The sequence below is a fragment of the Cervus elaphus genome, chromosome X (assembly GCF_910594005.1).
Source record: "Cervus elaphus chromosome X, mCerEla1.1, whole genome shotgun sequence".
In the NCBI taxonomy this organism is placed as follows: domain Eukaryota; kingdom Metazoa; phylum Chordata; class Mammalia; order Artiodactyla; family Cervidae; genus Cervus; species Cervus elaphus.
Window position 1 is genome coordinate 162,519,911 of NC_057848.1, and position 72,089 is coordinate 162,591,999.

Consider the following 72,089-nt stretch of genomic DNA (forward strand, 5'->3'; position numbering starts at 1 on the left):
GGGAGGTCTCTGAAGAGATCTTAGCCCCACCACTTCACTCTGAGTGTACATACTGATGCCTACAGTCCATTTTGTAGGGTTATGCATGGTTTAATTAGCCTTCCACCTTTCATGGATGTAATATAGTTGTGTACTCAGCATCCTCTTGTAAGCGTAATTGTTTGGCTTTGCTAAAACAACATATGGTAAATTACATGTCCGTTGCACATAAATCATGGATAATGGGTCCAAGGCCAGAAACTTGGAGGGCTAGCTTTCCAGGCTGGTGGATCATGACGGACTAACCATTTGCTTTAATGAAACCCAGGCATCATTACCATTTTGCTATTGCATTATTATTTGCGGGTGCATTTGCTTTATGTATTGCAGTTTTGCTGATCTTGCAGTGTTGTACACATTAATGAATTCTGGTGAAAACAGAAAGAATGCTTTCTAATCTTTCACCACATAAAATAACTGATCTGAGAGACTGTGAGGGCTATTTGAATGTCTTCCTGTGATGAACTGTTACCTGAGTGGTAGTGACATTTTAGTATTGAGCACACTGATCCCATTACTTAAAAATGGAGTTTGGACTTAGCAACACATCTTTCTTCTAGCAACTGATTCATCTCACTTCATCGCTGTCTATTTCCACAGGGATGACATTGCTTAAAACTCAATATTCAGAAAACTAAGATCATGGCATCCGGTCCCATCACTTCATGGCAAACAGATGGGGAAACAATGAAAACAGTGACAGACTTTATTTTGGGGGGCTCCAAAATCACTGCAGATGGTGACTGCAGCCATGAAATTAAAAAACGCTTGCTCCTTGGAAGAAAAGTTATGACCAACCTAGACAGCATATTAAAAAGCAGAGACATTACTTTGCCAACAAAGGTCTGTCTAGTCAAAGCTATGGTTTTTCCAGTAGTCATGTATGGATGTGAGAACTGGACTATAAAGAAAGCTGAGCGGCAAAGAATTGATGCTTTTGAACTGTGGTGTTGAAGAAGACTCTTGAGAGTCCGTAGAACTGCAAGGAGATCAAAGCAGTTAATCCTAAAGGAAATCAGTCCTGAATATTCATTGGAAGGACTGATGCTGAACCTGAAACTCTAATACTTTGGCTACCTGATGTGAAGAACTGACTCATTGGAAAAGACCCTGATGCTGGGAAAGATTGCAGGCGGGTGGAGAAGGGGATGACAGAGGATGAGATGGTTGGATGGCATCACTGACTCAATGGACATGAATTTGAGTAGACTCCGGGAGTGGGTGAAGGACAGGGAGGCCTGGCGTGCTGCAGTCCATGGGGTAGCGAACAGTCAGACACGACTGAGCAACTGAACTGAACTGACGTACTTTGAGCAGGGTATATATGTTCACCCGGGACCTTTCAGCAAATTAGGAAACACATCCAAGGGAAACCCTGGATTTATTCTGCCATTTTTGCTATGAACTCTGGAAAGAAAGGAAATGGCACCCCACACCAGTATTCTTGCCTGGCGAATTTCATGGACAGAGTCTGGCGGGCTACAGCCTGTGGGATTGCAAGAGTTGGACACGACTGAGCAACTAACACTTTTCACTTTCACTGGAATGAAAGGCATCAACTCTTTGCTGGACCTTAACCTTTGACACTTTTTTGTGGCTACAAATCCAACCCTTCAAGACAGTAAGTGAACACACTGGGAAAATGTCTTTACTAAGCTCTTTGGGTGTTCTGATATTTAGTTTCAAGGCACACGGGGGTGGGGGGTGCTCTCCCAACACATCCAACAAGCAAATGTCTGGATACCAGCTGGCTGTCCTACAATTCAACTCAATTCTGACACTATCTAGCTAGAGGTAGCCTCAGATTGCACAGGTTAAGAATTCCTGTTGAGTGGTTCCCCACCTCCTCCTCAGATGCCAACTTCAAGCCCAGGTTGTACTTCTGACCAACGGGCTATAAACCAGTTGTTTCCATGTCCCTCTCCTTGGGTTCAATTAATTTGCTGGAGTGGCTCACAGAACTCCAAGAAATATTCTACTTACTAAATGACCTATTGGATATAAAAGGATGTAAACTCAGGAACTGGCTTCCCAGGTAGCTCAGTGGTCAAGAATCCGCCTGCCAGTGCAGGTGTGGCTTTGATCCCTGGTCGGGAAGATCTCCTGGATGAAGAAATGGCAATACAAGAATCCAGTATTCTTGCCTGGAGAATCCCATGGACAGAGGAGCCTGGCGGGCTACAGTCCATGGGGTCGCAGAGTCGGACACATCTGAGCGACTAAGGAGGGTTGCGGGCAAACTCAGGAATAGCCAGGTGAAAGATACCAAGGGCTGGTATGGGGAAAGGGCACAGAACTTCCAGGTCCTCTGCAAACGCCCCACTCTCCGCAAATCTCCCAGTATTCACCAACCGGAAATTCTCTGAACCCCATCCTTTTGGGGTTTTAGGGAAGCTTCATTGTATTAGTCACAATTGATTAAACCATTGGTCATTGGTAACTGATTCAACCTCCAGCCCCTCTCCTCTCCCTGGAAGTTACCGGGGAGCTGAAAGTTCCAACACTCCAGTCCCCAGCTTGGTTCCCCTTGCAACACCGCCCCTCCCCTCTCAGACCTTTCCAGAAGTTACTTATCAACATAACAAAAGACATCTTAAGGGCTCTTTTCACTTAGGAAACTCCAAGGGTTTTAGCATCTCTCTACTAGAAATGGGGACCAAGACCAAATATTTATTTCTTATAAATCACAGTATCGCATATCCCCTGTGTTAACCACCAGTTTGAAATGACAAGGCAGTTTAAAGTAATATGTCCACTTAGCTGAAGAAGTGGCATTTAATTACATTATGTATTTTTTATATAACCCAGTTAATACCTTGTTATGTGCAGTTCTTTCACTTAGATTTGGTGGGTGGTGAGTTTCCTGTCTTTGTGGTAGTATTTTCGTCAGAAAAAAAGCAATATGTTATAAAGAGTTTTTACATCAAGCTTCTTTGTAGATTTGCCTCCCTGAAGACTCAAAAATCTTTCAGATGAGCTGGCCTGGTAAAAAGCCTCTCTTGTCACGCAGCAACAGTGACATCTGCTGGCCAGAATTAGACATTGTTACTTTGGAAAGCGCCACAGAAGAAGGTTTCCCTTTTTAAAAATTGTCATCTTTGTTGTTGTCGTGGCTGTTGTTTTTTATTTTAAAAATTGCTTCTGGGACTTCTCTAGTAGCCCGAGACTAAGATTCCACACTCACAATGCAGAGGGCCCGGGTTCGATCCCTGGTCACAGAACTAGATCCTGTATGTCTCAATTAAAAGATTCTGCATGCCTCAACTAAAACCCAGAGCAGCCAAATAAGTAAAATAAAAATTTTTTAAAAATTGGTTCTTATGCATATATAGTCCATAACATATAGTAAGTCTTGGGTAGGAGGCTTAAGTTAGAGTCAGTTTTCTACAAAGAATGAAGGTGGCCCTGGCTGCATAGATTGCAGGGTTCAGTATAAAATCAAAATGTGGGGGCTGCTTGTTTGCAAATAAAGAATTTCAAGACTGTGACCACAGAGCAGATAGCCAACTGCATGAATGCACTGGTCACAAGCTCTCAAAGTGGTACAAGCAGATAGAATAGGGGGGTCCCTGGAGAAAGGGGGGCTTCCCTGGTAGCTCAGCTGGTAAAGAATCCGCCTACAGTGTGGGAGACCTGGGTTCAATCCCTGGGTTGGGAAGATCCACTGGAGAAGGGATAGGCTACCCACTCCAGTATTCTGGCCTGGAGAATTCCATGGACTGTATAGTTCATGGGGTCACAAAGATTCGGACACAACTGAGTGACTTTCACTTTCTAGAGAAAGAGAAGCAGACAAGGCTTTCTTGACCTAAGAGAAGCCATATTTGGTCTAAGCAATTTTGTGATCTAAGCCTGGCCACAATGCTTGCCCTTGAACAGGTCCTCAGCAATGAATGATCTTAAAAAAAATTAATTTATTTACTTTAATTGGAGGCTAATTACTTTACAATACTGTGGTGGTTTTTGCCATACATTGACATGAATCAGCCATGGGTGTACACGTGTTCCCCATCCTGAACCCCCCTCCCACCTCCCTCCCCATCCCACCCCTCAGGGTCATCCCAGTGCACCAGCCCTGAGCGCCCTATCTCATGCATCAAACCTGGACTGGCGATCTGTTTCACATATGCTAATATACATGTTTCAATGCTATTCTCTCAAATCATCCCACCCTTGCCTTCTCCCACAGAGTCCAAAAGACTGTTCTTCACATCTGTGTCTCTTCTGCTGTCTTGCAATATAGGGTCATCGTTACCATCTTTCTAAATATATGCGTTAGTATACTGTATTGGTGCTTTTCTTTCTGACTTACTAACTCTGTGTAATAGGCTCCAGTTTCATCCAACTCATTAGAACTGATTTAAATGCATTGTTTTTAATGGCTGAGTAATATTCCATTGTGTCTATGTACCACAGCTTTCTTACCCATTTGTCTGCCGATGGACATCTAGGTTGCTTCCATGTCCTGGCTATTGTAAACAGTGCTGTGATGAATGTTGGGGTACACGTGTCTCTTTCAGTTCTGGTTTCCTCGGTGTGTATGCCTAGCAGTAGAATTGCTGGGTCATGTGGAAGTTCTATTTCCAGTTTTTTAAGGAATCTCCACACTGTTCTCCATAGCGGCTGTACTAGTTTGCGTTCCCACCAACAGTGTAAGAGGGTTCCCTTTTCTCCGCACCCTCTCCAGGATTTAAGCAATGAATGATCTTAAGGGAAGTGAGGGAATGCAAAAACGAAGGGAAAGCCGTCAAGAAACAATTGTTCTGTCACTAAGTTCTGTTCTACTCTTTTCGACCCCATGGACTGTAGCCTGGCAGGCTCCTCTGTTCTCCACAATCTCCCAGACTTCTAGTTCCTCCTCAAGGGATACATATCACAATCTGATCCAGTCTCTGAGTTCTGCAGGGACTAACATCCCCGCCCAGGCAGCGGATGGAATGATGACATTGACCCTTCTGACTTCAATCAACTAAAGCCTGGACTCTGTCCACCTTGGCCCCAATTCTATGCTGAATTCTGCTTTTGCTCAAGCACCTTCATGAATATGCATGTACCCTTAGCTTAAAACTTCCCAGAAGTGCTATTCCAGGAGACATTGCTTTGGGAAAGAAGCCCAGTTTTCTGCTTCCTTGAAACAAGTAATAATAAATTTTTCCTTCTCCTGATCTTTGGCTTGACTGTGTTTTTAACTGGACTCAGATCAAGAGGCAACTACTTTTCTGGTAACGGTGGGTTGCCAAAGCCTGGGGGCCAAGAGGGGCCCAGCTCTCCAGTGCAGAGGGCAAGTGGGTGACAACCGAATGGGTTTCAGGCCCACTAAAGAGTAACTGAGAGGAAAGTGGGTTACAGGGGGAGATATGGTGAATAGAACTGTCTCAGCAATAAATGACTTCAACAACAACAAAAACTTCCAAAAAATGACATGTTTCAAGGTAAACTTGAGATTTACCTCTTGCTGTGGTCTGACAATTTAGAGGGCATTTTTTTTTTCAATATTATGTTTTCTGTTTCCTTTAGATCTAACAAAAACCAGAATTTCCATGAGCATTGACAAACGAAAACCACTGAGGGCTAAGGTAGGCTTGGCTGTACCTGATCTGAAGGCCCACCGGGCCCCACCCCAGGGAGAAATTATCCTGGCAAGAAGACGTCTGCTGGGTCTGGTGGGCCACACACCAAAACCAAGTAGGACTCGCTGATATATGTAAAAGAACCTCAGATTAGGGAAAATGAATAGTCCTGAACTCAGAGTAGGAGGATAATGATTTTGATGCCCAAAAGCATCTGGGAATGTCAGGAAACCTGGAAAGGGGGAGGGTATTACTGCACTGATGGGTAGAGTTCAGGAAACTGAAATGCCCATCAGCAGATGTGTGTAAAGAGAAGGCGTGGTGCATCTACAGAATGGAGTATCAGTCAGCCATACAAAAGAATAAATCAATGCCATTTGCAGCAACCAGGCGGGACACAGACATGAGAAAAGTCAGTGCGGTAAGTCAGGCAGAGAAAGACAGAGGTCACATGATACCACTTAGAGCTGGAGTCTCAAATGGTACAAACACACCCACTGACAAAAGAGAAGGGGACTGAAGCCTTAGAACATGAACTTAAGGGGATCAAAGAGGATGGTGTGAGGGGAAAGAGGGAAAACAAGGATGTCTTTATGCAGGTACACCCACAACAATATTGAAAATAGAGAATCATAAAAAGCCTACTCTTGAGGTGAGGCTACTCCATTTCACAGTCTGTAATAACTGATCTAGAAACAGAACTCAAAGGAGTACACATGTGTACATGTATATCTGCATCAAATTGCTGTACTGTTAAAATAAACACATCATATTCAACCCACTAGATGCCAACAAAGTATTGAAATGCAAGTAATGAGACCCTAGCCCTTGGATATTTGCCGGGGCGCAATAAACTGGAATCCATGACCCAGAAATACGATTTCCCTAACCTCTCTGTGTGTGCTCGCTTGCATCCGACTCTTTCGGACCCCATGGACTGCAGCCCTCCAGGCTCCTCTGTCCACCGGCATTCTCCAGGCAGGAATACTGGAGTGGGTTGCAGCTGCCCTACTTCCAGGGGATCTTCCCAACCCAGGGATCGAACCCAGGTCTCTAGAATTGCAGGCAGATTAATTACCGTCTGAGGCACCATGGAAACCCAGCCTAACCTCCGGTTTCCCAAATAGACAAAGTGGGGCAGTAGGAAATGCTGCCACCTTGTGGAAATTTCCTATAACTACATCGTTAAAACACGACCTTAACGACACTTCTTATTCAAAAGGTCTGCGGGGCTGTAAAAATCACCTGTCCTCACGAAATGGGGCTTCCCTGGTGGCTGAGACGGTGAAGAATCTGACTGTAATGCATGAGACACCAGTTCGATCTCTGGGTTGGGAAGATCACCTGGAGAAGGGAATGGCAACTCCAGAATTCTTGCTTGGGAATCCCATGGACAGAGGAGTCTGGCGGGCTAACAAGGTCCCAAGCAATAGGACACAACTGAGCAACTTACACACACATACATACACACAAAAGAAATGTACTAGGGAAAGGGGTCAAGACAGAATTCAAATTAGGTCCGATTATCCAGGAGCTAATTAAAGAGGTAAATTGTATGGGTGAGCTTTCTTTCTTTTTTGAAACAAAAGCCCAGTAGAAGATGATCCATATCGTTATTAGAGAAATGCATGAAAATCCACAGAGTGTCAACTGGCCCCAGCCATTTTCACGAATAGCCATCGTGAAAAAAGTATAATATAAATAAATGCCATATATGGCTTGGGGAAAAGGCAACCCTCCCACTTCGTCAGTGGCACTGCAAAATGGTAACAGGCACTACGGAACACAGCATGGAAGTTCCTTGAAATATTACACAGAGTTACCCTTATGATCTTGCCATCCCACTCCTGATCATATATCCCCAGAAAATCATAACTGGTAAAGACATACACACCCCAACCTTCATTGCAGCGCTATTTACAAGAACAATGATATGAAAGCCACGACCATGTTCATTCACAGATGAATGGCAAAAGAAGATGTGGGGCATATATACAGTGGGACGTCAGTCAGTCATAGAAAAGATGGAAATAATGCCATTTGCAGCCACACAGAGAGAGCTAATCCCAGTAAAGTTCAGTGCAAAAGGTGAGACAGAGAAAAACAGATATCCTCTGATACCACTTATAGCTGGAGTCCAAAACAATACACATATACTCACTTACGAAAGAGAACAGGAATCATAGCCTTAGAAAACAAACTTAAGGTGACCTAAAGGGATGGTTGTGTGGGGGAAGAGGGATAAATAAGGATGTCCTTATGAAGGTATACCCACTACTATTCTGAAAATAGACAATCAGTAAAAAACCTACTCTTTAGCTGAGGCTACTCCGCTTCACACTCTGCAATAACTGATCTAGAAACAGAACCAGACCGAGTACACATGTGTACATATATACCTGAGTCAAGCTGCTGTACCGCTAAAATAAACACATCATATTAAAACCACTAGATGCCAATAAAATATTGAAATGCAAGTAATGAGACCCTGGCCCTTGGGTGTTTATTGGGGCATAATACACTAGAACTCACATCCAGGGAAAAAGACGTTCCCTGACCTCTGGTTTCCCAACTAGACAGAGGGGGCAGTAGGAAATGCTGCTGCCTTGTGGACACTTCCTATAACTATATCTTTAAAAAGGGACCTTCTGGGCACATAGTATTCCAAAGGCCTATGGGGCTCTAATGATCACCTGCCCTCATGAAATATACTGTGAAAGGTTGCTGAGAAAGAATTCAGAGTTGGACCTATTTTTCAGAAGTCAATTAAAGAGATAAATTGAATGGGCATTCCTTCTATCTTGCTTTCTTTCTTTTGCTCTCTTTTTTAATAAACTTTGTTGAAAAGATGATTCACATTGCTCGTTATTAGACAAATGCATCTCAAAACTCCATCAAGTGTCAAATGGTCCCAGTCACAATAGACAGAATGTGAAAGTATAATATAAGAAAATGCAGGACAAGGCTTGGGGATAAGGCGACCCTTCTACTTTGTCCTGTAAATTAGTAACAGGAACTACAGAACACATAATGGGGGGGGGTGTCCTTGAGATACTACACATAGAGTCTACCTATCATCTCGCAATCCCACTCCTGATCATATATCCTCAGAAACCCATAACTGACAAAGACAAATGCAGCCCCACATTCATTGCAGTGCTATTTACAACAGCAACTACAGGAAAGCAGTGAATGTGCCCTATCACAGATGAATGGGAAGAGAAAATGCAGTGCCCATATAGAAAGGAATATCACTCCATCATACAAAAGAATGCTTCCCTGGTGGCTCAGACGGTAAAGTGTCTGCCTGCAATGCCGGAGACCCGGGTTTGATCCCCGGGTTGGGAAGATTCCCCTGGAGAAGGAAATGGCAACTCACTCCAGTATTCTTGCCTGGAAAATCCCATGGATGGAGGAGCCTGATAGGCTACAGTCCATGTGGTCGCAAAGAGTAGGACACGACTGAGCGAGCGAGTGCAGCAAGATAGAAAGACCTACACCCAATAAAACTCCAAGTGGTAAATCAGAGAAAAATATTTATCATCTTATACCACTTGCAGCTAGAGTCTAAAATGATACGAATATACTCACTTACCAAGGAGAAGGGAAATCAAAACCTTAGAAAAGAAATTTAAGGCGACCAAAGGGTATGGCTGTGCAGGAGAGGGAGGATAAATAAGGAGGTCCATATGAAGGTACACCCACTATTATACTGAAAATAGGGAATCAGAAAAAACATACTCTTTAGCTGAGGCCACTCCACTTCACACTTTCTAATAATTGATCTGGAAACAGAACCCAAATGAGTATGCATATATATCTGAACCAAGTTGCTGTATGGCCAAAATAAATACATCATATTAAATTCACTAGATGCCAATAAAATCTTGAAATGCAAGTAATGAGACCCTAGCCCTTGGGTGTTCATCTGAGAGCAATACAGTGGAATCCACAACCCAGAAACAAATTTTCCCTGACATCTGGTTTCCCAACTGTCTTCCCTGGTGGCTCAGGCGATAAAGGATCTGCCCACAATGCAGGAGACCCAGGTTCAATCTCTGGGTTGGGAAGATCCCCCGGAGAAGGAAATGACAACCTACTCCAGTGTTCTTGCCTGGAGAATCCCAAGGACGGAGGAGCCTGGCGGGCTACAGTCCATGGGGTCACAGAGTCGACATGACTGAGCCACTAACACCCTTTCCCAACTAGACAGAGTGGGGCTGTAGGAAATGCTGCTTCCTTGTGGACACTTCCTGTAACTACATTTTAAACCAGGACCTTCTGGGTGCTTGGTATTCAAAAAGCCTGTGGGGCTTTAAAAATCACCTGCCTTCCAGAAATATACTGCAGAAGGGTGCCATGAAAGATTCCAAAGTAGGGCGGATCTTCCAGAAGTCAATCAAAGATATAAATCGTGTGGGAGGTCTTTTTTTGTTCCTGCTTTATTTATTTATTTTTTAAACAAATGCTCAGGAGATGATCCTCATTGCTCATTATTAGAGAGATGCATATCAAAACTCCATCAAGTGTCTACCATATGTAAAATAGATAGCCAGTGGAAATTTGCTGCGTGACTCGGGGAACTTAAAGTGGGGCTCTGTAATAACCTAGAGGGGTGGGAATGGATGGAAGGCAGAAGGGAGGTTCCAGAAGGAGGGGACATATGTACACCTGTGGTTAATTCATGTTGCTTATGGCAGAAATCAAACCAATGTTGTAAGGCTCTTATCCTTCATTAAAAACAAATAAATGAAAAAACAATCAAACAAACCCAAAATACCACAACTCCATCAAGTGTCAACTGGCCCCAGTCAGAAGAGCTATTGTGTAAAAGTATAATAAGAAAAAATGTAGGGCAAGGCTGGGGATAATGGAAGACTCCCACTCTGTACTGGAAATGAGTAACAGGCGCTAAGGAACACAGAAGGGAAGTTTCTTGAAATACTACACATAGAGTTACCTTGTGATCCCGCAGTCCCACTCCTGAGCATATATCCCCAGAAAACCACAACTGATAAAGACACATGCATCCCAACCTTCATTACAGCACTATTTACAAGAGCAATGATATGAAAGTCATGAATATGCCACTGAACAGATGAACGGAAAAGAGATGTGGTGCGTATGTAGAATGGAATATCACTCCACCAAAGAAAAGAATGAAATAATGCCATTTGCAGAAACACGGAGGGACCTAGACCCGATAAACGTCATTGCGGTAAATCACAGAACAACTTTTATCATATTATACTACTTATAGCTGGAGTCTAAAATGATGCAAATAAAATACACTCATTTACAAAAGGGAAGAGAAACCACAGCGTTTGAAAAGAAACTGAAGGTGACCAAATGGTATGATTGGGGCAGGGGAATAAATAATATAGTCTGTATGAAGGTGCATCCACTGCAATATTGAAAATGGAAAATCAGAAAAAACCTACTGTTTAGCTGAGGCTACTCCACTTCATACTCTTTAATAACTGATCTGCAAACAGAACCAAACCGAGTGCACATGTGTACATATATACCTGAATCATGCTGCTGTACCGCCACTTGATGCCTTTGAACTGTGGTGTTGGAGAAGCCTCTTGAGGGTCCCTTGGACTGCAAGGAGATCCAACCACTCCATCCTAAAGATCAGTCCTGGGTGTTCGTTGGAAGGACTGATGCTGAAGCTGAAACTCCAATACTTTGGCCACCTGATGCGAAGAACTGACTCATTTGAAAAGGCCCTGATGCTGGGAAAGATTGAAGGCAGGAGGAGAAGGGGACGACAGAGGATAAGATAGTTGGATAGCATCACCAATTCAATGGACATGAGTTTGAGTAAGCTCCAGGAGTTGGTGATGGACAAGGAAGCCTAGCGTGCTGCAGTCCATGGGGTCGCAGAGTCGGACATGACTGGGCGACTGAACTGAACTGAACTGCTAAAATAAACACATTTAACCCACGAGATGCCAATAAAATATTGAAATGCAGAGTAATGAGATCCTGGCCCTTGGGTGTTTATCGGGGCACAATACACTAGAATCCACAACCCAGGAACAAACTTTCCCTTAACCTCTAGTTTCCCATCTACACAGAGTGGGGCAGTAGGAAAAACTGCCATCTTGTGGACACTTCCTGTAATTACATCTTTAAAACAGGAACTTCTGGGCATTCAAAAGGCCTTGCAGGGCTCTATTTTAGAGTCTGCCCTCCAGAAATATACTGCAGAAGGGTACCATGAAAGAATTCAAAATAGGGAGGATTTTTCAGAAGTCAATTAAAAAGAGAAATTGTATGGGCGTTCCTTCTTTCTTTCTTCTATTTTTTTTTTTTGTTTCTTTAATAAACACTGATGAGAAGATGATTTATGACAGGAAAGCCATGAATGTTCCCATTCAGAGGTGAATTAATTTTTCAACTAGATAGAGTTCGCATAAAGAATATAATATCACTTCGTCATAGAAAAGAATGAAATAATGCCATGTGCAGGAACAAGGGGGCTTATGGGGCTCTGTAAATCACCTGCCCTCAAGAAATATACTGGGCAATGGTGATAATAAAAAATCCAAAGTAGGGCTGACCCTCCAGAAGTCAATTAGAGATGTACATTGTATGGACGGTCTTTCTTTTTTCTTTTCTTTCTTTTTCTTTTACAAAAACTCATGAGAATATGATTCTCATCACTCGTTATTAGTGGAATGCATATCAAACTTCATCAAGTATCAGCTGGCCCCAGACAGAATGCCTATCATGTAAAATATAATAAGAATGAATGTGGGATAAGGCTTGGGGATAAAAGGCAACACTTCCACTCTGTACTGAAATTGGTAACAGGCACTATGGGGCACAGAACGGAGGTACCTGGAGATACTACTCAGAGAGTACCCTGTGCTGTGCTGTGCTTAGTCGCTCAGTCATGTCCAATTCTCTGCAACCCTATAGACTATAGCCCACCAGGCTCCTCTGTCCATGGGATCCTTCAGGCAAGAACACTGGAGTGGGCTGCCATGCCCTCCTCCAGGGGATCTTCCCCACCCAGGGACTGAACCCAGGTCTCCTGCATTGTGGGCGGATTCTTTACTGTCTAAGCCACTAGGGAAGCCCATAGAGTACCCTGATGCTGCTGCTGCTAAGTCACTTCAGTCGTGTCTGACTCTGTGTGACCCTATAGATGGCAGCCCAGCAGACTCCACCATCCCTGGGATTCTCCAGGCAAGAACACTGGAGTGGGTTGCCATTTCCTTCTCCAATGCATGAAAGTGAAAAGTGAAAACGAAGTCACTCAGTCGTGTCTGACTCTTAGCGACCCCATGGACTGCAGCCTACCAGGCTCCTCCATCCATGGGATGTTCCAGGCAAGAGTACTGGAGTGGGGTGCCATTGCCTTCTCTAATAGAGTACCCTATCATCCTGCAATTCCACTCCTGAGCAGATATCCCCAGAAAATCATAACTGGTAAAGACAGATGCACCCCTACATTCATTGCGGTGCTATTTACAACAGTAAGGACATGAAAACCATGAATATGCCCATCCATAGCAGAATGGAAAAAGAAGATGTGGTGCATCTATAGAATGGAATGTCATGCAGCCGTACAAAAGAATGAGATAATGGCATTTGCAGAAACATGGAAGGACCTAGACCTCATAAAATCAGTGAGGTGAGTCAGACAGAGAAGGACAGATATCACATGATACCATTTATAGCTGGAGTCTAAAACAATAGAAAAATGCTCATTTACAAAAGAGAAGGGGACTCACAGCCTCAGAAAACAAACTGAAGGTGATCAAAGGGGATGTTTTTTGTGGGGCAGGGGGATAAATCAGGAGGTGCATCCTGAAGGTGCATTCGCTATTATACTGAAAATAGAGAATCATAAAAAACCTACTCTTTAGCTAAGGCCACCCCACTTCACACTCTGTAATAACTGATATAGAAACAGAACCCAAAGGACTATACCTATGTACATATATACCTCAATCAAGATGCTGTGTGGATAAAATTAACTCATCATATTAAAACTACTATATGCCAATAAAATATTGAAATGCAAGTAATGAGACCCTGTCGCTTGGATGTTTGTCTTGGCATCAGTTCAGTTCACTCACTCAGTCGTGTCCGACTCTTTGCCACCCCATGAATCGCAGCACGCCAGGCCTCCCTGTCCATCACCAACTCCCGGAGTTTACTCAAACTCATGCCCACCGAGTTGGTGATGCCATCCAGTCATCTCATCCTCTGTCATCCCCTTCTCCTCCTGCCCCCAATCCCTCCCAGCATCAGGGTCTTTTCCAATGAGTCAACTCTTCACATGAGGTGGCCAAAGTATTAGAGTTTCAGCTTCAGCATGAATACCCAGGACTGACATCCTTTAGGATGGACTGGTTGGATCTCCTTGCAGTCCAAGGGACTCTCAAGAGTCTTCTCCAACACCACAGTTCAAAAACATCAATTCTTTGTCGCTCAGCTTTCTTCACAGTCCAACTCTCACATCCATACATGACCACTGGAAAAACCATAGCCTTGCCTAGATGGACCTTTGTTGGCAAAGTAATGTCTCTGCTTTTTAATATGCTATCTAGGTTGGTCATAACTTTCCTTCCAAGGAGTAAGCGTCTTTTAATTTCATGGCTGCAGTCACCATCTGCAGTGATTTTGGAGCCCCCAAAAATATAGTCTGACACTGTTTCCACTGTCTCCTCATCTATTTCCCATGAGGTGATGGGACCAGATGCCATGATCTTAGTTTTCTGAATGTTAAGCTTTAAGCCAACTTTTTCACTCTCCTCTTTCACTTTCATCAAGAGGCTTTTTAGTTCCTCTTCACGTTCTGCCATAAGGGTGGTGTCATCTGCATATCTGAGGTTATTGATATTTCTCCCGGCAATCTTGATTCCAGCTTGGCATAGTACACTAGAATTCACAAACCAGGAACATGACTTACCCTAACCTCTGGTTTCTCATCTAGACACAGTGGGGCAGTATGAAATGCTGCTGCCTTGTGGACACTTCCTGTAACTACATACTTCAAAAAAATGGGACCTTCTGGACTTGTTCAGTCACTCAGTCGTGTCTGACTCTTTGTGACTCCATGAACTGCAGCACGCCAGGCTTCCCTGTCCTTCATTATCTTCTAGAGCTTGCTCAAACTCACATCCATTGAGTCAGTGATACCATCCAACCATCTCATGCTCTGTCACCCCCTTCGCCTCCTGCCTCCAATCTTTCCCAGCATCAGGGACTTTTCTAATGGGTCAGTTCTTCACATCAGGTGGCCAAAGTATTGGAGCTTCAGCTTCAGCATCAGTCCTTCCAATGAATATTCAGGACTGATTTCCTTTAGGATTGACTGGTTTGATCTCCTTCTGGTACAAGGGACGCTCAAGAGTCTTCTCCAACACCACAGTTCAAAAGCATCAATTCTTCAGCACTCAGCTTTCTTTATGGTCCAACTTTCACATCCTTACATGACTGGAAAAACCATAGCTTTGACTAGATGGACCTTTGTCAGTGAAGTGATGTCTCTGCTTTTTAATATGCTGTCTGGGTTTGTCATAGCTTTTCTTCCAAGGAGCAAGAATCTTTCAATTTCATGGCTGCAGTCACCATCTTCAGTCACCGTTTTCAGTCACCAAGAAAATGAAGCCTGTCACTGTTTCCATTGTTTTCCCATCTATTTGCCTTGAAGGGATGGGACCAGATGCCATGATCTTCATTTTTTGAATGTTGAGTTTTAAGCCAGCTTTTTCACTCTCCTCTTTCACCTTCATCAAGAGGCTCTTTAGTTCCTCTTCACTTTCTGCCATAAGGATGGTATAATCTGCATATCTGAGGTTACTGATCTTTCTCTGGGCAATCTTGATTCACATGCTAGCAAGGTAATGCTCAAAATCCTCCAAGCTAGGCTTCAACAGTATGTGAACTGAGAACTTCCAGATGTACAAGCTGGATTTAGAAAAGGCAGAGGAACCAGAGATCAAATTGCCAACATCTGTTGGATCATAGAAAAATCAAGAGAATTCCAGAAAAGCATCTACTTCAGCATCATTGGCTATGCTAAAACCTTTGACTGTGTGGATCACAACAAACTGTGGAAAATTCTTAAAGAGATGGAATACCAGGCCACCTTACCTGCCTCCTGAGAAATTTGTATGCAGGTCAAGAAGCAACAGGTAGAACCGGACATGGAACAACAGACTGGCTCCAAATCGGGAAAGGAGTATGTCAAGGCTGTATATTGTCACCCTGCTTAGCAGGCACACACATCGGCCTCTAAAAATCACCTGCCCTCAAGAAATGCACTGGCGAAGGGTGTGGAAAAATAATTCAAAACAGGGCTGTCTTTCAGGACCAAGTTTAAGAGGCATATATTTGCAATGTTCTTTTTTCCTCTTAAAAACCCATGAAACATTGCAAGATGTCACTAATTTTTAGAGATATGTGTATCAAAGCTATATTGAGGTGTCACTTTGCACCAGTAGATTTGACACCATCAAAAAGTCTATAAAGAATTATTGCAGGAGGAAAAGGATTCCTCCTACTTCATTGTTGGGAATGCAATTTGTAACAGATACTGTGGAGAAGTGTTAGGAGGTTACTTAAAAAAACTACATATGGAGCTACCATATATTCGGTAGTTTCACCCTATTCATATATTCTGAGGAAACCATAAGTCAGTAAGACTCATGTACCCCAACATTCATTGCAGTGGAATTCACAATAGCCAAAATGGAAGCCACCAAAATGTACACCCACAGATGAATGGAAAAGAAGATGTGGTACATATACACAGTGGAATATTACAAAAGCCATAATAAAGAATGAAATAATGCCATTTGGTGCAACATGGATGTACCTGGGATGAGCCAGTCAATGAAGTCAGAGAGAGAAGACAAATATCATATGATTTCACATTTAGGTGGAGTCTAAAAATTGATAGTTGTAAGCTAATTTGCTAAATAGAAACAGACTCAGACTGAGAAAACAAAGGTATGGTTACTGAAGAGGGATGGTGGGTGGAAGGGATAAATTAGGGTGTTGGGATTATCATGTATACAGATACACACACATATATATATACTAATGCAAATAAAATAATCAACAAAGACTTACTGATTACTGATATATTTCACATATATATATTTGCATCACTCTGATGTACACCAGAAACTAATAAAATATTTATATCAACTGTATGCTTTATGCATATTTTTACAAAATTATTGTAAATCAGATTGTTCATTATGATTTCCCAAGAACATTTCAACCCTCAAAGAAGAAACTATAGGCTTTATTTTGTCATCTGTTATGATCTAACAGTCATTATTTCTGGGCCTGGGTTGTGACTCTTGCAAAAATCACCAGTTTACACTTAGAAGAAAATAGAAATAGAAACAGTATTTCATGTGGTCACAAACTAGACTTATACTTCAGCAGGGAAACACTCCACGTGTTGAAAAATAGCCATGTCCTAACCCTTTACTGGGTTAATTCATTGTTTCATTGATTCAATCACATGTTTATTGGCTGGGGACACTGCGGCCAGCTCTGCTGGGATAGAGGCATGCACAGAGTATGCAGGACTGTTGTCCTTCAGGAGTCTAAAGTAGCGCAGAGGAGACAGACTAGAAACGAACAAGGATGACCATGTGTATACAGCACAGGGACGGTGAGGTGGACCATGCCCTAGAATCGTGGGAGGGGTGTGTCACCAGACCTGGGGAGTTCTGGCTTCTCCGGGGTCACAAAGCTTAAAATCAAACCTTAGTGCCTGCAGAACGACTTGGCCAGGAGGATGTAATCTGTGATGGTTTCAGTTTTCTCTATGAAGTTGGAGGAGAGCCAACTGCAGAGAGCCAACACCGTGGTAGCAGGTTTGAGAAGAGTGGAGAATGTTCTACTCATCTGCCGTGTTGTTTAATTCTTTTAAAAATGGTATTGTGCTGAATATTTAAACATAATCATCTGGCTCAGTAATTTACACACACACACACACACACATGCACATCCATACTGAGATGTCTAGCTTCTACCCCTGGCCCTGTCCATCTCTTTCCCTCTACTCCATGATTATAATTTTTCTATACTAAGTATTTAAGTGTGAATACAAGCAAATTTAACTAAATGTTCTCTTCTGTTTTCCCTTTCTTAATTAAATGTAAGTGTGGTAGAGACAATGTTCTGTGGTCACCAAGTTCCCCCTTTTTCACGCTCTCTGATGAACACAGGAAGACTATATTTCCCAGCCTCCTTTGCTGCTAGGTTGAGGCCCTATGACTAAGTCTGGCCAATAGGAGGTGGGCAGAGGTTGATTACACCATCTCTGCACCCCCTACCCCCACCCCCACGACTCTTGAGCAGTGTTTGCACTCTCTCTCTTTGGCTATGACTTCAAAGGCTACAGATTTAAGATGGTGGCATATAGATCTCTGAGTCACCTGACTCACACTGAGTTGTGCCATGAGTAAGAAATAAATATGGATTATGTTAAGCTGCTGAGACATCATACAGTCAGTCCCCTACACATGAACCTTCAAGTTGTGAACTTTCATAGATGCTAACGTGTATCTCGTTCCAGCAAGGAATGAGAACCTGGGCCATCAACATTAGGTGTAAGTGACATTGCAGTTTGCCTTCCATCTCCTATTGCTGATGACCCTTCAACTCAACCATCTTCTACCTTCTTTCCCTCCTCTAGTTAGTAACTTCTTGCTTTTTTACTTGATGCAAGCTATTTTACTGTACTACTGTGCTTTTCAAGGTACTGTAATATATGACTAAAATGTTTAATTTTTTGTGTGTTTTTTTTTGTATTATTTGTGCGAAAAGTATTATAAGCCCATTATAGTCGGCATATAGTAACTATGTGTTAGCTGGGTACCTAGGATACTTTGTTAGACGTATGAACACACTCTCAGAAAGGAACTTGTTCATATGTAGGGGACTTACTGTAGTTTGTTACTACACATAATGTGCCCACGAGAAGAAAGGAACTGAACAATACTAATCTGAACCTTCACTTTATTCTACTTAAAACAACATATCCTGAAGACCTTTCCATTTTCTTCATAGGTACACAATATTCCATTTTATGGCTCAACGGGTAAAGATTCTGCCTGCAATGCAGGAGACACAGGTTCAATCCCTGGGTGGGGAAGATCCACTGGAGCAGGAAATGGCAACTCATTCCAGTATTCTTTCCTGGGAAATTCCGTGGACAGAGGAGCCTGGCAAGCTATAGTCCATAGGATTGCAAAGAATCAGGCATAACTGAGCTACTAAGCTAAGCAGGATTATTCCATTTTGTAGAGGCATCATAGGTTATTTAAGTAGTTCCTTTAAAATGGACATGGCTTATTTCTACTCTCTTGCCATTATGCACATGCATCTTTATGATAATATGGTAACTGGAGAATGTCTTAAGTGGTTGATGTGGAAAATGGAAAAAAGATTTGACAAGGGAAACACAATAGGGTTGCAGGTGAAGACCCAGTTGACTGGAGACATCATAAATAAGTTGTAGTGCAAACCTGAGACATTCTCTGCTATTTATCCAAAGCTGCTCAGGTGAAGAACCTCAGGTAAAGCTGGGGAAAGGCAGATAGGTGGACCCAGTGAGGGTGGGGTTATGGGAGGCTGAGTTGAGATCTGGTCAACAGGCAGGGGAAATGAAGACCTTGGTAGTAGAGTGGTTGACATGTTGCTCCAAGTTACCTGAGCTGAATAGGGAAGGAGGTGAACAAACAAAGAGGGGGTTGGTAGGGAGAAAGTGTAGGGGCCAATGGGCTAGAGTCTTGACAAAACTCATGAACCGAGAAGTATTGGGAGTGAGTGAGAGTTGGAAGAAAGGAGTCCTTAATTCAAGTGCCAGATATTTGAGTTTGAGACGTCAGAGTTGATAGATGCTCTTCTGGGCAAAAGTCAGCTCTAGGAAGTGACCATATGGCCAGTATGGAATAGAAGAGAAACTCATCCTGGTGAAGAGAACAAGAAAATTAGAGGCAGGATTTTCTATGTGACATTCACTTGAATGTTAGACTTCTGTGAATCTGATAGGATTTGGCATGAAGAATAAGATTATGAGCCAGAAACAAAAATATTTAAAAGGCTTCAGGGATTTCTTAACTTGAATTCATGAATCCCTCAACAACCTAGGAATAGGCTTTAGGAAGTCATAGACACCAACCCTGAATTTACATATAAAATAGCACGTGGATATGTGTTTTCACATTCTCTTAGGAAAGGGCCCGTGATTTTGTTAGTTTCTCAAAGGGTTCATGATATTCTAGGCCCACCTCTCAACCTTAATAACCATAGCCCTCAAACAGTGCTAACAGAACTTCCTGCTGTGATGACAAAAGGTCTATGCCTTGCTGTTAATATGTCAATATGATAGCTGCTAGCCACATGTGGCTACTGAACATTGGGACATGGCTAATGTGACTGAGAACCTGCACTTTAAAGTTACATTCAATTAGCCACTGAACCGTTCAACTGTATATAAACAGCATATAGAAAAGTACTATGTTTTTTGGCTGTGCCTTGGCATTAAGAATCTTAGGTCCCCGACCAGGGATCGAACCCATGTCCCCTGCATTGGGAGTGTAGAGTCTTAGCCGCTGGACACCAAGGAATTCCCAAGAACCACCTGTTTTGTGTGTTTCAGCAGTAAAGGCCAATTTTGTTTACCAGTGACATCTCTGTTTTGATATCTTGTATTTGATGTACTTTTTTCAATTGTACAGGACTTAGCTTCTGTGTTTTATGGACTCTCACATTGCTGGTTAATTTTCCCTACAATGTGTTATTTGTCCATTTGATGATACCTACCTATATAAAATACATTTTCCCCACTGTCTTGCTTCCTCTATCAGTTCCTTAGAAGTATATAGGGCTTCAAGTTACTTTGTAACCTCCTGAAGCCTAGAGTGCTCATAGGTCATCACGAATTAGTAGCTAGCAAATCTATCAGGTCCCAATTCTCTGAATGGTTTCTGTATTCTCTCCACATAGCAGCACATTTACTCTGTGTTGCCCTTTTCACTGACATATCGGAAATCATCAAGAGGGACTGGGATATAAAACCACAAGCCCTGCTCTTCAAAAGTCCTCAGTGCCCCATTTCCCTAAGTTCCTTCAAATGCCTCAGCCTGACCCACAGGATCCCTCATAGAGAGGCAGTTTTTGTTATTCCTTCTTGTAACTGAACATCAGGCTTCAGCATGCTGGGATCAATGTGAAAGGCATCGATGCCTGTTTTCAATGCCCAACCATTATCAGAGGTTGAAAGGGTGGTTTTAGGACAGAAGTAGAAGTCAAGATTACAAGAGTTCAGATCTAACTCAGTTTTCTTTTGAAGAGGCATTATAGCGAACTTAGCTCACAAGCTTCAAATTCAGACAGACTTGGGATTAAGATCTGACTCCGTAAGAGCTGTTGTTATTGGGATGGTCCTTAAGCTCTTTATGTTTTAGTTTCCTCACCTGTGAAACAGTAAGACAACAGAATCCACTTCCTGGCTTTGGGGGAGGCACTTAACACAGGGTGGGACTTCCCAGGTGGTGCTAGTGGTAAAGAACCCACCTGCCGTTGCAGGAAATGTAAGAGACATGGGTTCAATCCCTGGCTTGGGAAGATCCCCTGGAGAAGGAATGGCTACCCACTCCAGTATTCTTGCCTGAAGAATTGCATGGACAGAGGAGCCTGACAGGCTACAGTCCATGGAGTCACAGAGTCGGACACGACTGAAGTGACTGAGCACACACATGTACTTAACACAGGGGCTGGAAGAATTTTTTTGTAAAGAACCAGATAGTAAATATTTTAGGCATCTTGGGTCCTACAGCTATTGTCCTAAGAGTTGACAACTATTCAACTCTTGGAGCACAGCACAAAAGCCATAGACAATATGTGAGTGAATGGGGTTGGTTGTATTTCAATAAAACTTTATTTATAAAAACTAGCAATATGCCAGACTCAGTCCTTGGACTATAGGTTGCCAGACTCTGATGTAGCAGTTTGCTTGACTCACTGCCAACATCTAATAAAGGGGTTCCTCTGCCAGACACTGTTGTTTGTGTTTGTTGTTCTAGTTAATCCTCTGTGCAGTAGCTAGTAGCCCCATCTTACAGAGAAGAAAACTGAGGCTCAGGGAAGATAAACAATTTGCTAAGTTTCCAAGGTTGTGTAACCAAAGTCAAGTCAAACTCTGGCCTTCTGACTTTAAGTTGATTTTTTCTACCAACACATTGTGTTATCATTAAATATCTCCATTACTAGCAGTTTTAGAGGCAAAAACCTCAGATTTGCTGGAGCAAAAATTCTTGTTTGTACATGGATTTGCATGTAGAAAATAAGGTTTGGATTATGCAAAACAAGGATCACCAAAACCCCTAATGAGATTTGAGCTCTGGATTCTCAGTATTTTGAATAGTTTTATCCATGCCACCAAATGTAATATATCACAAAATATTTCCACTAAGAAGAGTGTGAAAAAATATTATCTGCAAAAGCAGTGATGAACAGGAAAGGCAGCCTTCCCTATTCATTACTTCTTGGGTAGGTGGCTTATCACCTGGAGGAGTCCAAAGCAACATAAAATTCCGAGCTGACAATGCACATTGTCATGGTTGTTCAGTTGCTCAGTTATGTCCGCCTCTTTGAGACCCAGTGGACTGTAGCTCACCACACTCCTCCGTCCATGGGATTTCCCAGCCAAGAATACTGGAGTGGGTTGCCATTTCCTCCTCCAGGGGATCTTCCTGACCCAGGGATCGAAACTGTGTCTCTTGAGACTCCTGCATTGGCAGGCATTTTCTTACAGATTCAAATGAGACAAGGGCCTGGCCATGGAAAAATTCAGGGAGATGATATTTGCCTAAAATGTTAGTAAATGTCAAACAGCTTATAAGGTGACTATCAGTTAACGACCATTGGAATAAATGATGCCATTAAAGCAAAAAAAGATCAGGAAAAACCCACCATCATCTCAAGAGTGATTATCCCTGGAATGTGGAATTACAGATTATATAAATGTTTTTCAATTTTTCTGTATTTCCCAATTTTTTGACAGTGAGCATGGGTTGGCTTTATGATTAGACGAAACCAGGAGTGTCACAAAAAATAATCACATAGAGTTTGCAAAAGCAAGGGAAATCATTTTATCCTAATGTTAGGATACAAAGCTACAGAGAGAAAAATATTTTCTCTGAAGAGGAATAGAATCTTCACAATGAAAAAACAGACTAGAAGAATATTAATAGAAGCATTAATAGAGTTATCAGTAGATGTATCATGAAAATGCAGATATTTTCCTTGTCTTTTCATTCTTTTGTAGGTTCCAGATCTTCTATAAGGAATATGTTATGTTTAAAATGTTATGCGTGCTCAGTCGCTCAGTTGTGTCTGACTCTTTGTGACCCCATGGATTGTAGCCCACCAGGCTCCACTGTCCATGGGAATTCTCCAGGCAAGAATACTGGAATGAGGTGCGATGCCCTCCTCCAGGTTGAATCTGGGATTCAACCCAGGTCTGTTGGTCTCCTGCATTGACAGGCAGATTCTTTACAGAGAAATGTAATTTTGAAATGAAGTCAATGCTATTTACCACAGAAAAATAGAAACAAATAATTAATTACATGGTTGGTTTCAACTGGTTTACTTGTGCTCTATTCACTAAGCAACTTTTGTTTCAGCATGAAGCAGACCACTCCTCTGTGCAGGCAAGAACTGTCTCAGCAGCCCCTACCATGGTGTTGGAGATGGGCAGTGCTGTGCACATGTGTGTATGTGGATGTGAGTGTGTCCAGGCATGCCTGCACACGCGTGAGTGGCACTGGGGAAAGGAGACTTGCTCTTTGTTATGGAGTCAGTACTCCTATTTTCCAGGCCTCGGCTACAGTGTCCCGCTGCTCACCCGTGGGCCTGGCAGCGCTTTCCACATCCCCACCTGCCCTCCCTCATGGCGTTCCCACTCTGGTAATGAACACCCATCATTCTTTCTCTGAACCGAGACCAAACCTGCCACCTGCCCTGCATCGTAGTTGTGCTGTAGTCTCGGTCTCAAATCCTCCCTCAGCTGGCTTGCACAGTACCCGGGTTCACTCCTCTCCCTGGGGTTCTGGCTCAATCTGGCAAGGTGCCTCACCCCAGGATCTTGCCCAGTCCCCAGCTTGCTAGCTGGAGCCATCTTCCCTACTGCCTGACTTTACGGAAACGGCCTGATTTTACAGTAAAAGTCTCTACTGCCCCAGATTCCCAGTCACTCTGTTCCCACGGCTGGCAGGACAAAATGTCTTTTGCAGGGTCATTTGTGCTGACTGTCAGCTTGAATTGTGACTGTGGCTTGTCTCCCCCAAGCCTGGCTGAATCTTTGATGTTAACTGGCCTGTTCCCCAGTGTTGATCTATTCTAGGGGCTGGGTTCTGGGCCAAGGTTCCTTCCTCACAGCCGCCCTATTGCTATGCCAAAGCTGTATCAGGTCTAGACAGTCCAAACTGGGTTGGCCATACAAGGGCAGACACGAAGGGGAAGAGCAAAAGCACAAAGCCAAGTGATGGTGGCAAAACCAGCGGCTTCAACAGCCACAACAGAAGTGATCTTAGGGCAGGTCTTCTCCCCGCTTGGCACCATAACATTGGGAGCTGGATCACTCTTTGTTGAGAGGGGGCTGTCTGGTGCATTGTAGGAGGTTTAGCAGCGTGCCTGGCCTATACCCATTAGATGCCAGGAGCAGCCCCCATCCCATTGTGACATTGTAACAAACAAAAATGATGTTTCCAGATAACACCAAATATCCCTGGAAGGCAAAACCATGCCCAGTGATAGACAGCAATTGATCTATATAGTTAAACATCCCCCAAATGGTTCTTCCCTTTGGCCTTTGTGGACATGGTTGCTTTTAATTGAGGCTTTTCAGCCTCAACTGCTGCTGCTGCTGCTAAGTCGCTTCAGCACTATTGATATTTTGGAGCAACCCTGTTTATATGAATGCTGTTTGATTGGACTTGACAAAGTCCTAGGACAACCCGCCACACTTGTGGAACAACCTTCACAAACAATGGCATTTGGAATAGTCATCCTGGGAACTCCCTGGTGTTCTTGTGTTTAGGACTCTGCACTTCCACTGACAAGGGCGTGGGTTCAATCCCTGGTCGGGGAACTAAGATCCCACATGCCGGGCATTGCAGTCAAACAGGGAAAAAAAAAAAAAAAGGAATAGTCATACCAATGCCAGTGACCACCTGTTCTGCTTGCGCTTGCAAAGAACCAGCTAAATTTTCACTGATGAGGTCAGGAGGTACCCAAGTTGCCTACTTGATCAGATACCCAAGTCACTAAAACTGGTGATAAGCTCCATGCCATCTTTGTACAAAGTTGTTCAAGGACATAACTGAGGAAAGAAGATAATTTAGAAATATCTTGGCCTTTAGAACCTCCCATGAGAAGAGATCAGCTGAACTTCAGGGCAGGAACTTTGTGATCACTATTTTTGGCTACCCAGAGGTTATTTTTAGCACAGGTTGTATCTCTAACCATGCCCTGGGTAGGTGTATTTTTCTTTACATATTTTAAATGTATGGATTTTCAATTTCATCTGAGTCATTTCCATCAGAGGTATGGTCAAGTATCCAAATTAGCCAAACAAAAGGCAATGCACAGAGGAAATCAGTAGTTCTCAATTCTGCTGTTCAGGAGAATCACTAGGGAAGCTTTTGAACAATTTCCAAGCCTAAGACTCCAGCCCCCAGAGCAATTAAGTCAGGATCTCTGATTTAAGACTTTCCAGCAGGGTTAGGAACCTGCTGAGTAAATGAATGTAATTTGAAAAAGACCAGAGTGGAAGCTCAAAGAGAGAAAATGGGCAATGGCAAAAGCAAGTGACCACATGCTGTTTCTATCATGCCCGCCCTGACTACAGTTCTGTTATTCTTATTTTTCTTTTTATTTTGTTAAACAGCTATGTTTTCCAATCTGAGCATCCCTTCTTACTTTGCTCACTTTTGAGCCTCCATATAAGTTAAATATACAAATTCCATTATAGAGAGAAAAGGGTAAAAAAAATGACAAAAGCTGAAATCTGGGTCTTTATGGAAAAGTGTTGTAATGGGAACAGCTGGTGTGCAGTTGTTATCAGCTACCACTTGAGAAACGCTTCAGCAACACTTAATTTTATTCCTCACTATAGGCACCAGCTTTCTTTTTGGAGTCTCTCCATTGCCATCACCAGGCAAAACTTCTGAGAAACGACTTGATATGGCTTGAGTGCAATGTTACTTAAGATTTGGCATCCTTAGTGTCCTTAATGGATTTTCTACACTGTCAGGAGTTTCGTGTAGGTCATCCATTTAATAAATTAAAAATAAACCAACTCATTGTAATTTGCAAAGTATACATAATATTTGATAATTGTAGATTCATATTAGTGAATCAGTATGTGGAGGGAAGACATTATCTGTAATCTATTATCATATTATATAGACATATATACAGACATTATCTGCAATCTAATATCACCAAGGAGGCAGAGACTGGCTAGTTGTTCACCAAACCACTTCCCTTCTCCTCCGGGCACACAACTAGACTACATTTCCCAGCCTCCCTTGCAGTTGGGTGGGGCCATGTAACTGATTGCTGCCAATGGAAAGTGAGGGCAAGTGTGGACTCTATCACTGTGCTACCTGCTCTTTGAAATTCTCTGCCTCACCCAATGAGCTTCTGGTGCTATAGATATCACTGAGAAATAAATGAGGGATTTCCTTAAACTAATACTCAATTTATTATGATATCATGATCTTTTTAAGGGGTATCAGCTATACTGTATTGAAAGTGCCAATATTTGGTTTGAAGTAGGTGTTATCTGCCTATCGTCAGATCTTTGTCCTCTTTCCCCTAAACCTGAGGTCTGAGCAGAGGGTCTCCAAGTCAAATGTTGATGCAAAAAGATTAACTCCAATTTCAGGTTTTCCTTATGGTTTATCAAGAAGTGGGTATTGAAACTTGAGGCATAAAATCTTTGGATCTGAACAACTGGAAGCTTGGAATTGCCTTTTCTTGAGATGGGGGAAGACTGCAGAAGAAGTAAGTTCTGTTTCACATATGAATGCAAACAAGACACCCCTCTCTAAGCCCTCCAGGAACTGCTTTTGGATCCACAGGGAAGGGAGGGTCTCATACTCATTTGTATGCAAATCTGAAAATGTTAAAGCATTTTTAGGTCAGAATATTAAATAGGTGATACTGTGTTGTTCTTCTTAGGGTAACCCATCTGGAGGCAGACAATGTACATCTGTCCTTTACTGGTGATGTAAGTTTATCTGCATAGCATTCCTTTGTGTGGATGCCCATAGTTTATTTGACATGTCTCCTATTCTTGGACAAATGCTGAATAACCTTGTGCACATGTATTTTCATATTGTTAGAAGTGTATTTCAGGGTAAATTCTGATAAGTGGCATTGGTGCATGAAAGGGTAAGCACGTATGCAGTTTTGTTAGATGTTGCCAAATCCCCCTCCATAGAGACCAAACAATTTTGCATTCCCTCCAGCAATCGGAGCGCCCACAAGTGACTAACAGATTGTGGTGTCAGCGTTTTGAATTGTTGCCACTCTGATGGGTAGGAGTGGGGTTTCAGGGAGTTTTCATTGTATTTCTTTTATTATGAGTGAAGCTGAGCATCTTGTCCTAAGTTTTAAGAGTCATTTTTACATCTCTTTCTGTAAGTTGGCTGTCCATGTCTTCTGCACATTTCCCTCCCCCCCATAGGATTATTGGTCTTTCTAAGTTCAATTATAAAAGTTCTTTGCATATTATACATTTTAGCTCCTTATCTGAAATATGGTACAAATACTTTTTCTCAGCTTGCCATTTGTCCTTTGACTTTACCTACATTGTTTTCTGCTGTGCAAAAAATGTTTTATTTTTATGTCAAATTTATCCATCTTTTATTGCATCAGCATTTTGAGGTGTAGTTAGAAAGCTATACCCTATGTCCTATACACTATACCCTATGTCCGAGGCAGTAGATGATATGTTAACAAGAAAATAACACTGAACAAAATCCAGTCCTTATACTGAAGAATATATCAGCTTTTTTGTCCTTGGTTCAAAGAGAATTTTTATATTCATAATATGAATATTAATAGATTGCATGTACTCTTGACCAAAACTCCAGAGATTATTTTTTTCTGAAGCATAAGCCAACACATCTTGTCAGCTGAATGGGAGGAAATATAGGATGGTAGTCACTATGATGGGCTCCGGAATTAAAATGCTCTTGGTTTCATTCTTCAACTTACTAGCTGTGCAAATGTGGACAAATCACTAAACCTCTCTGAATCTCAACTCCAGAATCTAAAATTAACACCTGCCTCATAGAGTTATTGTGGCAATTAAAGGAAATTATGTATGAAAAATGAAAAATGCTTAGCACTGTGCCTGATACATAAGAAAAGCCCAATTAAAGAAAGCTCCATTCCCCTTCAGTGATCCAACAATGGAATATTAATAGAATGCTACAGTGGACATCTATTATTTTGTCTACTCAGCTTCACTTCCTTCCTACTGTACATCTTGCCCCCCTTTCTTTGCTATTCCTCAATCTTGAGGAGAACCAGGTTTGAACAAGAAAAGGAGTAAAGGTTCAGAGAAGGAGGTTAATCATAAACCTGGCAGAGGTCCCCACAGGGTCCTGTTCGCTTTTACCAGCAGACAACAGCCACTCCATTTGTACTTCAAAATGCATTTCTCTCCTCAATGGTCAAAACAGATGTTGCAACGAATGATTTTAGTGCTTATCTAGATAGGAGAAAATGTAAGGATTTGGACTCATAAAATCTAAAAGTATCCATCTGAAGGCCTGTTCTGCCAGTCTTTTTTCCCAGAGCACAGATGCCTCATTCCTAATCTCCACTCTGAACTCCTTTCAGTGGGTACTGAAGCTTAGCAGCACCAGTGGCTCAAGATTTAATCCTCACAGAGGTAGATAGCAAGTGCCGATTTTTAGTTGGCAGGGCCTCTTTATGGTCATAAATTTGACCATGGTTTTGGGGGCATTTCATGACCATTTCATACCATAATGCTAGGAATGCTCATTCCCAGGTTGGCAAAGATTGCACTTTAAAGCCCACTCAATGTGCTATTACTGGACAAGTCCTTATTAACATTAGTCAAAAGTCTCAGGACCACCTATCTTGCTAGTTTCCTTTGGTCCAGGAAAATATTCCCTCTGTTGCTTCTTCCCATATCTAGAATTACACTCTTAAAATCATTGATCTCAAATGGAACTGCATATCACCATTTTATCAGAGGCTCAGTTACATATTTGTTAATGCAAGAAACAACAATTTTGTAAAACAGGTCATTAGTTGTTGCAAATATCTGCTAGTTTCAACCAGACTCAGGAGGGGAAATTTTAATTTCTTATTTCCTGCAGCCATTCACGGGTGGGCTGGGTCAGGATCTTCCCTGTGAGCTGAACAAAGGTATTTTCATTTAACATTCAAGAATGGGGGCAAGATTCCCTGAGATGGGCCATTATGTATACTTTAAGCTATAGGCAACATCCCTTTAGTGATCAATTTGTAGCAAATGCAACAGAATACAAAGGTTAAAGTAAAAGAAACAGATCTAATATGGAATCAGATTTGTTATTCCCTATTACAATACCCCACTGTCAATGTCCATCCAGTCTTGTGGGAAAGGGGTGACGATAGTTTTACTGAACAGGGGTGGTGAGGGGTGACTGTGGAAAGGAATTGATTAGTTGTGGGCAGGGACTATTCCTTAGAATCTTTTGTAAATAGCACAATTCTCCTTCCTTCTTTATCTACAGTTATTTTAACCTGATGAACCCCTTAGCCCTGGTGTTATGTCATTTGTAACTGGACTGAGGCTTTTGGCTCCAGTTTCCATGCTACTCTGTTGTGCTCAGTTGCTTAGTCATCTCTGATTCTTTGCGACCAGTTCCTATATGTATCTATTAATTTCAACTTTCTGACTGTGTCATAACTATATTTAAGGGGAAAGGTTTCCTTACATCTGTGAAAACACGGATTAAAAGCTAGTGATATTTCAGGCAAAACCAAAAAATTTTTACTCAGTCCTATCCATTAATCCTTTTTACTAACAGTTTTATGAAATCTGAGTTTCCATTAGACTTCTAAAATATCTTACTTAGTTTAGCAGTATGATTTAAAAGTCATCAGACACTTGTTCTCAAAATGTCCTTTCTATGACTCTTCTTGAAGATGTGGCATTTCTGCAAAGCCTCAGCTTAACTGTCTATGAATGATAAAGTTCTTAGAAAGGCAAAGTTAAAAATCTGATCACAATGCTTCCTGACAAAGAAGCTTATCACCGCTGTTGTGATATTTGACATTTTAAGATAACAACAAAGATTATAACATTATAGTAGGACATATCCAAATTTCAGAAACTTCACATAATTTCTAGAATGCCTATATTAATATCATTTATGCATGATGTATAATCTGAAGAGGCTTATCACTCATTTGACAATGCTTTCCATGTAGTTTAACATACCAGCCAATCCTAGTTTTACCTATAGATATAGATGTATAGACATGTAGCATCCTCTCTTGCCAGTTACACTGTTTCTGGAGAGAGGAGCTAAGGAGTGAGATGGCTGCCCAGCCTGAGAGCTTCTCTGCAGCCCCATGGGCTGCTGGCAATGAACAGGACTGCCCAGGGGACGTGAGGGCCTTGATACCTCACTCTTTTCCAATCAGCATCTCAGTCATGTGTGATCTCCCTGTAATGCTGGGCTCTGCTCTGGCGCCCCGCAGGCCCCAGTGTTCACCGTTTCTTGGAAACCTGTTGGCAGGCAAGGAGATGTGGTCAGACACGCCAGGCGCCGGCAGCCTGAGGCTCCTGCGCCTTGGCCAATGTCTAGGAGAAGCCGGACACTGGGCATGAAGCTCCAGGAGCATTTGAGGGCAGGTTTGAGCTGCCTGCTGGCCCTGTCTGAGGCCAGGTGGCTGGTCACTGCCACTGCCATGCTGAGGTCCTGGGCCACGGTCTTTGGCTCTTGGGCCAGCTGCAGCGTCAAGGCCAAGCGTTCCCTCTCTGAACCTTCCAGAAGTGGGATGAGCACCACAGGGACACAGTCCACAACCACCACCTTCAGAGTCCCTGAAGAAATGCTCGCCTGCTGAATCACAGCACCTGGAAGGTCCTATAGCACCTTCGGCATTTGGAAGCTATCAAATGCAGGCACCACCTGGATCCTCCGGAGAGCTCCTGCCTGCTCTTCCTGATTTGGGTTTCCGGCCGGAAGTAGCTAGAGGAGGCGGGAGGCTGTGGGGCTGCCATTGGAATCGATGTATAGGATATTCTGTTGCAGGCCGTGGGCCACGTTTGCAGCCACCCAAAGACATACCTGGGTTTTACTGCTAGCCAGGCCTCCTGTGACTCCAGTCACTTCTCCATCATGGAGATAAGCATCAAGCAGTTTGTCCAGGCTTCCAATGCCAATGGACAGGATGGCAGTGGAGGCCTTCAGTTCCTTGTACAGATCAGCACCGTTGAAGGGGAAAGCGGAGAACTGAGCCGGCAGCACCCACCTCAGGGTGACGGAGACCTGTAAGATAAGCCACATTTCTGGGTACCTCCTCCAGGTCTGCAGAAACCACATTGACCACTGTCTTGATCCCACCACTCTGCAGGAGCTGGACCATGTCCTGGATGAGGCCCAGGCACAGTCTGGCCTGGAGTACACCCATGTTCCCTGGGGGTCCAGGGCTACTCCACTAAGGCACATCTGCCAGGCCCTCTCTAGATACTTCCCCACTCCCACCCCCACCCCTTGGTCCCTTTCTGGACCTGGTGTGGGAGGCAGGAGGCAGTGGTGGCATGCCTGGTGTGGACCCCATGGCAGCTCCTTAGTCAACTTCTTTTTGTTGTTGTTGTTGCACCATGTTCCTTGTGGAATTTTAGTTCCCGGACCAGGGATGGAATACGGGCCCTGGCAGTGAAGGTGCCTAACACTCAACTGCCAGGGAATTCCAAACTTTTAATAAGAAAATCCATTAGCTTGATTAAGTTTAATCTAATCTCAGCCCAACCATGCATAAAACTCCTTTTCTTTAACTCAAAACATTTATCCCACTTTCCCACTGTAGTAAAATGTTTCCTTTATTATTTTTAGTAGTTTTAATTACATATTTAAATTTGAATCCTCAAATCTTAAAAATCTTAATTTCTAGTGAAAATCAGGAGGCAAGTAATTGTTACCAAAATCTGGAGCAACTATTTTACATAATTTTCAGAGCATAAGTATTCCTATAGAGTTTACCTAAAAGCTCTTAACTCAGTTACATTTAATTCACTCAAAAATTTCATCATACCAAGTTATTTTTCTTGCTGACAGATATTCGCAGCAGATATAATAAGACTTTATTTAAATTCTATTAAACCTAGGTGTAGTAAAAGTATTATACTTATCTTGATGATTCTAAAGACATGCCGTTATTAATTAGATCAACAAACAAACTAACCTTAATGTCAGGTATTAATATAATATTTCCCTGTTCATGGGAACTTGAAATTCATTTTGTCTGGCTTCTTTTATATTTAATTTGTAAGCACCTACTATTAAGTCAATTAAATAGAGCTCTTTATAAATTTAATTTTGACAATACTTTCCAGAGGTACAGCTATCTCATATGTATATACATACGCAAGCATGTAAACAAGCAATAATAGAGCTCTCATAGCTTCTCTTTAAAAAACTCAGTTATGAATTGGGTATTACAGTATAAACTTGTGCTGTGTTAAGCCACTGTAGTCGTGTCTGACTCTTTGTGACCCTATGGACTGTGGCCCGCCAGGCTCCTCTGTCCATGGGATTTTCCAGGCAAGAATACTGGAATGGGTTGCCATTTCCTCCTCCAGGGGATTTTACCAACTCAGGGATTTAACCAAGGTCTCTTAGTTCTCCTGCATTGGCAGGTGGAAGCCCCACCAATATAAACTTACTAGCTTACAAAGAACAGTAGGAATTCATTAAAGTTGCTTGCTCAGATGACTAAGGTTTATTATTTATTCTTGATGAACCCTTAGGAAGCTTATGAACTAAAGTTTGGCAGAGGGAGCATTCCCAGTAGTTATGAGGTTTTTGTTGTTGTTGTTGTTGTTTTAAATGTTATTCCTGCATCCTTTTTTTCCCCTTTAGTTCCATGTAACACTGATTAGATAAAACTAATTAGATAAGCTCCAGAGAGCCCAGGTAGATCATTTGCATCTCAAAGGCACAAGAGGAGAAATGCAAATTCATCCTCTAACTGCTTATACAAAACCCAGCCATCTTGGGCTATTTTCAGGGAACTTTTTTTCCAGTTACCAAATATCCGCTTCTGTTTAAACAAACAAATAGCAGTAATCATCTGCTCACATTTGCATGTCCCACTTTCATCAAAACCAGGAAGAGAGAAAGGGATTTGGACTTAAGTATGAGATACTCATTCATGTACATAGACACTCCCCTAAGATAAAAGTAATTGCAAAAGGTCCTATAATATGAGCTTCTCTGATAGCTCAGTTGGTAAAGAATCTGCCTGCAATGCTGGAGACCCTGGTTTGATTCCTGGTTCAGGAAGATCCACTGGAGAAGGGATAGGCTACCCACTCCAATATTCTTGGGCTTTCCTTGTGGCTCAGCTGGTAAAGAATCTGCCTGCAATGCATGAGACCTGAGTTCAATCCCTGGCTTGGGAAGATCCCCTGGAGAAGGGAAAGGCTACCCACTCCAGTATTTTGGCCTGGAGAATTCCACAAACTGTAGAGTCCATGGGGTCTCAAAGAGTCAGACAAGACTGAACAACTTTCACTTTCACTATGATATAATAGCTGAGCCATTAGCTCTTAAGATCTTAGGGAATCCTGAGGCATTTTCTTTCATTAATGAGAGCATCTCTTAGTTTTGCCAAAATACCTCAAGGGACTATAAGATGGAACAGAGCTCTGATCATCCATACTTAATTATTCATGGCTGGTGTTATCAAATATCAAGTAAACAATTCAAATCAGTCTCTCAGGGTCACAGTTCCCTAGTCTCAAAAAGGAAGATTCCCAACCAATGCCCCATCAGTCCAAAAGGGGAGAATCCCAACCAATGACCCACAAAGAGGAAGCTGAATGAATATGTCTGTGTACGCATTATACCTGTGATGTGATGTGTACCTGTGTATACATGATACCTCTTAAAAGTATTATCAAAATTGAATCTATAAAGAGCACAATTTAAAAGCAAGGGCTTACAAATTAAAAATTAAAAAAACTGACCAAAATGACTTTCAGGTTCACATGAAGTAGGAAATATTTAATATTAAGTTGTTATCTAGTATTAAAGTTTGTTAATCTAACTAATTAGACATATGTTTAGTCATCAACATTAAGCTTAATACTTTACTGTACTTAGATCTAATAAAAGTCAAATAAGGCCTTATTGTATCTGTTGCAAGCAAAAACATTTGATATGATGAAACTTTAAAGTAAATGGAAATAAGATAAGTGCTTTTTGGGTTGGGACTTTCCTGGTGGTCCAGCAGTTGATACTTGGCCTTCTAATGCAGGGGGTGCAGGTTCAATTCCTGGTCAGTAAGCTAAGATCCCCCATGCCTTTGGTCAAAAAAAATCAAAACATAAGACAGTAGAAATATGTAACAAATGCAATGAAGACTTTAAAAAAATTGTCCAAAACCAAAGGAAAAAAAAAAGAGCTTTTGTGTAAACTCTTTAAAATTAACTATGTTTTAGAAATGTCTACCCAAAATGATCTCTCTAGGTAATTCAGTAACTCGGACTTCTAGAGTTGTACTACTTTAAGTTATGGAAATTTGCTGAATATCTAGATCATTAAAAAAAAAAAGATACTGAGATAGAAATTAATAAACAGAAACTAAAGGTAATTTAATTGGGCTGGAAGAAGCACAGGCTGAATCAAGATTGCTGGGAGAAATATCAATAACCTCAGATATGCAGATGACACCACCCTTATGGCAGAAAGTGAAGAGGAACTAAGAAGTCTCTTGATGAAAGTGAAAGCAGAGAGAGAAAAATGTGGCTTAAAGCTCAACATTCAACAAACTAAGATCATGGCATCTGGTCCCATCACTTCATGGGAAATAGATGGGGAAAGAGTGGAAGCAGTGTCAGACTTTATTTTTCTGGGCTCCAAAATCACTGCAGATGGTGATTGCAGCCATGCAATTAAAAGACGCTTGGAAGGAGATTTATGACCAACCTAGACAGCATATTAAAAAGCAGAGACCTTACTTTGCCAACAAAGGTCGGTCTAGTCAAGGCTATGGTTGTTCCAGTGGTCATGTATGGATGTGAGAGTTGGACTGTGAAGAAAGCTGAGCATCGGAGAATTGATGCTTTTGAACTGTGGTGTTGGAGAAGACCCATGAGAGTCCCTTGGACTGCAAGGAGATCCAACCAGTCCATCCTAAAGGAGATAAGTCCTGGGTGTTCATTGGAAGGAGTGATGCTAAAGCTGAAACTCCAGTACTTTGGCCACCTCATGCAAAGAGTTGACTCATTGGAAAAGACCCTGATGCTGGGAGGGATTGAGGGCAGGAGGAGAAGGGGACGACAGAGGATGAGATGGCTGGATGGCATCACCGACTCAATGGGCATGGGTTTGAGTAAACTCCGGGAGTTTGTGATGGACAGGGAGGCCTGGCGTGCTGTGATTCATGGGGTCGCAAAGAGTCAGACATGACTGAGCGACTGAACTGAACTGAACTGAAAGGTATTTAGGACTATTAATGAATATGTCTAGAGGTGCCACTGAGACGTTCTCTATAAGAAAACAAATGTTTTTAGAAATTATCACTGATGTTTATGTTCACCAGTCTACAAAATGCTAATGTAAAAGACAGTTCCTAATTGCTTACTTCTTAGCTTTCACTAGAAATTAATGTTTTTAAGAATTGAGTATTCTAATTTAAACATGCAATTAAAGCTAAAAGGAGCAAATGGAAACATCTCAGTATACAGTAGGAAAGTAGAATGTGTGTTTTCAGTAAAGAAGGTATGAGGAATGAAATTACATTTTACTGAGAAAAAAATGTATTCGTGGTCATTATTTATTAAATTTAAAGTTAATTAAGTAAATTCATTGTTACGTGAGTGAGTACAAGACTGGAATTTGAACGAAATTTCTTTTTTCTTAGAATATCAGAAACTTAATCTTTTTATTTAGTTATTTATCTATTTCTTTTTGGCTGCGCTGGGTCCTTGTTGCTGCGTGCAGACTTGCTCTAGTTGTGGTTAGTGGGGACTACTCTCTAGTTGTAGTTTGTGGGCTCCTCATTGAGGTGATTTTTCTTGTTGTAGAGCACGGGCTCTAGGGTAGGTGGGCTTCAGTAATTGCAATGCATGGGTTCAGGAGTTGTGGCATGCGGGCCCAGCTGCATGTGAGATCTCCCGGGACCAGGAATGCAACCTGTGTCCCCTGAATTGGCAGGCAAATTTTTAGCCACTGGCCCATTGGCAAAGTCCCTGAACGAAGTTTCTTAGAATGCTTCTTTTTGATAACAGATTGTGTGTTTGTGTCCTCAAGTAAACTGTATTTTTTACAAAAAAATCTTTTTCTGATTTTAGTTAAATGACTATGTATTGTTTCACAGTGACCTATGATCCTGCTGTGATTTGAAACCTTTTTAATATTTTTAACCAACTTACCAAATATTAAAATCTAACTAAAACTCTTTTAGCCTCCAGCTGACTCTGGGATGCTTCAAAGGAGCATCTCTGAGACATCTCAGAGAGGAATGTTAAACGAAGTTTATATGGTATGTTAAATTACTTCAAAAATATTGTCAAGTAATTGGAGATGAATCTTAGGTTATAGTGTATGGATAATATCATTAATACAGATATTCCAAAATTTATATGGATTCCTAAAATCTGATATGCCCTGATATAATGTTATCACTTATAATTCTAGTTAGTATCTTAAAATGTTATATTACAGAAATACCCAAGTTTCTTGCTAATTGCATTGTACTCAGATTTGCAACCATGCTATTTTAAGTTTTGTCTTTTATAGAAAATAACCATTTTTTGCACTGATGTTTTTTCAAGAAGACTCATAAAATGGGCTTTTAAAAAAAAACAAACAAATATGTTTTTAAATCCAGATCAACAGGAATTACATGAGACCAAATTAACTGATGAATATGATTTATGTTATGACTTTTGGGGAAATTATAGTAGCTTTTTGTTTTCCAGAAAAACTTTCCTCTTATACTATGACCTATGACAAGTTGATAAAATATACCTTTGTAAACAAAGATGAAACATTTATCTTTTTGTCAATCTGATCTGTCCAGAATTTGGCTTCTCCAGTTGGTCTCCTGTGGACTTGATGGTTTATTATAACTGGATTATAACTGGTTATACTAATCATTGTTTTAATTTGTTCTTTGTTTCCAAATTGTTTGATTTGTATCTGCCTGCTACACTATGACTCTGTCAATATTATTAGCTACATTATTTTATAAGATTATTTGTCTCTTACAGTACCCAGTGTATAACCAGGCCTCCAAGAATATTGATGATGACTAAACATCTTGATCATTGAAAAAGCAAGAGAGTTCCAGAAAAACATCTATTTCTGCTTTATTGACTATGCCAAAGCCTTCGACCGTGTGGATCACAATAAACTGTGGAAAATTCTGAAAGAGATGGGAATACCAGACCACCTGACCTGCCTCTTGAGAAACCTATATGCAGATCAGGAAGCAACAGTTAGAACTGGACATGGAACAACACACTGGTTCCAAATAGGAAAAGGAGTATGTCAAGGCTGTATATTGTCACCCTGCTTATTTAACTTCTGTGCAGAGTACATCATGAGAAACGCTGGGCTGGAAGAAGCACAAGCTGGAATCAAGATTGCCGGGAGAAATATCAATAACCTCAGATATGCAGATGACACCACCCTTATGGCAGAAAATGAAGAGGAACTAAAAAGCCTCTTGATGAAAGTGAAAGAGGAGAGTGACAAAGTTGGCTTAAAGCTCAACATTCAGAAAACTAAGATCATGGCATCTGGTCCCATCACTTCATGGGAAATAGATGGGGAAACAGTGGCTTACTTTACTTTCCTGGGCTCCAAAATCACTGCAGATGGTGACTGCAGCCATGAAATTAAAAGACGCTTATGCCTTGGAAGGAAAGTTATGACCAACCTAGATAGCATATTAAAAGGAGAGACATTACTTTGCCAACAAAGGTCCATCTAGTCAAGGCTATGTTTTTTCCAGTAGTCACGTATGAGAGTTGAACTATAAAGAAAGCTGAGCATAGCAGGAGGAGAAGGGGACGACAGAGGATGAGATGGCTGGATGGCATCACCGACTAGACGGACATAAGTTTGAGTAAAGTCTAGGAGTTTGTGATGGACAGGGAGGCCTGGTGTGCTGCGATTCATGGGGTTGCAAAGAGTCGGACACGACTGAGCGACTGAACTGAACTGAAACATCTTGAGGAAATAAATCACATGTATGACTTTTATAGAATAATTGTAGTAGTATGATTTGAGGTATGGGAAGAAGCAACAAGGGAAAACATTGCCTGGATCATAATAGACTAGTAAGACATAGGATCCAGAGAATCTTAATTATCAACAGGGCCTAATCCAGAAATTAGCAACTGGAGTGGCCTATCAATAAGAATTTTCACCTGATTTGGAATGAGCCTCCCAGTGTTGTGAGACCAAAATTGGTCATGAAATATCTCCCAAATATTGGTTGAATTTGGGACCAAGAGGAGGAACAGAAATGGAATACTACCTGCCATATCAGTAAACAAAGGATGTCACAGTCATCAGGGAATGCAGCCACCAGCCACCCTCAGCTAGCGAGCCCTGAGGGAACTCAGCAAGGAAAAGAGCACCTGCTATCTAGCAGCCATTAGATTGTAGTCACTCCTCATGGTGAGCCCCAAGGGAACTCACGCTATGAAAACACAGGATGGTGGCTCCATATACGTGAGGTGCATATCAAAGGGAGGATTTCAGCAAAGCCAGGCTCTTACATATTCCCATATAGAGAAAAGAACTATATTCCTTAACACGAGATATCTAGTTTTCCTTTATTAACAATAATCTTTTGTTCCTAACATATCTGCTATTCATTGCAAAACTCATATAAATCCTGGCTCCACCCCTGCCCCCCACCTTTGTGGAGCAGTTCTCTCAAGGCTACATGAGATTCTGCCTCCTGGGCTTAAAGTCCTAAAAATTTCCACTGAATAAAACATAAACTGTCAACCTTTATGTTGTGAACATATTTTTAGTCAACAATCTTAATACCCCATCCACCCTGGCCTCACAGTTCACCTCAACTAAGGAAAGGGCCATTAGAAAATTTCCTTGGGACTTTCCAAATAGGGCTTAAGAGAAGGCAATCTCTCTCCCTTGGAAGGTGGAACTGCGGAAGTGTGAACCCAAGACTGGCCAGCAACCATGGCTTCTGTCTCATGGAAAAAGTCAATCTAAAGAAAAAAGAGAATGAAATCAACATCAACAAAAGATGGAGAAAATTTTTATGAAATTTGGATCCTTGGTTCCTGTCCTTTCTTAGATCTAGCCATGCCTCAGACCTTAACACTGATTAACAAGAGTCAATAAATTCTCCTTTTGCCAAGTTGGATTCTATTTCTTAGGTTCAAAAGATACATATGTTTCAATCAGAAATATTTAGAAAAATCTAAGGTAGACACTCCAACTATGACACTTTGAAAGGTGGATTAATTCAGCTAAAAAAGAGGCTAAGTAGTAAGGTAACTTATCAAGGAAAGGTGTGACATTTGTGGAAGATGGTGATGAAAGACTGATCTCCACCCACTCCCCACTTTTCTCTCCCTTTGTCCCTCCCATTAGAAGACCATTTGTGGAACTGCATTTCTCCAAGAAGTAAAAGAAACTTGTATAGTGATATACAGTTTCTTGCAGCTGTCAACTAAAAAATATTCACAACCTAAAGATGGAGAGTTACATTTTATTCAGTGGGAATTTTTAGGACTTCAAGCTTGGGAGGCAGCATCTCAAGTTACCCTGAGAGAACTACTCCAAAGAGATGAAGGAGGGAGTCAGGATATACAGGAATTTTGCCACAAAGGGCAGATAGTCTGAATGTTAAGAGGTTATTGCTAATTAAAGAAAACCAGATAGCTCAAGGAATTTAGTGCTTGTCTGTGTATAGGAAGTGCAGGAGTCTGGGCTCACTGAAATCCTTCCTTTGATATGCATCTCAGCTATCTGGGGCCAGCATCCTGTGTTTTCATATCCTGCATTCCCTCAGGGCTCACAATAGGGAGTGGCTGCAGTCTGAAGGATGCTGGATGGCAGGTATTCTTTTCTTCCTGAGTTCCCTCAGTGCTCCGCGGCTCACCAGGGAGGTGGCGGCTACAAACACTGAGGACTGTGACATCCTTTGTTTATTCATGTGGCAGGAAATATTCCATTTCCCAAAGCCTTCTAAAATATAGGAGGAAAAAAACAACTTTGAATGTAAAAACTAGGAAGAGAGCAAATACTGAAGCATTAACATCAATGTTGTTTATGGCCATTCATGTGCAGACATTTCCATCTGTAAAACATTGTAACCATGATTAAGCTCCCCTTGTAAACTGCATATAGATTAATTCAAAGGTGAATATCTGGGTCAATAATTTTATATATCAGTTAATATTCATAGGAAATACATTGAGTTATATAACTAATTTTTCATCTAAGTTGGGTGATTTTATTTAGTATTTTAAATTCTTGTCTTTATACAATGTTTGTGAGGCAAGCCATTGGCTTCCCTGTTGGCTCAGATGGTAAAGAATCCACCTGCAATGCAGGAGACACAGAAGACCTGGGTTCAATCCCTGCGTTGGGAAGATCCCCTGGAGAAGGAAATGGCAACCTACTCCAGTATTCTTGCCTAGAGAATCTCATGGACAGAGTCTGGTAGGCCACAGTCCATGGGGTCACAAAAGAGTTAGACACGACCAAGTGAGTAACTTTTCAAGCTATTGAGTTTCATCTCCCTATGTGAAAACTGTGTGTGTGTGTTTTTCCCCCCTTCCTAGAGAGACAAACAGAGGGATCTAACAACAAGTCGAAATTGGTTTACTGGGAAAGGATGGGAAAATACAGATGCTGGCCAGTGTGTTGCCACCCAAGAAGAGCCCTGCTCCAAGAAGTACCTTTATTTCCAAGCAAACTGTATGATCTTTTTTATATATTGCTGGATTTCATTTGCTAATATTTTGTCAAGATTTTTTCATCTATTTTCATCAAAGATATTGGCCTATAATTTTCTTTTTTGGTGGTTGTCTTTGTTTGGTTTGGGTATCAGGGGGAGGACGGATTCTTTCTATATGACTGGTTCCAAATCCTGAAAGGTGAAATTTCAGTGGCTCAGTGCATCTGTTCCCAGCAGTCCTATTCTAAGGTTCTGGCCAGCCTCTGAATTGACTCATTCCTAGGCCCATCTGTGAGCAGAAAATAGCCTAATTCAGCTTCCTGGATTGAAGAAGAGACATGAAAGGGGATGCTTTCCAGGAGAAGAGAGCAGTGGGCATTAGCAGGTAACACGTCTGGGGCAGATTTGTGACAGTGTTCAGTTCAGTTCAGTTGCTCAGTTGTGTCTGACTCTTTGCGACCCCATGAACCGCAGCACACCAGGCCTCCCTGTCCATCACCAACTCCCAGAGTCCACTCAAACCCATGTCCATTGAGTCAGTGATGCCATCCAACCATCTCATCCTCTATCGTCCCCTTCTCCTCCTGCCCTCAATCTTTCCCAGCATCAGGGTCTTTTCCAATGAGTCAGCTCTTTGCATCAGGTGGCCAAAGTATTGGAGTTTCAGCTTCAGCATCAGTCATTCCAATGAACACCCAGGACTGATCTCCTTTAGGATGGACTGGTTGGATCTCCTTGCAGTCCAAGGGACTGCCTCCTCCCAAGGCATGATCTCCTCTCAGCGCCTGGCAACATGGGATTTTCATGGCTGCCTGTGCTATCCCTCGTCTGTCTCACCCAACACAGGACACAGCCTGGTTAAAACAGCTGAAACCCCAAGATGGCTTCCTTTTTTAATACGCAGACTGTTTCTTCAATCTGTTTCACAGGGAGCTTGAAAAAAAAAAAATCACAGGTGACAGCAGAGGGCACTCTTTCCTATGTTATGTCACTCACCACCTCTGAGAAGGAATTGTGAACTTGTGTTTGTTTTTCTCGGTTCCTGAGGTTGACAATGGGCACACATTCCAGCCTGAGCTAACACACCCATTACTGTTTTGTTGGCTCCTTCCCTTTCTCTACTGCCCCTTTTGTTCTCAGCTGGATGATCTCATATTTGGAAAAACACAGAGCAGAAAGTCATGGTGGCTGGCAGCAGCCTTGCTGGAGGAATACCTGAACAGAGGAAGATATATGTTTTCTGTAGAGTTTCCTGTGCTCAGAAGGAGCGAGAAGTCCTACTTCTCTACAGAGGCCAAACTGTGTGGTTGAGATCTGTGTTGGGTGTGCCCCCCATCACCCTAAGGGAACGCAGACAGGAAGCTGTAAAATCCGGAACATTCCTGCCCTTAGCCTCCACTCCCCATCTGTTCCTGCTGTCTCTATGCCACAATAAATGTCACACAGCACATGTTGGGGTCAGCATGAGGGACACTTGAGAAGAAGCAACTTGAGAATGGTGGGTGCATGTAACTCACAAACTCTCCCCCAATAGAAAAGCTGTCCCTGCAGCAGCTGGGAAATGCAGAGAGCATTATGGCCAGAAGGAAAATGGGAGAAATCACTACAGAAAATGGAAGATTTGACATATTTTCCTAGGAGGCCTTCACAGGACAAAGACATGGGTAGGAAAATATTTGTTCCTTGGGTCAGGCAGTTTTCTATATTTATTCTAGATAAAATGCCCACTTCCTTTATTGGATTCTTTTTATTTTTGTGCTATTGTCATTTGATCTGGACTTCTCAGTCTGCCCTCTTCCCCCTACAAAGAGGACTATAGGATTCCCAAATAAGGCAACAGGTTCCTGCCTGTCACTGCATGTGATCATGGCTGGGCTATGTGTCAGGGAACCAGGGAAACAGCAAAACCACAACCTTTTTTGGAAGGCCTCCTGCCTTTCTGCATGCAGAAATGTGAGAACTGCTTCAGTGACTCATCCCCTCAAAGTTGAGAGGAGGGTGAATTTTACCTTACATGTCTTTCAACTTACAGGTTTAGCGGCGAAAGTTGCCAATCAGAGCAGGGTGTGTATTTACCACCATTCATTTAGCATGCTTCCTGTAATCTGGGGAGACAACACATGAGAAATGTCCCCCGTCAGCATTCTCTCCCACTGGACTGCCTGGTACTCTCTTTCTTATCATGACATCATCTGCTAACCAAAGATGATGTGCCTGGGCAGTGGAAACGTCCTAACTGAGAGTCATCATCTATGCGATCTCCTATTACAAATTGTTTTCCTAAAAACGCTAGTAGCCCTTTCTAAAAACACTAGGGCTTCTTAAAACTCTTGCCCTAAACTTGTTCAGATGCTGATGGCAGTGGAAGGAATTGTGGGCCAGCGCAGTTGACCTGGGCTTCCCTTGTGGCTCAGCTGGTAAAGAAGCCGCCTGCAATGCGGGAGGCCTGGTTTTGATCCCTGGGTTGGGAAGATCCCCTGGAGAAGGGAAAGGCTTCCCATTCCAGTATTCTGGCCTGGAGAATTCCATGAACTGTATAGTCCATGGGGTTGCAAAGAGTTGGACACAACTGAACGACTTCCACTCACAATTGACCGAGGGTGCACGTATGTACTATAGACCTTATAAGGTACAAGCAGACTGATGCAACATATAAAGGAAAATCCTGTAACATGTTTGGTGGTTTTTGGAGACAACAGTTAAGATGAATTCTAGGCATGCCCCAAATTTCTTCAACTCTTTCTAAAACCTTATTTTAAACTTTGCTCCAAGGACCAGTTACTCATAGGGCACTACTCCTTTTCGCCTTCTTTCTCTCCAGCAATTTTTTCTTCTGATTATAATTGGTTTAAAGAGAAGATCAGATTTATATTTCTTTGGTTCCATTCAGTGTCCAGCAGCTACAGATTATGAGTCCCCAATTAACAAGTGTTGAAAGAACACAATTAAACTGATAAGAACAGATACTACACTTGATCTTAGCCAAAAGGCCGAGAAGCGATGAAAGAACATAATTAGAAGAACTACTCCTCACTCTTTGCTCTGGGCAAAGGGAAAAATGAATCTCTATATTTTTTCCTTTGCTTTACAGAAACTAGAAGGGGGCGGGAGCCTTGCCTAAGAATTTGTTCCAGTCCCAGGTAAAGAGAAGTATGTGATTCAAGTCCTGAGCCAAGCCTTTGTATAGCCAAAGGTAAAAATGAAGGATAAATGGCATTGCTGTTTGGAGTGGTGTGATCACAGGCTTTGTTTCCTAGGTACTGAGATGTTCCTGGGCTTCCCAGGTGGTGCAAGTGGTAAAGAACCCACCTGCCAATGCAGGAGACATAAGAGACGTGGGTTCAATCCCTGGGTCAGGAAGATCCCCTGAAGGAGGGCATGGCAACCCACTCCGATCTTCTTGCCTGAAGAATCCAATGGACAGAGGAGCCTGGTGGGTTACAGTCCATAGAGCTAGACACAACTGAGCAACTTAGCAAGCAAGTGGTAAGTGACATATATATAAATGCTTCACCTCCTGCATTTTCCTCAGCCCTGTGACCGGGACCCGGCACATTCCCCCACCTTCTCAGCCCAAGCCTAAGGCTGTGGCCAGAAGAAGTAGGAGCTGTCTGTGTTCTGCGCTCCCACCTTGCCACCCTCCGGTGTCCCGTTGAAACAACAGTGCACATAGTCATGGGCTTCCCAGGCTAGCCAAGAGAGGCTGTTTCCTAAAGTTTCCCAGACACTGAGAAACGAATTCTTCTCTTTTAGCTTAAGCATCTGAGCTTGGCACTAGGATGACTAGACACTGGAGAGGTAGGCTCAGAGCCTATCACCCATGAATCACTGTTCCAATGAAACTGTGCTTTTAGAATTCTTAAAATATTAACACAATGTTTTGGAACACAATCTCTTTGTGAGCTGGCTGTGGCCTTGGTTCGGCCTGTGCTCTGGGGTATGTGTGTCCAGAATGTCGTCTTTATTATTACAGTAGCCCTTTGGTTGTCTGTATCTGCATAAATGGGGCGCAGTGAAGAATAGGGTGCTTTCGAATTTGAAGCATCGGTTCCAAGATTTTCTGGCAGAGGAGAACACCTGTTCCCTGTCACTGATTCAGGGGAGCGATCTTGTCATCCCAACCTGCTTAATGTTCTTGGCGTATTCTGGACAGAAGGCCAAGCTTCTCATTAATCTGGGTCATGCTGTTGCTGGGCAGCGGTGATGTACTGTGGATGTGTGTGTTCTTGCCTAGGCAAAAGGACAGGTGCGACTGAACTGCTGGGTTGATTTATTTGGCTCTTTCTTAGTGTTGTCAAGAGGGCAGAGCCTATAGAGAACTGACATAACTTCAAGTGGCAGACTGAAGGTGAACAAAGTACAAAAAGCACACAAATTACATGACGGATGCTGTAAAGTCAAATGAATAGGACGATTATATAAGAAATGGGGCCAAAGTAAACTCATGAATTCTTAGCCTGCTTCTCACTTGCAGTGTCCTGGAAGTTCAAATATGTCAACAAAGGAAAGCACAAACCACGCCGCAATCGGATTCAGTCGCAGAGCTACAGACCAAATGAGGGAGTCCAACTGCCCAGGAAATCTGTTTCCCTCCCTGCTCCTGTTCATTTCAATAAAATTCTTAGTCACTCTTGTGAGATAATTTTAAAAATAGGAGATCTGCAAGGCACTGGCAGGCTACTTGTTGACAAGCTAAAACTGTTAGACACTGATTGTTCCAATGAGGGGGAGAAAACCAACAGAAGTTTCTAGCCTGCGTGGCAAGAGCAACCTTTTGGGCATATATTCCTCTTCCTATCATCATTTTCTTGCTCACCAATTCCAAGATTTGATGGGTAAGATTCATTTTTAGGCCACGAAGGAGTCTTCTGGTGTGTTCCAAAAGTTCTGGAACAGGGGTTGACAAACTTTTTCAGTAAGTATTTGAGGTTTTGTGGGCATGCAGTCTTCCTCCCAACTACTCAGCTGTATATAACATAGACACAGACAATACATAAACAAATCGGCATGTCTAGGTTCCATCAAACTTTACTTACATAAACAAGTAGTGGGCTGGATTTAGTCTGCTTAAAGTTTGCCCACTCCTTCTATACATCTTGAACTGAATGATGGTTTCATAATTGCAGTCAGTCCTTCCTATCTGCAGGGTCCACATCCATGAATCCAATCTACCGCCTAATGAAAATACTTTTTAAAAATTCCAGAAAGTTCCAAAAAGCAAAGCTTGAATTTGCTGAGTGATGGCAACAATTTACATGACATTTGCCTTGTATTTATAACCATTTACACTGTATTACGTATAAGTATTCTAGAGATGATTTAAAGTATATGGGACTGTACAGAAGTTATGTGCAAATATTTTATTTAAAGGACTGGGACTTGAGCAACAATAGGTTTTTGTATTGGCATGGGGTCCTGGAACCAGCCCCTCATGGATACCATGGGGCCATTGCATATACTTATGAAAAATTCCACCAAGCCATGGTACATTTAAGATTTTGTGCATTTATGTAAATGTTATGACTCCATTTTTTTTAAAGAAATGAGATAAAACTTTTCTTTTTTAATAGGCACAGTGTCAAAGATCATCTGGTGAATTCTTCTTAGACTGGTGTCTGGGAATTCCCTGGTGATCCAGTGGTTAGGACTCCATGGAGCACTGATGAAGGCCCGGGCTCAATCCCTGGTATGGGAATTAAAATCCCATGAGAGCTGCAGTGTGGTCAACCACCCCCCCAAAAAAAAACACAACAACTGGTACCTGCCACAGATAGGACATTGATTCAGCAACTTGTAACAGGAAGCCACACTGCAGCGGCTGTTGTTCTGCAGTTGCTCAGTTGTGTTGGACTCTTTGCGACCCCACAGACTGCAGCATGCCAGGCTTCCCTATCCTTCACTATCTCCTAGAGTTTGCTCAAACTCATATCCATTGAGTCAGTGATGCCATCCAACCATCTCATCCTCTGTTGTCCCCTTCTCCTCCTACCTTCAATCTTTCCCAGCATCAGGGTCTTTTCAAATGAGTTGGCTCTTCGCATCAGGTGGTCAAAGGATTGGAGCTTCAGCATCAGTCCTTCCAATGAATATTAAGGGTTGATTTCCTTTAGGATTGACTGGTTTGATCTCCTTACCGTACAAGGGACTCTCAAGAGTCTTCAATACCATGGGTCAAAAGCATTAATTCTTCAGTGTTCAGCCTTCTTTATGGTCCAACTCACATCTGTACATGACTACTGGAAATGTAGTACCCAACAGATGGACCTCTGTTGGCAAAGTGATGTCTCTGCTTTTTAATATGCTGTCTAGGTTTGTCTAACAGTGGTTGAGAAGCTTGATTTCTCTCTCTCCCAGCAGCTCTGCACCTTAGGGATCCAGCCTCCTTCTCCCATGGCCCTGTGACTTTAGTTTGTCACCTGTGCCTACATGGAAAAGGGAGGGTGGGGTGTGGCCTTTCTCTTTTAAGGTACATCATTTCTTCTCTCATCCCACTAGCCAGAATTTAGCCACTTGGCCATATCTAGCTGTGAAGAAATCTGGATTTTTAGTCTTTATTCTGGGTAGCCATGAAACAAAGACTGGGCATTTTGTTATTCTAGAAGAAGGGCAGAACAGGGATGTCAACCAGCAATCTGACCTTCGTCTGCCAGGGAATATGGTGCCTATCTCCCCCATGGCTTTCACAAGGCAGTTATCTGGGTGTCCATCACATGTACCAATGACAAATTAGGGCTTATATGAAAATGGCCATTTTGCAGATTCTAAGTCAGAGGCACTAGAGAAGATAAACAGTGCTATGCTTATATTTATCCCACCACTTGTAATTATATTTTCATGTAATTACAATATCATTAAACTTTGACATCCTTCATAATGAAACAGAGCCTGTTCTCTTGGGGGGTGGCAAGATTTTTAAACAGGTTGGATAACTATCAGTGTGTGGGTGGTCACTCACTATAATGAATCTTGAAGTCACGTTAGTGATGATAGCATCTTACTCCAATCCGCAGCCTAGCACTGGCTTCTTCATGATCCCGAGAAACTCACTGCTCTGCAGAGAGGCGGTCAGGAACCTGAGAGGTGCAGGTGGTGAGGACTTTGAACAGAACACATCTGCTCTGCAGCCTGGAGGCCGGGCTTGACGGGAGCCTGTAGGGGAGGGCATGATCCCTGGGCTGCTGGGCGGGGACCTGGGCTCCAGGCCTCATGTGTTGATAATTACAGCGAGTCTCAGGTCCTCATCTATTATATGCTGAGTATTCCCACATTCTTACAGTTAAGAGCTGAAGTTATTTTTGGATCTCTCGCCATGAAGTCTTGCAAGCCACTCTAACTCCACTTGTCAAAACAGAATTTACTATGCACCTTCCAAATCAGCTCTGGTCTAGTGCCCATTCCATCTCATTATTCTGAAATGCATGCAGTTAGTGTTTGAAATGTCTCTGGGTCTGGCTTTAGCTGTTGCCTCTGGCTGGAAATTCTTTTCTTCCTTATTTTCGGGGTCAACAGGTCTTTCTTCCAAACAGGGATCCCCTCCACTATGAAGTCTTCCCTGATACCCTTTCTTCCTCTCAATTGGCTAAGGGCCCCTTCTCTCTGCTGCCACGCTCTCTTGGACACACTGTGTTGGCCTCATGGTTCCACTCTGTCTCCTCCTCTTGGGGAGTAACTTGAATGATCTCTTTCTGAATTTCTACTGTACCTCCAGTGCCGGGCACCGTGCCTGCCACGTGGAAGGTGACGAGGCACGTTGGTGGCTCTTGAGTAATCTTTCGACATGAGGAGACTTGGTGACTTTCCAGTGAAGCTTCCAATCATAAAATGTTAGGACTCATATTGCCCAGTGTTGGGCATTGTGTGTGAAATATTATTCTGTCAGCTAAAAAAACAATGCACAACCTAAAAGTGGAGAGTTACGCTTCATCTGGCGAACAAAACTGAGGATTCAAGCCCAGAAGACAGTGTCTCAGCCAGCTCTGAGGGACTGCTCTGAAGAGGTAAGGGAGGAGTCAGGATACATAGGAGTTTTGCAACAAAGACCAGGTAGTCGGAACACCAAAAGATTACTGTTAATTAAAGAAAACCAGATATCTCAGGTTAATGAATTCAACGCTTTTCTATGTCTGAGAAGATGCAAGAGTCTGGGCTCACTGAAATCATTCCTTTGATGTGCACCTCAGGCCCAGTATCCTGTTTTTCTCCATTCTGCATCTGCTCTCGGTGGACACCTGGGGGTGGCTATGGTGGCTTAGGGCTTGATGGCTGCAACTTCCTTTGTTTACTGATATATTTCAGGTGACATAGTTCAGCCACGGTTGTAAGCGCAGTGTTGAGAGAAGTTGGGATCATTATGTCTCCGGCCTCTTGTTTGTGGAAAAGCTGAGGTCTCCCTGGCCTCCCTGATTCACAGAGGAGCAGGCTCCAGCAGGTAATTAGGACAACAGGTTTACAGATCCTGTGTCGGATGCACATTGCCAAGCTGTCTTACAGATACTGTAACAGACACCAGAGAGAGAAAGCTGACTGCATGATGAGCAGACTGCAGCCACACCATAAACTCTTCCATCCGGAGCAGCACTGAGTCCATGGCAGTTTCCAAGAACTGGCCTTAAAAGAGAATGGGATTAACGTGACTGCTTATGACAATTACATCTTTGTGGGCATCAAGATCACTGTAGTTTGTTCTGCCCATCTCTGTAAACAGGCAAGTACAACTGTCCGCAAAGAGATGCTATAGACCCACGCCAACAGCTTCCACTCTGTGAAGACAGCGCCCTGTCAGCACGAAGTTACAGATCTTCATCCACGATCACACAGAAATGGAGCGATGTTCTGACAAGTGGGGATTTATAAGCAGCTTTCAGCAGGAAAAAGCTCTTTGTAGGAAAGTGCTCTCTGCAGGAGGCCCCTTTGTCTTGTCACTAATGTTAAACCCGGCACCTCCACGCTCTAGCACATCCTTCAAATCTCTTGATCACACAACACCTGGCCTAACTAGTTGGTTCTTTTCTCTAGATCAAAGAAGCAGAAATGAAGGATGTCATTAACAAATGACCAGATCTCTTCCTTGGCTTCCGTTCCTTCAGTCACCTGGAAGAACAACAACCTGCATAAACAAGAGAGCCTCTAGGGAAAAATCACAAGAAGTCAATGAGCCTTCATGAAGTGGGGGGAGGTGATGATTCTGACCCCCCCATCTCAATCATTAACTGGGATGACGTCTCTTTTTCCTTTTAAAAACTTTCATGGCTAAGCAGAATCTTCGGGGGTGGTTTTGGGGGGACACTGAGTCTACCATCTCTGCAGATTGCCAGCATTCTGCTTAAAAGCAACTTTCCTTCCTACCAACATTTGTCTCTCTGTCTGTAGTATCGATTTCCAAGTAGCGAGTGCCTGGACCTGATTCAGTAACAATCTGCTCTTTGACTTGTGTGACAGACTGAAATGAAGTGAGAGGGACGGTTTCTGCTAGTGGGCTTTGGGCAAAGTACTTGACCTCTTTGAGCTGTGGCATCTTTACATGCAAAATGTAAGTAATTATATCCATGACAGAGTCTGTGGGAAGTAAATGACACTGTTTAAAAACATGGAGAGGGAGCATAGAATAGTGGTTAAAGCAAACACTTGGGAGTCAGATGGAGTTCAAATCCCAGCCTTGATACTTGAAAGCTGTGTGACTTAAGGTAAGTTGCTAAACCTCTCTGTGCATCACATTCCTTCTCTGTGAAGTGACCATAGTAATAGCATTATCCTTATAGGCGTGTTGAGATGCTGAGGTGAGTTCTTGTATGTCAAGCACTGTCCTACACTGCCTGGCACAGAATATGTGCTTTATGAGAGTTGCTCTTATTATTTGTTCTCACAATACTTAATGCAGAGCTTGTTCGTAGCTGGAATTTAGTAAATGTTGGTTTTTTTTTTCTCCTGCCCAGGTGCCCTAAGGAGCTGACAGTGCCCCCTTTCCCTTCTTCTAGCACTCTTACCCTTCCTCCCAATCCTATCACAGTCTGTTCGTTATACCCAGTAAAAATCCCAAAGGAAAGACTTCTTTTGGAAAAATAAGGTGAGTTAGAAATGACCTCTGATTTCTGGGCTCTATACTGTCACATCACTTCATGGCAAATAGATGGGGAAACAGTGGAAACAGTGGCTGACTTTATCTTTCTGGGCTCCAAAATCACTGCAGATGGTGATTGCAGCCATGAAATTAAAAGATGCTTACTCCTTGGAAGGAAAGTTATGACCAACCTAGACAGCATATTAAAGAGCAGAGACATCACTTTGTCAGCAAAGGTCCATCTAGTCAAGGCTATGGTTTTTCCAGTGGTCATGTATGGATGTGAGAGTTGGACTATAAAGAAAGCTGAGTGCCAAAGAATTGATGCTTTTAAACTGTGGTGTTGGAGAAGACTCTTGAGAGTCCCTTGGACTGCAAGGAGATCCAACCAGTCCATCCTAAAGGAGATCAGTCCTGGGTGTTCATTGGAAGGACTGATGCTGAAGCTGAAACTCCAATACTTTGGCCACCTGATGCAAAGAGCTGACTCATTGGAAAAGACCCTGATGCTGGGAAAGATTGAGGGCAGGAGGAGAAGGGGACAACAGAGGATGAGATGGTTGGATGGCATCACTGACTCAATGGACATGGGTTTGAGTGGACTCTGGGAGTTGGTGATGGACAGGGAGGCCTGGTGTGCTGCGGTTCATGGGGTCGCAAAGAGTCAGACACAACTGAGCAACTGAACTGAACTGAACACTGTCACAAATCTGCCCCAGACGTGTTACCTGCTAATGCCCACTGCTCTCTTCTCCTGGAAAGCATCCCCTTTCATGTCTCTTCTTCAATCCAGGAAGCTGAATTAGGCTATTTTCTGCTCACAGATGGGCCTAGGAATGAGTCAATTCAGAGGCTGGCCAGAATCCTAGAATAGGACTACTGGGAACAGATGCACTGAGCCACTGAAATTTCACCTTTCAGGATTTGGAACCAGTCATATAGAAAGAATCTGTCCTCCCCCTGATACCCAAACCAAACAAAGACAACCACCAAAAAAGAAAATTATAGGCCAATATCTTTGATGAAAATAGATGAAAAAATCTTGACAAAATATTAGCAAATGAAATCCAGCAATATATAAAAAAGATCATACACCATGACCAAGTACGATTCATCCCAAGTTCACAAGAATGGTTCAATACACAAATCAATGTAATATATCACACAAAGAAAAGAGATAAAAAAAGAAAAAACAAGAATCTGCTAGTTTGAAGTGTAGAAAGACAGCTGAGGCAATCTGTGGAGACTAGCTGGGTTGTGTTAGTGGTGGAGGACTTGAATGAAGACCCCAGGGCTGCGACAGCAACCTGCAGGCTCTGAGACACAGAAGTATTGGCACCTGTGACCCTCTATCTTCCTTACCTGTGCCAGGTATGTTCCAATATACAACCTCTCTTATTTTAGTAGACTGAAGGAGCAAAACACTTCTTGTAGCCAAAAGACTTGACATAAAAGAATATGAGGAGTCATGTAAAAGACTCTATGTAAAAGTTTCTTGCAGCCAAAAGACTCCATGTAAAATAAATTTGAGGGTTTCAAAGCAAACCTGCTGAGACATGACCTGAGGGGATTTAGTCCTGGGGGAAAGAGATGAAGGCTCTGCGCAGTACTCTGATTCCTTCTAAGCAGCCTTTAAGATACCAACTTGTAAAGTCAGGTTTTTCCAAAAGAGATAATCAGCAATCTCCCAGGCCATAACATTGAGATGGTGACTGTGAAGGAACAATCCTGTAGTTGGCTCAGGCTGTATCTGTGCCCAGATGCTGCTAATGAATAACAGGAATATTGAAGACAGTATCTTTCCTTTATTCAACGTTGTGGGGACTAATGACCTCTTTTCCTGGGTGATGGAGTCCCTTTGATTTATGGTCCTGATTCATGGAAGAGTAGTAAGGAGACTCCCCCTCCATTAAAATGGAAGGGTCTTATGGTTTCTTGGGCTTCCCTGGTGGCTCAGCTGGTAAAGAATCCTCCTGCAATGCAGGAGACCTGGGTTTGATCCCTGGGTTGGGAAGATCCCCTGGAGAAGGGAAAGGCTACCCACTCCAGTATTCTGGCCTGGAGAAGTCCATGGACTGTATAGTCCATGGGGTCATAAAGAGTTGGACACGACTGAGTGACTTTCACTTTATGGTTTCTTGGAAGCGTTAGGGTCTAGTTGGGTTTGGGATCTCAGCTCTATTACTCATGGCTGGGCATGTTACTTATTTGTGTAAACCTTGGTATCCTCATCTGTCAACTGGTGATAGAAAGATCTTCCATTCAAGGTTCTTGTGAAAATTAAATGAGAATTATTTTAAAGTAAAGTGCTTAGTAAATCACGGGTAGTGTAATAAGGTTGTCTAAGGTCCAGGAGGCCATATAAGGGAGAAGACAGTTTCATAGTGGAATAATTAAACAGCCCTGGGTTGGACTAGTACAGATCTTGCCGTTATAAGCATAAAAGTGTTAATATAAGATGTGTTTACAAGGTTAACCTGACATTGCTCCTTTGGAATAAACAGATGTTATGATTATACAGTTGGTGAAGAAATAAAAGCACAGAAATAATCATCGCAGATCTGGCACCAGAATTTTAAGAACTGGGTGTGTTTCCCTGTCTCTGTTCTACTGCATCCCTGCTAATGTGACAGTGACATTTCACCCATTTTTGTTTCACAGCACTAGCCCTTGTGTCTTCAGAGTTGACTGAGCATCTCTGAACCTTTGGGTTGGTTAGGCACCAGAGCTGACTCTACCTAAGTTGGCCCACAACCTGTTGAAGGCCCGACCCTGACTTTCAGAATCATCCTATCAATGGCAGATGGCATCATGGACAGATGGGCAGAGGACACATGCACATCCATTTAGGCATTGACCCTCCTCATGTGTCCAGCCAAGAAGAAACTGAGAAGCCTGCCTGGGTGATCTGAACAGTTGTCTGTAACAAATTGGATGGAGATGGGGTTTCTGACAACTGGGAATAAATCCAGCAGCTGACTCAGATGGAAAGGCTGCCAAGTGTGTAATGGTCAGTCATCATTCTTGTCTTCCTGTACAGCCTTAAAAAGATGAATTGCTCCAGGCTGTCTGACTGTCCTGCGAGGTGTCCACTTGGGTGATGTCCCGGTGTCCCATTCTGTTCTGCACTCTCAGATTCCCTCACTGACTCTGCAACAAATGTGAGCTCTTTCTCTGGGCCCAATTGCATCAGAAGGAAGAAGAAGAGAGGGAGGAAGAAAAGCCTGCATCTTAGCGTATTCCGTGTTCTTTTTCAAAGAACAGGAGAATATGGGTGTATTTCTGGCTTTAGATCTGTCTTATCAATTACCAATGAAACTTTACATAAGTAAATTCTTTGATTCTTTTCCAAGCTCACTCAAGGGACCCTGGTGGGATTCAGTTCCTCATAGGTTGCTGGACTGAGGGCCTCAGTTCCTCACTGGCTATTGGCTGGAGTCCTCCTTTAGTTCTTGGCCATGTCATACTCTCTACAGAGCAGCTGACAATATGGCGACAAGCTTCCAACAGTGAGCCAGTGAAAGAGGAAGAGCGGGAAGTAAAAAGGAAGCCACAGTCTCATTTGCAACCTAATCTTGAAAGTGCCATCTCCTCACTTCTGCTGTATCCTCTCCATTAGAAGATACGTAGTTAGAAGTCCTTAGGTCCAGCTCACGAGAGGGGATTACACAAGGGAGGTCATCCTGCAGGCTGTGGACCACTGACGGGAGTGATTGTTTTTTTAATACTTAATTTTTTTTAGACCAGTTTTACTTTCATGGCAAAATTAAAAGGAAGGTAGAGGGATTTTCCATATGCTCCCTGCTCCATATTGGTTTTTTAAAAAAAATTTTTTTTTAAATTGCTTTCTTTCTTTCTTTCCTTCATCACAAATTGTTTTCAATGAGGGCTCTGTAGCCCATGTAACCCTGTCCCTGACTTCCTTTAGGGCCTCTAACAATTCTGACATTTAAATTTAGGAAGGCCAATTGTTCACTGTGTTAAACTGTTCAGTTATTGCCCAGTTGGTTTTGAACCATCTAATCTTAAGGTTAAGCCCTTATACTATCTGACTCAAATATTCACTAAAATAATTTAATAATAAGGCATCTGCCTTTATACTACATGACTCAAATATTCACCAAAATAACTTAGTATTACAGCCCAGGAGATAACATATTTCCCAAGTGTTGAAGAGAGCAAAAATACCCCCAAATTACTAAATTCAGAAAAGTTAAGGACAGTAAGGGGTGATCATTATGCTATTATTTAAAGAAACAATCTGAGAAAGCTTAAATAGAGGGTGAAAACTCTATTTTGTAATCCCCAAAGTTGTGATTCTCCTGTTAAATTGTTATATCATATAGAATTTCAGGTCAATTTCAGCCTGAAGTCCAAGTGGCAGCTTCCCAATCTGATCCATTTAAGGTTGATGTTCTCTACTTGAAGTGGAGGACCTTAGTCCAAGGTTACGTGTCATCTGGGTAATGGTACCTGAATCCTGCATGTCAAGGTTTATTTTGATCAAAGTTCTTTCAGCCCTTCCCCCAACCAATACTCAGCTTTGTGCTACGTGCGAATTTTGTAAACAAGTATGACACAGTGATCCTGGTTAGGATTGGATTTTATTTAAAGCTTTGGGAGAAACTTGAAGAACAGATTCTGGAAAAATAGATGGCCTAACACTGGGGATTGGAATTTTGGTTCCTAAAAGGTAGACATATGGACTTACACTTGAGACAATTTGTCCCTTTGCTTTTAGAAAAATATTACCATGGGCCTTCTAAGCAAGTGGTATCTACTGTTATCGGGGAAGGCTAGAACATGATCCAGAAACTAGATTTTCCCGGGAATCCCAGGACTCCTGTTTGATTGTGTATACTGCATTCATTTTGGTTATATAAACTGTGTGCATCTTTCAGCTGGGCTAGTTCTCTGACGACGTCACAGTTTCTGGGGAATAAGCTGTGAGTTTTCTCAGTAAATTTAACCGTAAGTTAGTGTTTGTTTGGGAGGAGTCTTGCGTGTTCTCCATCTAGTAGCTGTTTATAGGAGACCCAAGGTTGAGAACTTGAGAACCGAGGGAAGAGCCTGCAGGCACGAGTTCCAGCTCAGCTTGGACCACTGCCTTGCAGACCTGCTCTAGTGGAGGACACGAAAGCACCCCACACACTCCCCACTTGATACCACTATCCTGTCACAATCATTCCTGGCCCACCTGACTGAACTGCTGTCTTAAACGCCCCTCAACTTGGGATATGTATAATTAGACTATTTTCTTCTGACGATATTGAGGGCCCACATTTCTAGGGAGTGGATGGTCTCAGAGTATTTCATCATAGATAGAGTTTAATTTTAGAACAGAAAATAAGGATTGGGGAAGGAGACCTTGAACTTGGGTGATGGAAAATATTCCCACTGACTGTCTCAGTCCCTATCTGGGTAAGCAGTTCTCTATATTCCTCTTTGTCACCTGCTCCCTGAGGCAGGGATCGTGTCTGCTTTGCTTATCACTGTATCTCCATACTATAAGCAATTTATTGCTATAAGCAATAAATACATACTTGCTGAATGAATGAGTGAAAGAATGAGTAAAAGCTAAAGCTGTTGACCAGAGTATGGCTAAAGATACCATCCTAAAGTAATTATATTTTAAGTTATAAGATTTCTTCCTCATTCTCATTATTCTCATTCTCAAGGTTTTAAAGGAAAAACAAAAACAAATGGATCTACTTGTTCCCCAGCTTTTAAGGAACAACCATTTGGGGGTCCTATTTATAGTGTGTTCTCTGTAGCTGGGTGGAAATGAGTCGGTTTTACTTCTCAGTACATGGGGACAAGCTTTGAAAAGAGGATATCACAATTCAGTAAAACAAAAAAAGAAAGCAAGTTTAGTCTTCAAATAATCTTCTATCCTTCATCATAACAAAGAGTTTATATTTAATGCTGGATCCCGAAACAAAAGTTTGTGCAGGGGTCAACTGTCCCCCACCCAAGTTGGTTTCCTTCCAGAAGCGGGCAGACTGTCAGACCCCTGGAGGGGAGATGGACCCCTGCAGGAGGGGCTTTGAGGACAGCTATTCTTCCGGAAAGTACACCATGTCTGTTTCTGGTTTGGCTTTTCAGTTTCCTGGACTCATTCTTTTGAGCAGAGGGAGCAAAGCCTAGTTAAATAGTACAGCTCAATCAAACCCCAGTGCTGAATCCCCATTTCAAATGGTTTCAATGCACTGAACTCTCCCAGCTCTCAGAACTTTCCCTTGGTTCCCTGTGGAGGGTGGGTCTTTGAGTCCTGAGAGACTTCTCACATTCTGCTGTTCAACAGCTGTTTCCAGAGGCCTGTTATCCTCACACCCACACAAGACTGGAAATAGCAGCGTGTCCCTCCCCGAACAGTCTGTGCTTTCAAAGGCACTGTTTGCTCAGTCCTGCCTTTCCGTTTCTTTCATTTTCCTTTTTGGTAAACAAGGAATCAGGCTATTCTGCTTACGTGGTTATAAGTTATTTTCAAAACGCTTTGACCAGGGTAAGGAATGGAATATATAAATGCAATGGATGTAAATTAGGGAACCAACCAACTTGTGATGCTTGCTTTTATAGAAAGTGTTGGCTCTTTGGGCATAAAGGATACTGTTGTGTTGATCGAGCCTGTATTGGAGACACTGGGGCTTATTTCTGAAGATTTATGGAAAAATATCTTCCTACAATGGCATGGTCTGCCCCTAACATTTGCTTTTCAAGGCTTTTTCTGTTGCCAATCCTTTCTGATTTTTAATTTTTTTTTTAAAAACGAGATAAATTCACAGAACATGAAATCAACCATTTTAAAGGGAACAATTTGGTATAAAGGGCACAATTTAGTATAAAGGGAACAATTTATTACAATAGTATGTTTGCAATGTCGGGCAATCACCACCTCTGTCTAGTTCCAAAATGTTTTCACCACCCACAAAGAAACTCCTGGCCATTAAGCTCTAATTCCCCTATTCCTTTCTCTCCTCCCAGCCCTAAGCAACCACCATTCTGCTTTTGTCTTCTTTGTATTTACTTATTCTGGATACTGCATAGAAATAGAATCATATATTATATAGTCTTTTGTGTCTGTCTTCACTCAGTGAAATGGTTCACTCATGATGTGGTACATATCAGTATTTCATTCCTTTTTATGACTAAGTAATATTTATCATATGTATACACAACATTTTATTTCTCCATTCATCTGTTGAGGGACATCTGGGTTGTTTCTACCTTTTGGATATTGTGACTAATCCCACTGTAAGCACTGGTGTACAAGTATCTGTTTAAGTCCCCATTTCCATTTTCCTGAATATTTACTTAGGAGTAGAATTGCTGGGTCTTATGGTAATTCTTTGCTTCACTTTTTCAGGAGCTGCCAAGCTGTTTTCCATAGTGGCTGTACCATTTTACACTCCTGCCAGTAACGCACTATGGTTCCAATTTCTTCATATCCTCACCACCACCTGTTCTCTGCCACTCTTTTGATTACAGTCATCCTTGTATGTTTGAAGTGGTATCTCATTGTGGTTTTGATTTGCATTTCCCTAATGACTAATGATGTTGAATATCTTTTTAGGTGTTTGTTGGCTATTCAAGTCCTTTGTCCATTTAAAAACTGAGTTGTCTTTTTTGTTGTATCTTAAGAGTTCTTTATATATTCTGGACATTAGCCCCCTTATCAGACGTGTGATCTGCAAATATTTTATCCCTCTCTGTAGGTTGTCTTTTCATTTTTTGAAAATTGAAATATAGTTGACTTATAATGTTGTACTGGTTTCAGGTGAACAACAAAGGGATTCAGTTATTATGTCTCTTTCCTTTTATAGATGCTTTTCCCTTATATTACAAAATATTGAGTATAATTCCCTGTACTAAACAGTAGGTCCTTGTTGGCCACCTATTTCATCCATAGTATATGTAACTATTTCATCCACAGTATATGTATGTGTTAATCCCAAACTCCTAATTTATCACTGTTTTTTTAAATTTCTTGATTATGTTCTTTGATGCAAAAAAGTTTTTAATTTTCATGAAGTCTAATTTCACCAGTCTTTTCTTACACAAAGGCATAGAGATATAGAGGAAAAGGGCTACTTACTTCTGGGTCTAGCTGACTAGCTGTTGTATTTGACCCTCAGAATACTGTTGGAATATGCTTGTCCTGTCTGTAAAACTGCACCTATGGGTTTTGTTTGAAGATGAATTTTTTAAAACCATCATGGTTTTATGTTTTACCTGTCTTATGTTAGAAAACTCTATTTTAAATCTAGAGTTTCTTGACTGGAATATGTCATTTACCACTGGGGCTTAGAATACAACGACGCCTCCCAGTACTGTCTTCAGCTCAGACCTCCCTTATGGACTGCAACTGCACACATGACATGTCTCCATGGGTATCTAACAGGCAAGTTTAGAACATTCCAGATCAAACCCTTGTTTTCTCCCCCACCCTTTCCGTACTCAGCCCCCTCAGTTTTCTTCATGTTGGCAAATGGCGGCTTCATTCTTCCAGCGGCTCATGCTACAAATATTGGATTTATCCTTGATTCTCTTGCTCTCACAGCCTCTGTCAAATGATTAGCAAATTTTGCTCACTCATAGCATCGATAAATCTTGAATTGGACACCTCACCTCCAGGCATAACAACCAGCTAAGCCACGCCTTACTAGCCTAGATTCTCCACAGTCTCCTCACTGGTCTCCGTGTTCCCTCCTCAGTGTGGTCTCCAAATAGAGCCCTTCAAAAAGACCTCTTGTCAGCTTGCTTCGTTCCTGTGCCCCGGGTCTTCTTTTCCATCTTGGCCTGTTCTAGCCCCCCAGATCTCGGGTTGTTTCCTGAGCCCTCCACTGGCTCTGTACTGCTCCGTTCTGCCTGGAGCACTGTCCATCCACATGGCCTGAGGGTTCACCCTTCGCTGCCTTTGAGGCTCTGCTCAAAGTTTCCTGGATCTGAGAGTCTGCTTGACACCCCTATATGAGAGAGTAACTCTTCCTTCCCCACAAGTCTGCCTGCTCCCCTGCCTGCCCATCACAACCTACCTTCGGTAGGACTCTGCTTTCTTTGGCCTCGCCTCACTTCACAAACAGCTCTTTCTACATAGCACGTAATAGATATTTATTGTTTGTCATTATTTGTTTCCTCTAACACACACACACATGCAGATCGAGCTCCAACTGAGCAGCTGAATGGAGAAAAATTTTGCACTCCATGTACTTGTGTGACTTGTCGGCATCAATATAAAAACTAAAGGGACTAAAGGTATAGCTGTTTCTGCTTCACAGGGACCTTGAAGGCCAGCACTGCAGTGGTGCTTCCTCCGAGTTACCGAGTTTATTAATTTTTAAGCAGGAGTGTCTCCATTCACGGGATGGAGTCCATTGTGCTCCTAATCCGCTCACTGGGGATCCCCAAGTATGAACTCATACAATAGGCCGCACCACTCAGAAGATTCCATTGTGGATTTCCATGTAGAGTCCCAGAGGATTAAAGCAAAGCCTTTGAGCTTATGGGAAGCGACCCAGCCTTGTGATCTGTCAGGCCCCCGAGTCATCTTGGACATTAACAATCACAATTCACAAGACTCCAGGAGCTGCGATGTTATCAAATGTTAGAGAGCGGCCCAACAAGACAGCAAGTCCTTTTGCTTCCTCTTTCTGTAACACAGAGCAAACTCAGATGAGTACTTTCAGGTCTTGCACCTTTTCTCTGACCTTTTTCCATTGGGGAAAAAGAGTCTGGCAGTAGTGTTTGGGGTCATCAACATGTTCCAGGTAGAATGCTCAAAGGAGACTAGCTGGAAGAGCTGCGGAGAACTGGGTACACTATACCCATTTCACAGACTGAGAAACTAAGACCTGCAGCCCAAGTAGCTGGCTTTCCTAAACCTAGTTTTCCAAAGGTAAATGATTGCTTTTTCTAAACTGTTAGCTATGCATAGTGGTTTTCAAGCATGGTCTCTGAACCAGAGGCAGCAGGAGCACCTGGAAAATGTGCTTACTGAATCCCAGACTTACTGAATCTGAAACTGAGATATAGCAACCTGTGTTTAAGCAGTGCTCCAGAGGATTCTGGTGCATGCTTAAGGTGGAAAAGTGCTAGTTTAGCGGCTGCTATTGGCGTCTTACTTCATACCTTGGGATCCCTTTCACTAAGTGCTGCAGCTAAGGGCTCACATCTGACATCTTCTCCTAAGGGTGCTCCTGGGCAACTGCTGCTACCTCCATTGGAGAGGCATACCACACACAGAGACACACACACAGGGTGGCCAATGACTGATTGCTCTAGGTTACCAAAGCCCCCTTGCCCTAAGACGGGACAGACTCCGCTATGTTGTTTATGTCCCAGAACTCCTCATGGGATTCAGCAGAGAGAGGGGAATTCAGTTCCGTCCAGTCACTCAGTCCCATCCGACTCTTTGTGACCCCATGGACTGCAGCACGCCAGGCTTCCCTGTCCATCACCAACTCTTGGAGCTTGTTTAAACCAATGTCCATCAAGTCAGTGACGCCATCCAACTATCTCATCCTCTGTTGTCCCCTTCTCCTCCTGCCTTCAATCTTTCCCAGCACCAGGTTCTTTTCCAATGAGTCAGTTCTTCGCATCAGGTGACCAAAGAATTGGAGTTTCAGCTTCAGCATCAGTCCTTCCAATGAATATTTGGGACTGATTTCCTTTAGGATGGACTAGTTGGATCTCCTTGCAGTCCAAGGGACTCTCAAGTCTTCTCCAACACCACAGTTCAATAGCATCAATTCTTCAGCACTCAGCTTTCTTTATAGTCCAAATCTTACATCCATACACAATGACTGGGAAAACCATAGCTTTGACTAGATGAAACTTTCTCAGCAAATCATGTCTCTGCTTTTTAATATTCTGTCTAGTGTGGTCATAGCTTTCCTTCCAAGGAGCAAGCATCTTTTAATTTCACGGGTGCAGTCACCACCTGCAGTGATTTTGGAACCCCCCAAAATAAAGTCTCTTACGGTTTCCACTGTTTCCCCATCTATTTGCCTTGAAGGGATGGGACCAAATGCCATGATCTTAGTTTTCTGAATGTTGAGTTTTAAGCCATTTTTTTCACTCTCCTCTTTCACTTTCATAAACAGGCTCTTTGGTTCTTCTTCACTTTCTGCCATAAGGGTGGTCTTATCTGCATATCTGAGCTTATTGATACTTCTCATAGCAATCTTGATTCCAGCTTGTGCTTAATTCAACTTGGCATTTCGCATGATGTACTCTGCATATAAGTTAAATAAGCAGGGTGACAATATACAGCCTTGACGTGCTCCTTTCCCTATTTGGAACCAGTCTGTTGTTTCATATCCAGTTCTAACTGTTGCTTCTTGACCTGCATACACATTTCTCAGGAGACAGGTAAGGTGGTCTGGTATTCCCATCTCTTGAAGAATTTTCCACAGTTTGTTGTGATCCACACAGTCTGAGGCTTTGGTATAGTCAATAAAGCAGAAATAGATGTTTTTCTGGAACTCTCTTGCTTTTTTGATGATCCAGAAGATGTTGGCAATTTGATCTCTGGTTCCTCTGGCTTTCCTAAATCCAGCTTGAACATCTGGAAGTTCACGGTTCACGTACTGCTGAAGCCTGGCTTGGAGAATTTTGAGCACTACTTTGCTAGCGTGTGAGATGAGTGCAATTGTGTGGTAGTTTGAGCATTCTTTGGCATTGCCTTTCTTTGGGATTGGAATGAAAACTGACCTTTTCCAGTCCTGTGGCTGAGTTTTCCAAATTTACTGGCATATTGAGTGCAACACTTTCACAGCATCATCTTTTAGGATTTGAAATAGCTCAACTGGAATTTCATCACCTCCACTAGCTTTGTTTGTAGTCATGCTTCCTAAGGTCCACTTGACTTCACATTCCAGGATGTCTGGCTCTAGGTGAGTGATCACACCATTGTGGTTATTTGGGTCATGAAGATCTTTTTTGTATAGTTCTTCTGTGTATTGTTGCTACCTCTTCTTAATATCTTCTGCTTCTGTTAGGTCCATACCATTTCTGTCCTTTATTGTGCCCATTTTAAATGAAATGTTCCCTTGCTATCTCTTATTTTCTTGAAGTGATCTCTAGTCTTTCCCATTCTATTGTTTTCCTCTATTTCTTCACATTGATCACTGAGGAAGTCTTTCTTATCTCTCCTTGCTGTTCTTTGGAACTCTGCATCTCTGCAGGAGATGGCAAGAGTGAACGACATTTTAGGAATCTGAGCTAAAATGGACTGGAATGGGTGAATTTAACTCAAATGACCATTATATCTACTACTGTGGGAAGGAATCCCTTAGAAGAAATGGAGTAGCCATCATAGTCAACAAAAGAGTCCAAAATGCAGTACTTGGATGCAATCTCAAAAATGACAGAATAATCTCTGTTTGTTGCCAAGGCAAACCATTCAATATCACAATAATCCAAGTCTATGACTCAACCAGTAATTCTGAAGAAGCTGAAGTTGAATGGTTCTATGAAGACCTACAAGACCGTCTAGAACTAACACCCAAAAAAGATGTCCTTTTAATTATAGGGGACTAGAACGCAAAAGTAGGAAGTCAAGAGATACCTGGAGTAACAGGAAAATTTGGCCTTGGAGTACATAATGAAGCAGGGCAAAGGCTAACAGAGTTTTGCCAAGAGAATGCACTGGCCATAGCAAACAGCCTCTTCCAACAACACAAGAGAAGACTCTACACATGGACATCACCAGATGGTCAATACCGAAATCAGATTGATTATATTCTTTGCAGCCAAAGATGGAGAAGCTCTATACAGCCAGAAAACACAAGACCAGGAGCTGATGGTGGCTCAGATCATGAAATCCTTATTGCCAAATTCAGACTGAGATTGAAGAAAGTAGGGAAAACCACTAGACCATTCAAGTATGACCTAAATCAAATCCCTTACGATTATACAGCAGAAGTGAGAAATAGATTCAAGGGACTAGATCTGAGAGACAGAGTGCCTGAAGAACTATGGATGGAGGTTCATGACATTGTACAGGAGGCAGGGATCAAGACCATCCCCAAGAAAAAGAAATGCAAAAAGGCAAAATAGCTGTCTGTGGAGGCCTTACAAATAGCTGAGAAAGGAAGAAAAGCTAAAGGCAAAGGAGAAAAGGAAAGACACACCCATTTGAATGCAGAGTTCCAAAGAATAGCAAAGAGAGAGGGGAGGCTACTTCTTAAATTACATCTTGCTTTCTTCCCAGTTCTGTTTTTCTCACCCCCTTACAGATTTCTCCTGCGAGCAGCCCCTGATAAATCCCATGCCCAAGGACCCCCATCCAAGGCTCTGCTTCTGGGGAACATGACCCAAGAGAGCAAGTTCATCTCAAAGATAGTCCTCTTATGGATGAACATGTGGACCTGGGTGAATAAGAATATTTCAACAAGTTACTCTACTGAGATTTGGGCAACTCATGTACATTGCTTTGAGACTTGTATCCACAGTTGTCACATTTCACCTTTAATGTTGAAGCTTTCCTTGACTACATGGCAATTCAATCTCATTTGGGTTGATTCCAGGTGAGACAAACTGGCTGATGGATGATCTCCTTTTAACGAGTCAGAGTTGCTGGTAGAAGTGTACTATGCAGTCTGGTTTTCTTGAGGTTGGAAATAGACGGTGAATTCAATGTAGTCATTAGGGAGATTCACTGCATCTGTTTTGGGTCATTTCGTCTCAGGAGGCGCATATGGAATGTTTGAAGATCTGGTTCCAAGGGTCAGTTCTGCTGTGGGAAAGGGCCACGAGAAGTCCAAGTCTGAGCTCCAAAGGTGCCTATTAAGCTCCTCTCCCAGCGTTAACATCATGGAGGAAGGAAGCCCCAGGGAGCTCTCCATCATGGACTGGAACCAAGATTCAGTGAAGAGTCTTTTCCTGGGATGATCTCTCATCTCCCTGGAATTCTGGGTTCCCACAAAACCTCACACAGATGGTGCAAGTTTGATTCTGTGCTTCTGAAACTTGAGCCACATCCCAAGTGAAATTTACCTCAAGGTTGGCCAGGAGTCACTTTTTCTAATGTTTCCTTTTCCTTGCCCTTCTTGATCAGCTCTGGAGTCAAGAATCGGTGTGGAACAGTCTTATGTTTCCAAAATGATGGCAACGAATTGTCACCATCACCAGCTCATAGGGTCGGGAAAAGCCTCATGTAAATTTTTCAGCTTTTAAGATGAACAAAACTATATTTAAAAGACTCTATCCTCCTAGGAATATGCTGTAAAAGCTAGTTCTCGCTGTTAGGACAATCTTTTTAACAAACCTGAATGTCTCACCTTGCAAATTAAGTTAATTTCATTTTATTTAGTCTTTGCAGATCTGTCTACTGAGATTTCCTGCTTCAAAGCACTAGGATGAAGAGCCAAAACTCTGTTGAGAGAAATGGGAATTTATTTGAATGATTAGCCTGCTCTTCATTTCTAGAGACTCTTCGTTTGATTCTTGGTGGGCCACTGGAGAGCTGAACACTTCAATCATACTGTGGAACAGTTGCTTTTGCCGAAAAATGCAGGGATGTTCACCCTTTCTAGCTTCACACGGAGGGATCTTATAATAAACACCTCTAGCTCACCAGAAATCTCATTTATTACAGAGATGATGTACCCCATGTGAAGACCTGCATGGGAATGTTCTTTGAGTTCTATGTACTAGGAGAATCTTGGCTTCCTCAGAATTACTGACAGGCTTTATTTCTTAGACAACATGAATCACACATTGGACTATATTTTCCTTTTATGAGTGGGCCATCAGAAAGCTTAGAGCCAAATTTTTGGCTCATCTTTGGAAAGGAGCTTGCATAATTTTTTTTTTCCTATTTCTCCCATGGTTTTGTCTATCTGCATTTTTACAGGCCCTGAGTTTCAAGTTTTATCTCTACTTCGTCTTAGGAAGTCTAGGGAGCCATCTGGCATCATTTAGATATCAAGACAGAGATAAAATATAGCATAAGCATTATAATCATCCCTAATCCTGAAAACCTTTATCAAACTACCCCTCACTCATCTTTAATAAAAGTACTAAATATACAACTCAACAGCAAAAACACTATTAAAAATGGGCAGAAGATCTGAATAGAGGTGACCTTTGAACAACATGGGTTTGAACTACATGGGTCCACTTATCTGTGGGATTTTTTTTTCAATAAATAGATTGGACATTTTTTTGGATTTTCAAATTGTCAAGATTTGTGACAATTTGAAAAGACTCACAGATGAATTGTGTAGACTAGAAATATGGAAAAAATTCAGCAAAAGTTAGGTATGTCATGAATCCTAAGGTATATATAGCTACTAGTCTATCCTTCTACAGGCATAAGGTGAGAGATATTTAATATAAAATTAATAATGTATTACTTTTCTTACTGTTTTATAACTTTGCTTTCAAAGGCTTAACTACTATACAGTATGTGTCTCTCTTGCCATTGGAGAAATTTTATCAGCCTATTATCACATTGTTTTTTAAAAAGTAACAATGTTGCCAATATTGTGTTATGAATATGATTATTATACCGTATCCCATACAAATTTTATGATTCACTTATTAATATATAAGTTAGGCTACCAGTAAGCAAATATATCTATTAATAAGGCAACCACAAAGCAAGCATACTGCTGTTTCTTTGTTATCAATGCATGAATTATTATACTGTAAATACATATAAATTTCTTTTTCCTATTACCTTTTCATTTTTGATGTCTTGTGTTAGTAATATGTATAATATCAACAGTCTTTTGTATCATATAAGATAATAATGATGTAGGTACTGACAGACAAGTCATCTTGTAAACAGATGATAAACTTATTGTATGAAAATATATTTTATCTTCCTTATGATTTTCTTAGTAACATTCTCTTTAGCTTACTTCATTCTAAGAATATAGTACATAATATACAAAGTAGGTGATTGACTGTTTATGGTATCAGTAAGGCGTCCAGTAAACAGTAGGCTATTAGTGGTTAAGTTTGAGAAATCAAAAGTATGCCTGTGCACTCAGTGCCCTTAATTCCCATGTTGTCCAAGAGTCAATAGTAGACATTTTTCCAAAGAAGGCATACAGATGACATGTACATGAAAAGATGCTCAACATTACTAATCATCAAGGAAATGCAAATTCAAACCATAATTAGATATCACCTCACACCTATTTGAATGGCTGTTATCAAACAGACAAATGTTGGTGAGAACGTGGAGAAAAGAGAACACTTGTGCACTGTTGATGGGAATGTAAATTGGTGCAGCCACTGTGGAAAATGGTATGGATATGGAGGTTCCTAAAAAAGTAAAAACAGAACTACCATACGATCCAGTAATCCCAGGTCTGGGTATCTATCCAAAGGAAAAAACAACAGTAACTCGAAATCATGTATGCACTCCCATGTTCACTGCAGTGTTACTTACAGTAACCAAGATATGGAAACAAACTAAGTGTCCATTATCGGACGAATGGATAAGAAAATGTGGTGTGTACACACACACACACACAGAGGATGGAATATTACTCAGTCATAAAAAGAATGAAATCTTGCCATTTTTTACATGTAAGGACCTTGAGGGCATTATACTAAGTGAAAGAAGTCAGAGAAGACAAATCCAGTGGGGAAAGAAGTCTGGGGGAAGAATGAGAAGGGGAAGGGAGTTATCAGAATTGTGCAGTGACCATGAACAATTTTCTCTTTATTTTTTGCTTCTTTGGTTGTTTTGGGGGACACCACCCAGGAAACAGTTTTGAAGAAAAGCACAAGCAAGAATAATACTTAATAAAAATACTGAGCATGTACTATTTCCCCTACAAAATCTAACCATGACCAATGATAGAAAACTTGACTTTTGGAAAAACTCAGGACCAAAAATACACAAGGATAGTGTTAGGGCATAAGTGAACTTTAGGCCACTGGGATCGAATTGTGAAGATATGAGTTGTTAATGGTTGAAAGAGTTCATCAAAGCAAGTCCTTGTTTATAATTTTCAATTCAGCATTTTTCCCCTACTAGTTACTGAAAATGCTGCGGAAGCTAAATGTAAAAACTGGAAACCTTTCTTCCACGGCTATTTCCCCTTACATTGCTTTAATCAATCCTCTTTTGCCCCATGGATCATTCTTACCAGTGACCTTGAGAAACCCCAGAGCCCAGGCTCTCCCTGTCTCATGCACATGCCCAGTCCTTTCCAGGGAGGAAGCCTGAGTGTCTGCTCTGTCCTCAAGCTTTTATCTCCTCTAAGCAGAGACCTCCAAGCCAGCAATAGGGAAAGTGGAAAACCAACTCAAGTCAAAACCAGAACCCTACCAAATGCTCAGGAATGGTGGAAGCATGTATGTCTGGAACTGGGAGATGGAACTAAGTATGTCACATAATACAATGAACAAAATAACAACTGTCCTACGTGTACCTACTGCCACAAATAATACTGAATGACAAAACACTCCAAAATTCAGACTTAAAAACCAACCATTTATTATGGATCATGAGGCTATAGGATGACTATTTTTTGGTGCAGCATAAAGTAGGTGGACTTGTGAAAAATATCTCAACAAGATGTAACAGACCCCCATCACAGGGTAGAAGGCTTTTATTCCAGAAATGGAGAATCAGTGGGATTAGACTGTGGGTATTATGCTGGAAACACAGTCTGCACTCAGATGGGAAACACCAAAGGCCTTGCCTCTTACTGGGATCTCAGACTGTCAATCAGACTTATAGGTGCCAGACAGGACATGGAAAGTCCTCTCTCTGAAAACCTCTTATAGTATGGCTCCTGTCTGGGGTCTAAGTATGCCACATAATACAATGAACAAACAAACAACTGTCCTACGTGTATCTATTGCCACAAATAATACTTCATAACAAAACATCCCAAAACACAAACTTAAAAACCAACCATTTATTATGGCTCATGAGGCTATAGGATGACTATTTTTTGCTGTGTTTCAGCACACATTTATGGTCAAATGTAGGTCAAGCTGGCACCTCTGCTGATCTTGGCTGGGCTTTCTATGTCTAGGGATTGGCTGGCTGTTAGTCAATCATTTGTTAGCCTGGGCATGCTCACATGATAGATGTAAGGTTCTGAGAGACAGAACAGAAGCTCCAAGATCTCGAGGCCAAGGCTAGGAACTGCCACACAGTCAGTCTGCCGCATTCTATTGGCCAAAGCAAGTCACTGCAATAAATTTAGCACACTAGCTTTCTGTATCTTTCTACATTTCTGGATGTGCTTTTTCACATTTTAACCTTAAAAGGAAGAATGCAGTAAAATTAAGCAGGGGCAGATATTCTACCTACAATGCCCATGGATATCTATTGGATTTTTCTACCAGTACCAAAGCTAGAAATGAATAGTTATATTGAAATAAAAAAGCCAGCCTCTGAATTTTCCCCTATGATGAGTTACATGACTAATGTCTCCATCTGTACTTAACACACATAAGCATATGGCTGAGGGAGATATGAGAGGCAGACGGGGGCTTCAGACAGGAAATGCATCTTGTATGTAAACTGCAGCTGGTGAGAGAAGACACTCAGCATTAGAGCAGGGAATGGAGTCATTCATCCAGTGACATCAGCAGGATGACAGCTGCAGCTTCGCTGTCTGATGCAACCTCATAGGCTAGGCCAGAGCCAACACCGAGATAAAGCCTTTGAGAGAGTAGACAGTTTCCTAAGAACATGCCCTTCAACACCAAGGAAAGGAAAGGCACTAAAGGCGTTTTTTTTTTTTTTATTTTTTTTTTCCAGTGGGTTTTGTCATACATTGATATGAATCAGCCATGGATTTACATGTATTCCCAATCCCGATCCCCCCTCCCACCTCCCTCTCCACCCGATTCCTCTGGGTCTTCCCAGTGCACCAGGCCTGAGCACTTGTCTCATGCATCCCACCTGGGCTGGTGATCTGTTTCACCATAGATAGTATACATGCTGTTCTTTTGAAATATCCCACCCTCACATTCTCCCACAGAGTTCAAAAGTCTGTTCTGTATTTCTGTGTCTCTTTTTCTGTTTTGCATATAGGGTTATCGTTATCACCTTTCTAAATTCCATATATATGTGTTAGTATGCTGTAATGTTCTTTATCTTTCTGGCTTACTTCACTCGGTATAATGGGCTCCAGCTTCATCCATCTCATTAGGACTGGTTCAAATGAATTCTTTTTAATGGCTGAGTAATATTCCATGGTGTATATGTACCACAGCTTCCTTATCCATTCATCTGCTGATGGGCATCTAGGTTGCTTCCATGTCCTGGCTATTATAAACAGTGCTGCGATGAACACTGGGGTGCACGTGTCTCTTTCAGATCTGGTTTCCTCAGTGTGTATGCCCAGAAGTGGGATTGCTGGGTCATATGGCAGTTCTATTTCCAGTTTTTTAAGAAATCTCCACACTGTTTTCCATGGTGGCTGTACTAGTTTGCATTCCCACCAACAGTGTAAGAGGGTTCCCTTTTCTCCACACCCTCTCCAGCATTTATTGCTTGTAGACTTTTGGATAGCAGCCATCCTGACTGGCGTGTAATGGTACCTCATTGTGGTTTTGATTTGCATTTCTCTAATAATGAGTGATGTTGAGCATCTTTTCATGTGTTTGTTAGCCATCTGTATGTCTTCTTTGGAGAAATGTCTGTTTAGTTCTTTGGCCCATTTTTTGATTGGGTCATTTATTTTTCTGGAATTGAGCTGCAGGAGTTGCTTGTATATTTTTGAGATTAATCCTTTGTCCGTTTCTTCATTTGCTATTATTTTCTCCCAATCTGAGGGCTGTCTTTTCACCTTACTTATAGTTTCCTTTGTAGTGCAAAAGCTTTTAAGTTTCATTAGGTCCCATTTGTTTATTTTTGCTTTTATTTCCAATATTCTGGGAGGTGGGTCATAGAGGATCTTGCTGTGATTTATGTCGGAGAGTGTTTTGCCTATGTTCTCCTCTAGGAGTTTTATAGTTTCTGGTCTTACATTTAGATCTTTAATCCATTTTGAGTTTATTTTTGTGTATGGTGTTATCAATTTTCCGTGACTTAACAACTGCAGTCTAGAAAGTTCCAACCTTATGGGGGTGGGGGGGAATCATCTCCTGAAAAACAAACCCACAAAAGAAAGTTATTTTGAGAAATTTAGCAAGTGGGTAGACTCTCTCTAGAACCAGGACATCTGTGCCAAACTTTTCTTTTGACAGCTAAGTTACTGGCCAGATTTTCCAGGGGCTTCTAGTTTAAGATTTTAGGAAATGGCACCCAAGATCATAAAAAAAAAAAAAAATTAAAGACAATCCTGCTCATTCTACATAAGCAGAATGAGCTGGTCTGGCCCTTGGAGGCAAAGAACTGGACGGGTCCTGGAGCATCTCCTCATGTCTCCACACTCAATCTCCTTACCTGGGAAATGGAGGAATGTATTCATTATGCATTGTTGTGGGACGGAGTGCTGTCAGAATTTAGTGACTTAAAACAAGGAACATTTATTATCTGACATTTTCTGTGGATTAGGAATTGGGGGGCAGCTGAGCTGAGCGGTTCTGGCTTAGGGTTTCTCATTAGTGTCCAGTCAAGACATCAGCCAAGGCTTCTGTCATCTGAAGGCTAGCCTGGGGCTGGAAGATATGCTTCCAAAATGGCACCTTCACATAGCTGTTGCCAGGAGAACTCATGACATGAGTTCCTCATGTCATGGTGACTAGGCTCCTCCTAGAGCAGAGATGAGGGAGAAAGGAAAGGTAGAGGAAGGGGGCAAAGCCATAGCATCTTTTATAACCTAACCTCTGAGGTGACATTTCAGTGATTTTTCCTGTACTGATACAGTGCTGAAGGGGACTAACTAGTGTTAATCCCAGAAGGTAGGGACCACTGGAGGCTGCCATCACAGGGAATGAGACTAGATGAACTTGAAGGTTCCCCCTCGTTGAGTGGTTCTATTGTCTTTTGCAGAGAGGACACAGCCACACACATCATTAGTCACAGTCACACACACCACTAGTACCAAAAGGTAACAATACAAATATAAAACAGGTTTCACTGGGAGACACTTCAAAAAGATAAGAAGCAGACTGCACACAGTCCATCCACCTCAAGCTCTTGTGACCTTACAGAGGGCAGCACCTTCTGAATTGCACACGCCGCCAGAGAAGGGGCCCCAGGGTGTGGAAATCCAGTGTGCTATATATCAGTATTCACAGGGAAAGAGAGAACTTCCTGAAGCCAGTGACTGAGATTC

General features: G+C 42.1%; 2 pseudogenes; both read right to left on the bottom strand.

Annotated features, from left to right (window-relative positions):
• Positions 1-30,352: 30,352 nt before the first annotated feature.
• LOC122689129 lies at positions 30,353-31,337 on the bottom strand (annotated as a pseudogene).
• A 12,327-nt stretch (positions 31,338-43,664) lies between these two features.
• Positions 43,665-43,825, bottom strand: LOC122690900 (annotated as a pseudogene).
• Between the last annotated feature and the right edge of the window lie 28,264 nt (positions 43,826-72,089).